We start from the raw sequence: 72,089 nt of genomic DNA on the forward strand, positions 1-72,089 counted from the left end.
ATTTTAGTATTAATATATAAATATACATAATATATATATATATAGATAGAGAGAGAGAGAGAGAGAGAGAGAGAGAGAGAGAGAGAGGGAAGTAATTTGATGTTGTGCCGGCTGATGTCACTCAAATCATCAAGTCCACCCTGGCACCCCCACTAAGATAAAAATTTTAAATTTAATTTAAAAATAATTTTTTTAATGTCTGCTTTTGCTGACTTGTTCATTCTTTCATTCATTCATCCATTCATTCATACATTCATTGTTTGAAAATCTGTATATCCACCATTTCAATTGTAGTTATCATCATCATCGTCATTATTATTACTATTATTATTCCTGTTTTGCTATTTGTCAATTTATATTTTTATTATTGTAATATAATTTTATAATTGCATATTAGGTTTATTATGTTTATTCTTTTTTGACATGTCACACACAACACACACACACAAACACACAAACAAAACACTTATATATATATATATATATATATATATATATAGTTTACCGATTTATTTGTCTGTGTGTTGCAATACATATGAACATAAAAAATGTATTTATTTATTTGTTTATCTGTATATCTGTATATTTTTACTGATTTGAAACTTCTATTCGTTAGGTATTAATCGATTCCTCTACCTACATAGTCTTTTGTCATCTGCATATATGTCATCATCTTCATCATCACCGTCGTCGTCATCTTTTTTGTCATCATATCATCATCATCATCGTCATCATAGCATCGTTATCATCGTTTTACACCATCACCATCGTCATCCTGTGAACATTACATCCTCATGTCATCATCAGTAGAATCATCATCATTTTCCTTTATCATTATCATCATTATTTTTCCATTCATGGACGCGTTGTTAACATTATCACTATATGATGAAGTTTGTAATATGATGATAATTCATAACGGCCGTCACGAAACTAGTGTTATCATCATCATCATCATCATCATCATCTTCATCTTCATCATCATCATCACCATCATCACCATCATCACCATTGTTTATATCATCCTCATCATCGTCGTCATCGTTGTCATCATTATTGTTCATATCATCATCATCACCACCACCACCACCAATGATGGGCTGCGTATCATCATATTGGATTATAACCATTAATTTACTCATTACAATACATTTCTTGCATTGATTTATATGACATAAAATTCAACAACAATAATAATAACAACAACGATAATAATAATAACAACAACAACAATATTAATATTAATGTTGTTACCAGATTCACAAATAACATAAACAGAAGCAGCAACAACGGCAAGCAGTTTTATTTTGAGCAGGCAAGCAACACAATGAAAACAAAATCATTGTTAAAGTTTCAAACATTCACTCAGATTCATATAAAAATTTATGGAGCTTAGTGTTTAGACTTAATACGTACACAGTATATTTATTCTAAAGTAAAATGAAATTAGTATAAAGACTGAACATACGTTGTCGAGATGGTATATTGGTTAAGGTACCCGGCATAGATGTTGAAGTGACCATGTTCGAATGCATTGACGTCTCTACCTATCAAGCATAGTCTGAGTGATGATGCCTTTAGTCACATGTATGCTTGTTGTTTGTTGATACCTCTGAATGAAAAATACTGAACGCAAAGAATATCAAAAATTGCAAACAAACAAATATGCAAAATTTCACACAGACATGCAAATATATGATAGGATACACCATGACAGAACATACATCGGGGGCTTGTGTAAAATGGCGTAGAAAGGTAATCGTGTTCTGACGGAATGTAGTTGAGGGGACATCTCAAAATGCCAACAAACGCTGTTTTAAAGTTGGAAAACTATTTTCTGTGTTCGCAATGTATACACATTTACAAACATTTCTAAACACAAATGTTCGTACATCCACAAACATCCACAATCACAAAACATACTTATTGAATGCAACATGCATGCATAAGACATAAAATTTATTGTTATTATTATTAATAACACAGTTACTTATTATTGTTTATATTATTATTTATTATTATTGTTATAATTATAAAATTTCAGTTAATTTAATTTCAACGGTTATACAATGTTGAGCATGTAAGCCGATTGTTTCGACTGAAGTTCAACAACAACTATGTTGTTTTGTTTGTTAGCTGTTAATTTATTTCGTGATGAATAAACTGTTAAGGTTGTTATTTATTGCCATAAGATATTCAACAAAAATTTCAATAATTCCAGATAAAATTAAACCAAAATTATAGATGACTCATTTGACATCTGCATCTTTCAAACAAAATTTGAAAAAAAACAACAAGAAACAGCAAACAACAACACCACACAGTTACAACATCAAAACATCAGTTTGAAAAACTCGATTTTTAGAACATTTGGTTAATTTCTTGCTCCCATCAAATTTCCAAAAAATTACAGTTACATAACTTTGGTCATAACCAATTATAAATAACAATTATTAACTGCGTTATCTACAGGGTGAAAGATCAATAGGATCCCAGCATTTATGATCAAATATACTGAAGTGGCATAAATATAATACAAATATTTTTTCATTGATTCAAAAAATAGAAGTAGATGATATTCATCGAAACGAACTTTTCAGCAAACATTTTTGATTAGTGACTTTCTGGCTTGCGATGGTGGCGTTGATGATCTAAGATTAGGATGCTGATGATGGAGTGAACAAATGATAACAATAAGTAATTGTGATAACGACGAAGACGACATTGATGTTAGCGATGATGATTTTAAAGATTATGAAGTGATTGGTGGCTGTGCTGAGTATCATAATTTATTACTGCATAAATAAGTGCAGATTTAAATAGGTCTCACAAAATATGGTGATGTGAGTGAGCAAATGTTGATGTTTACCGCTTGATCACGATGACGAGAATGAGTAAAAAGATGAAAATTAGAATTATTTAAAAGAATCCTAAGTTTAAAAAATGTGATCCGCAAACAAAATTAAATTCAAAACCAAAATAACAATTTGCAAAGAGCGGATCATAGCTTCTCAAGAAAGCACAATGAACATCAAGCAGCAAACAATACAGAATGACATTTCAAAAGATAACAATAAGGAATAATAAAAAGAACATCTCTGTGAAATTAATAGCTAAACAAATTTAACAAAAAATTACAAATTCAACGTCGGAATGATTGCTTAACCTTAAAAATCAAGTAAAAATAAATTAACTGGCTTGCGCAAGCATGTGTACGTGACGCAAATAAAAATGCACCGACGTATGCAGTGCTGGCTCCCTGCTTTAATGCTCTATATGTGACGAGTATTCATTCATAAGAATGCAAATAATACATGATTAATAAAAACTTTTTCACAACTGCTGTAGTCATACTTAATATTATATTCATTTTGTTAAGACTAAAAATCATATTTATAAATATAATAAAATTAATAATATTTCATAACCAGACTTGATGAATTATAATTATGTCTGTATTTTTGAAGACCTATTGCTACCAAGTATCAGCCAGCCAATCAAGAGCAGACAACATTTCCACGTGACTTCTTGTGCACTCTTTGAACCATGATGTGACGAGATTGGCTGAAGGAATTACATTCATTGAATGAACGCGACCACATGATTGAATTTTGGTGTAATCATTTCATCATTATGTTTAAATTATTTTCAAATTTATTAAAACCTTAACTGAGCCCGTTAACAATGGAAATATAAATATCTTGAAACTTAATCAGAAAGTATGGCATATACATGGTGCATATTTGTTGGATAAAATTGTTGTGTAAAATTTTTGGGGGGATGGCAAACCGTTTTGTAGCTCAACATGACATACTGATAATTGTTTCAAAAATTAAAGACCATTTTATTCATTTCATGTGAAAGTGCGTAACATTTCAACAAAAATATTTTCATCTTTTTATTTCTCAGAATTTTGAAGGATTGAAGCTCAGATTATCAGAAAGAGCGTTTATTATATATTCTATAGTTATTTATTTATGTGTGACAATATCAGTGGTTTATTTTAATTATTCGCATATAAATGAAAAATAAAATTTTTCATAGATATTCAATGAATGTTTTTCATTATATGACAAATAAACGAAAAAGGTTTTATACTGAAAAATAAATATTTGAAGACAGCCAAGTAAAAAATGAAAGTGGTGTCTGAGCGGAAATTGAAGTTCTTATTTTTTAGCAGTTTGATTTCCTCAGTTGTGAAAGAGAAGTTTTCAAATTAGCACAGCATGAGGCAGATTAAAATCTTTCATTTATTTTTTATCAAAAATATTTCATTGAAAGAATTATATTTTCTATATAAATATTGATAGTTACATAAACAATATTCATACAAACATCTTGTAGTGTATATTTTATACATAAATATACACATACAATATGCATACTTGCAGTATGAAACGTGCATCATATTATAAAAAAAACAACAAACTATTTGTATTTAATATTTAAGTTTATTGATATATAATCGCATTCATGCTGTCTTGCACTGTCATGTTTCACATAAAAGCTAAAAATAATGCAAATCGCACCGAAAATATTTATAAATACTTAATATAGATACACCTGTCTTTGATCAAATAATAGTTTCTGGCACTCGCTGAAATAAAATTTTATTGCTTGAGTGTCCATTAGACAATCGCTGCCGTTGACGATCTTTATAGAATGCGTGCAAGTGTTTGTTTATTAAGGCTGAGTAACTTTGACGGTTTGGCTGATCTAACTGACTTTTTAAACTTTGATTTTTAACCAAATTGAATAGTATTATAATATAAATGTTTTAGAAGATTTCACTTTTAAATGAATTGAAACCAAGTTATTAAACTAGCAACCTTTGCATTTTTTAATTTTTATAACAAGAATTTTAAATAAGTACAGAACAAATATAAGCAAGATTAGTTATAATATTTATGAGTACATCTTCAACCAATTTGAATTTCAAGCCACGGACTTGCGTATGCAACACATTCAGCCATTCAGTACCTTACATTTTGCAATGTAATGGGTATAACATGCTTGCGGTAACAAATTAACAATTTCAAAAAATTAATAGTCACATATTTTACAAATTTTGCTGGTTAGCAATCACGATATGAACCAAACGAAGTTCGTTTGAATGAACATTCATTTTTACGGCGCCCGTCATGATGTGCATACGGCAATGTGCAAATAAATTAATGGATTTTATTTTTAATATTATTATTTAGTTACTATTTTATTATTTTTTTATTATTAAATAGTTCATTCACATTTGTTTGCTCACAATTTAATAATACCCGCCGTAGCAAAATTTCAAAGTCAAAAAATGAAATACCAAATACGTCCTAGTACATACTTGCATTCTTTGTGAGATTAATAAATGATTATTATTCAACATGGGACTGATTGATTAATAAGCTCGCTTAGTGCAATTATTAAAATTGTTTTAACTGCTTCTTATCTTTTATCTTCTTGATGGTTTTGTATTATTTTTTGTTGAAAGATTATCCATCATATGTCTTCAAGTGATATTTTTTCACTCCAGGACATCAGGAAGGTTCGAGAATATTTCGTATTAAAAACATTAAGACTGTTGTTGTCATTGTTGTTGGTGTCAAATAGGATTCCTTGTTAATGATATTATTGCGAATGATGTTGCACCAGATATCATTTTTATTTCAGCTGCATAATTATTGCTGAAGTTATTTTTCTCACTGAATATTCAATTTGTAAGAATGATTGAAAGTAAAATATTTGCTTTTAGTTGAAAATTTTTTAACTACGTCTAAACAAACATACCCACACACACAAACACACACACCCACAAACACACATGTGTATATATTAATATATATAATAATGAATATTTGTATTATGAAGCCTCCCTTACATAGGGTGTACGTTAAATCAAATGTACTGCGAATACCTAACAAAGCAAATAACACAGTTCATTCATACTTTCTTGACATTCAATAACGATTAATTATTCTTTCGTAATGTTAAACACATTCAGAATATTTGAAATACAATCATTTCCGCTGCATTCATTGTCCAATTGAATTTTAGCTCGAATCACTTATCAACCCACTTGCCTACCTACTTAGCCATTTTGAATGATACGGTTCAATGATATAACTTAAGCTATCACCACATCAGTCAGTCGGTCGGGATGTTTCGTACATAAGTTATGTCATGTTATGTACTGGTCTTCTGAGCAAATATCTCCATGTCATGTTAGTATGAACAAACAACAACTAACTGCAGAACTTTCGCGTACATGTTTGTGCAATACTTTCATAAACTAAAAGACATTTTGTCATCCACAATTGCTCAAAAATTTATGTTCATTAACGACTTACTAAATTTATTTTTCAACTGTGAGTTTTGTCATTGTATTTTTATTTTGAACTTGTCCTCATTTGCTTAACTTGTCATACAGCCATACTAATAGTAGTCAAATAAAAAAAAAACAAAAACAAAATATTTCAAACAGCGTTTTTGGTTCATTTGCTTGAAAAACCAGCGTTCAAAGGTTGGCAGTAATCACGTTAAATAGAACATTCAATTTCTGAAAATAATTTCATCATTAGTTCTATATTAGGACATAACAAATTTGAACAACAACATGATGACGTGTGATAACAACATCTCTCAAGAAACAGTTTCAATTTTTGACATAGCGATGGGGAAGCAGAAGATGTTAGCGTATTTAATTTTGTTAACGTGCTTGTGTGGGTGAAAGAATTTGTTTTCCCCTTACAATTTTCGTCCGCCGACCATTTCATTTTGTTGTTAAAGTTCAGTTTATTGAAAAATGACCATGCAAGAAACAAATTGATGAATGAAATTGTTTTGAAGGCCATTCTCATAACAATGAAATGATTTCAACATTTTAATCTTTCCGCACAGATAAGTTTTTTTTAAAAATGTCAAGTGCCAAACTATGGTGACACAATTAAAACGAAGTTGAAGTACAAAAAGTAAATTATGCAACGTTTGCATAACGTCAACAGCATCTACTTGCTGTTTGTATTGTTTACTTTTCAAATCAAAAAATGGACAGGAAATAAAACAAGAAGTTGCACGATAAGGTACGAGTTGCGAAATGTTTTGTTTCAAGTGTTAAAATGAACATTTCCATAAAAAAAGTTTCTGCAAATTAACAAAGAAAACCAACACACATTAATTGCTGATGATTTAAAGTTTTAAAAAATGCAATCGACAACATCATGAATCTTCTCAGTGTTTGCTCATAAATTTGAAACGAAATGATTCAAAGCGAAACTTGTTGTGTGCAAGATGTCCTTTCTTTTATAGACATTCAATTGAATGATCGTTCAATTGAATGATCGTTCAATTGTAAATGTTAAATAATAATGAATTCTTTTGCTGAAATGAATAAAATTATTTTATAAGTTATCCAATGCACGCACTTGTGACGATGTTGATCATATAAATTTTATTGCTCACCGTTGTGCATCGTACAATAATTTGGTTTTGTTGTCGGTTTCAGTGTTTGATATAAAGTTTTTTAAAAAGTAAGTTAACATATTTCTTCGTAGAATATTCTATAAAAACGCTAGTCTATAAATAAAAAATTTTTTATTGTAGATAAAATAAGCCAAAAATATTGCCACTTAACCATAATTGCCGTGATATGCTAAAAATTGATATGGGTAAAGTAAAAAATAATAGATAATAATTGAAGGCCTCAATTTTTTCATTGCTCCAGGGCCTTTGCACCTGTCAGTCTGTCCCTTACAGCAACAACAAAACATCAACAAAATAAAACAACAAAATCGCGACAACAACAATAATAATAACTAAACAAAAACGCACATGCGAGTTACTGACTGAATGGATGAGTGTGGTGGTTCAACTGCTCACAATACTCTACTACTCAACTCTCTACCTGGTGCATGTGCTATGCTCTGCAGTCTTCAGTTTATGTATTGATAGTTGAAAATACTAGCATACCGTTAGTGGTATTATTGTGAGTTTTGTGCTATCGTTCTGTTGTTCTGTTGATATTGTTGTCGTTGTTGTTACAAACAGCAGCAATATAAATGGTAGTTGATAGGGCAATAAATAAATATTGTGCTCGATGTACCATGCAATCATGTGACTCAATGCGTAGTTAGTAACGTAGTTATGCAGTATGAAGTATGCGTGCAACACGCAACGCAACATGCGACGCAACACAATAAATAGTCTCATCCAATGAATTCTTTGGTCAAACAAGAAACAAATTATATAAAATCAATTAATCCTAAAGCATAATTAAATATATTTTACTTAATTAAGTGTTAATGCGCGCGCGTGTGTGTGTCCGTGTATGTGTGTCCGTGAAGGTGTGTGCGGAACATACACACATATTTCAGTATGTGTTCATGAACTTGATGTTCATTTGTTAATTTACTTGTTTGTTTACTTATGCCTCCTCATTTCGTGCTCACCACTCGCTGAACTACTCGACAATTAATCTCATAGAATAAAAGTAATTTATTTCATTTCTTCGTCTAGTACCTATATGAAATCAGTGAAGAATTTGAGTTTAGATTAAATTTGATTATAACCAAATCCAGTTGAATCGCCATACGAAAACTTGGCACAACATAAAACATAAGAATCACTCATCATACACTCAAATTTTTATTAATAATCCTTGAAACAATACGATTAACAAATAGAAATTCTTATTTGTTAACATTCATTTCCAATATATATATATATATATATATATATATATATATATATATTATATGTAGAAATAAATGAATGAATGAATGAATTAACGAAAGATCGGATGAGCGAATGAATGATTGGCTGAATTTCAATTTGAACGCGTTGAATATTAATGATTTGAAGGTCAGATCGACTGAATGCTATTGAATGCAGCTCGTTTACATGAATAAATTTGAGTGTGTGCGCCAACATTTGATTGTTTGAAAATCTTCGTGAAGAGCACTTGAGCAAGTTGTATTTTAATAATGAATAAAACAAACAGTTAGTTTTAGTATTGTCTTTTTGGGAGTTATTTTTCATGTTACTCTTTATTTGTGGATATCGTCATCACGGTGTATCAAAAATTTTTGCAAAGCTGTTTGAATGGAATACGTTTTATAATTTAACCGCAATTAATATTCCTTACTTACATATATTTTGCAGGCTGTCCAACTTTGATGAAATTGGCTTACAACTATAAAGAGTACATTTCGAAAAAAATTATATAAAAAGATTCATAATAAAAAAATTGCTCGTAAATATAAATTAAATAATAAATAAGTAATTTAAAATTGTGGAAAAGATCGTCATTATTTAAAATGCACAGTCAAGATATGCTTAATGATAAGTATATTAACGGTGCTGATGATTTGTTGAAGAAACAACATCACCCTCTTGTAAATCAACCTCGCAATCAACAACATCATCAACAACAAAAAATAAAATCTCATTCTGTTGTCGTCGTTTCACAGAGCAACACGCTTCAACAACAACAACAACACCAACAACAACACAACCAACAACAACAGCAGCCTTTACAACCATCTTCAAACAAGAACAAATTACTCCACTTTCTCTTCCACAAAAAATCTTCCTACCAAATCGATTCATCGCCTCAACCTCAACACGAAGGCAGTTTAAAAAAATTGAATCCATTTAGCCACAAAAAATATCAGAACATGTTCTCCTCGCAACAACAATTATGTACTACCAGCAACTGTAATCCTCACGGAGAACCAGCTAATAACTATAATTACATCAACAACAACAGCAACAATATCAATAAATGTAATAACTTAAACAACACAAACGACACAACATACAACAACGTTAAAAACACGAACGTCAACAACGATAAAGTCCACTTCTCCGATATGAACGACAGTAATTATAACATTACCCACAATAACAACAGCACGGTGTACAACAACGTTATCGCTAATAACAATCACATGAGCAACAACAATCACATAAACAACAACAATCATACAAACAACAACATAAACAACAATAACAATTTCATATATAACAACAGCGACGACATCGTTACGACGACACCATACAACAAACCTCCCAACCAACAATGCAATATCAAACAATTGAATCCGATAAATTCTAGCCGAGAGACCAACACGAGCCAAATGGACAACAACACAAAAACAAAGCACAAGAATCTTTTTTTAAATTTTTTCAGAAAGAAGCATCCCAAAAAGATCTCAAAAGTATGAGCCGTTGTGTGGTTGTTAAGTTGTATAATATTTACAAGTAGATGTTTGCATTTCAGTTTTATTTGCTGCTGAAACAGACGTTTCCATTATTATGCTTCATGAATTAACGTAGATTATTTTCCTACGTTAAATAGTAACGATTAAGATGATTATTTTAGATTTGATATTTGATTTTTATTCATTGAAAATTGCTAAATAAAAAGTTGCCAACAATTTTTAATAAATTATTAAAAATGTATGGTATAAAAACTGTACATGAACCTTTCGTTTTATTTCCAAGAAGCGGAGAAAAGAGGAGGAAGAGATGCAGCAGTACAAATCTCTGCAGAACCTCCAACATGGGGGTGGAGAGCGACCAGAGAGCAAGAGCTTCCCTGTTTGTAACGAAGAACCCAGGCTGCCCGTTTCACATTCATTTGTTGACAGCACAACAGAACATCAGACGATGATGTGCGATGAATCATCGTGTGACGGGATGATAGAAACAGTGGAACAACTTGTTAGTAGATCACAATCAACAAATGATGTCGCGAGAGAGTGTTTAGATTCCAAATTGAAAACATCGGCCAGCAGCAACAACTTCAACTGCAACGCTAAAAATATTTCTTCAGACGTTGAACAATCTTGTTTCGACAGCAACAACGTTAGTGTTGGCAACGTGAAAGGACTCGCAAATGATTACTCCCATCAACAAACAAACACAACTCATGCTGTAAGTGAATGGTCACAAAATATCGAAACGACGATTTCCATGCCTCACTTGCATTTCGAAACAGTTAACGGCTTGAACAAGAATAAAGAAAGCGCCGATGCAAATAACATGGATAGACACACAATCAACGAAAATGAAACTGCTGAAAACAATATGAACCGTGTTGTGTTTGTTGGCAACAACAACATACGTGAAAACTCTGACGATTCCAATAACTTAGTTAACGAAAAGGACGACGTAACAAGGGTGTCCGAAATAATTAACACCATCGCGCAAGAAAATTTTCATCAATTTGAAAACAAAATTCCTTCTACCACCAACTCTGACAGCAACTCCGATAAGTACAAAAACTACAACAATTACTATGAAAGTAGCGATGGCGGCGACCAAACTGATATCAAATCTGAAGTTGAATCTCCCTGCAACAAAACCAGCACTTCAAACAACGACGTCTACGACGAAAGCGAAAATGAATATCGTAGAAAGATACAAATAAAAAAATTAACGCGTCAAATGTTGCGCAATCCGTTGTATAATTATAATGAAAATATTCTTGAAACTCCACCTCCTTCATCTTCCTCGTCATCTTCACCTTCTGATATGTTACAGAAGAAACCGTTAGCTAGAGAGGAAAATTTCGAATGGACAAACCCTCAACTGCTGAGAAGCTGGATTAATGATGCTACAGGTACGGAGACATCACCTGCATCCACACCAACCAGCATCAAATTACACTCAACTATTAACAATGTATTAATCTCTAAGGAAACATATCCGCAACTCCCAGCGTTCACTTCTCAAACAGCTACAACAGAGTTTCCATCGCCAAAATCTGCCACACGTGCGCCAACATTGGCAATGAAACTTTCCACACTACCGAAAACGACGAATGATGATGACAAGACAGGCGCTGACACGACGACAACAGTTGATAATATCAAGGCTTCGTATATTAATATAAAAACAACTTATGATGAAATAACAAAAACATGTGATGACATCGAAATAAAAAACGATGCCACAATTTCATTATGTAACATCAAAATGACAAATGACAATGCGACAGACACAAAGCACGACCCAAAAGTTAAAACAAATGACATGAATCAGGCGAAAAAATATATAAGTTATTTTTATAGTCTGAGTGAAGGATTGGACGACGATATGCACGATGACTTGATGTCATCAACATTTTCCATGCAAGAACTATTATCCAACTATTTTGTCAATCAAAATGAAGTCAGAAGTTGCAATAATAACACTTTTCAAAACTCCGTCACGAGTGGCAGCACCAAAACCCATGTAAATATAAACAGAAATGAAACTGTAGACTCTGGTGATAACATTACTTCTACCTTGAGTCGTAAGAACAAAAATGAAAACAACAACACAACAGAAAATTTTATTTGCAGTGAAGCTGAATGTGATGAAAGGCAGGAGGGACCTATCTACGTGACCAGAGACAATTTCAGAAACTGCTACGAAGAAACAAAATGTGATGTTAAATGTACAAATGATATTGTAGAAGTTTCTGAAACAAAAATGCCTTTTGACAAAAATAACTTTTCAATTATTTTGAAACCTGAAATACAACAGGACGAAAATGATGCTTTTCCTTTTGGGCTTCCGGACATCTTAGAAAGTACAAAAGAAGCAACTGATACTGATTATCAACTAATGCAATCACCATCTAAAAATCAGATTGATGACAGTAAAAAGAACGATTTCAACTATGTTGTTAAAAAAGACGGTGACGCAATTTGTGAAAGTAACGACCGAAACATCTCAAACATTGTAGAAGAAGATCAGAGTAACAAAACTCCACTAGAGCTTTCGAACTCAGCAACATCATCACAAGTTGAATCAGGGTCACTGATATCATCAAAAATCGTTACAACTTCGCATCTCTCTAGCAGTACGTTGCCACAAGCACAGTCATCAAATGCTACAACAGCTTCCGTCGTTCATAACAGATTTTTTCCACAAACAATCCATGCCGAAACTTCGCTTTCTGCATCCAGCCCATTACTTACTACACCATGTCCGGATCTGACGTTCATTAGGAGGAAACTTTTCAACAAAAATGTTTCACCCAATTCAGTGCGACATCAATCCTCCAAAAATATGTCTACAAGTATTTTTAATAGGTACCTATTCATTAAAAACGGTGTTGACAGTTTGCAAACTACTGATGATGATAACATTATTCGAGAGGAGAATAAGAATTGTCATAAAAATGTATCAAGATCATCATCTGAATGCCCTCAAAAAGAGTATACCAAAACCGAAATGTTCCCGTCAAACAGCAGCACTGACGACGCGGCCAACCAGTTTTTGACAGCCAGCTGCGATAATTTATTCGGAGATAATTCCAAAAGGAATGACCGTTATAGCAGAAACGTTAGAAACAGTTTATTTAATTCTTATCAGACCAGATCACTAACAGATAACAGCAGAGATTACAGCAGGGGCCACGACGCCTACTCGCTTTCAAACGAAGGGTTCGACCCAGAATGGTCTATAAAAGAAAAAACAGACTTTAACCAGAACTGCTCTGAAAATAGATTTAATTCACTTGATAACCGTGTTTACAGCCGTTTAAATAAAGATTCCATGTTTAAACGTAATAGGCCACCTTTATATTTTTTCGCAAACGACGCCAACAGGAAGGTATGGAATCATTTGACGAGTAAAAATTCTAACGAGTCCGATAGTTCAGACGCGTCTTTTAAAATTAACTCGTTGCCTCGAATACCGTCACAAAGCGATCGAACCTGGCGATTCATGCTTGAAAGAACCGCTTCGTACGACATCGATACCAACAAAACAAAACCGCCCAAAAAAGCTTCCTCGGTCTGCACGCTCCAGCCGATTCCAAGAACAGCGATGGCTAAGTTCAACGACGACGGAACGCCGAGATCGATTTTAAAGAAAAAATATAAAATTTTAAATTGATTTTTACAATTTTTTTTTATAGTTTTGCTTGATTTTTGGCTTTAGATTTCGTCGAACTGTTCATAGTAAAGATAATCTGTAACAATGTCATCATGTTTTAGAAATAAAATAATCAACAAAAAACAACAAAACACTGAATCACTAACTCGTTTGATTATGACTGTTTATATATATATATACATATACATATATATATATATATATATCAATCTTCGTTTAGTGTCCAGAAACCCAGTTCCCCATGGTAGGTCTGGGTATATATATATATATATATATATATATATATATATATATATATATATATATATATTAATTCGAATATATATATATATTAATTCGGACGTCTTTGAAAAAAAAATAGTAATAAATTAGAAAAATTCAGTTGAGTTATCAACATATCATTATTCAGTCTGAATCATCATCTTCATCGATTACAAATGGAGCAGATTTAGACGAACTTAGTTCATTGGAATGACTAGACGATGAGACATTGTTGCAGAAATCCTTTTCATCTCTGAAATTTTTCTCAATTTTTCCATCGTTACTCTTCTCATCACTGACATCATTATAGTCATCTTCATCATCCTTATCACTTTCTTCATCATAACCATCATCATCATCTTCTGAATCCAAACATATGACGTCATCATCAACACTTCTACTTTGCTTTCTTTTTTTAAATAAACCACCATCTTGTTCAATTGCCTCAAATCTCTCTTTCCAGAAATTATCTATGTAAGGTTGTTGATACGATGATCCATTGGGAGGATAGAACCAGTAGTTCAATGCAAGATGGTCTTGAAAATTCTCTGCAGTATCCTTACCTCCATCACATCCACCAGTACGACATTCAGCCATAAAGTTGTTCGATGTGACATCACCATCTGCATTGTTGTTTTTTTCATCATCTTTCGAGGTGCACTCTTGAGAATAAGATGTGACTTCATGGAACCAGGAAGCTGGCAGGTACAATGCTTCTCCAGGTCCCAAAGTTACAACCAAACATCTTAGATCATCTGAATCCTCATTGAAACAGTTGAAAATTTCAATTTCATCATCTGTGTTAGTGGGTAATTCAACCCTACAAAAGTGGTTGGGTAAAATAGAATTGGTATTTATTTCAGAGCTTGCAACCTCTTTGTAACTAGGTTTCAATTTAGATGCAAGTTTGACATTATTTTTTTCATCATCTAAAATAGATGCTTGCAAATGATCATCTGATTTCAAGTTGCAAGTTGTGTTGCTTGTTACTTCAATGTTGTTTTCATTAACATTGAATTCCAAAGCAGCATCAGAATCCAAACAAAGCTTTTTACACACAGGAGGCTCTGATAAATCCACTTCATTAACGTTATTTGCATTGACCTTATCTGTGTTAATCGCATCACCTGAGATGTTTGCTGATGTTAAGTCTGTTGAAGCTGATGAGACATCATGATCTACACCATCTTCATCACTATCATCATTTATTGATATTACACCCTCTCCAGTGTCATCACCACCAATCCCCCTTAATTCATTTTTATCTTCATCATCATCATCATAATCATCTGCATCACTATCATCATAACCAAGCAGTTCTTGTAAAGCTTCATCGAGTTCTTTTTCCCATGTATCAATTTCTTCTTTTAGTTTTGTTATTTTACACAATCTTTCTGAGTCAACCAAGTTAAATCTTAACGATGAACTTTCCAATTTCGCCAACTCTCTCTCAGCTCTGTTCAGTTCTCCACTGGCTTTGTTGCGCTTCATCCTGGCAATAAATGACATTGGTAGGCCATCGGATCTCACTGGAATGATCCCTGGATGCTTTTTATTCTCATAAACTATTAAACCATTTTCATAGACGACAATAGGTTTTCCAGATATTTTCAGTTTTTCTATATTCGATGGAGGGAAAAGACGAAATCTTTAAATAAACAAAAATAAATTGAATGGTATTTTTATATTGAACATAAAGTTATTAAGTAACAAAAAAAACAGACTTGCCTTTTCCTTCCTCGTATAACTACGTACAGATTGTCATGAAAATCATGATGTAGACCAGATGAAGATCCATTTTTACTAAAACCTTGCCACAAAGAAATTTGATGGGGAATTAGATGACCTAATAACTTTGGTCTAATCGGAAAATCATTCTTCAATGAAATTAAAGGTTCGGACATTATACTTTCTGGCATACCATAGTCATCTAAAGTTGAGTGATCTTTTTCTAGATCTTGTGTAGTCAAATAAAATCTATCATTTCCAGCATTAATTTCTCGCAAAAATTCTGAATAACGCATATTTATTTTAGGCACATCGTAACCAAACTTTTGATCTTTATGCTGTTCCAACTTTTCAATCAGAACGTTTGCGGGCCCGCAAGTGTCCATTAAATAACTTTTAGTCCAACTGGAAGTTTTCCACTCACCGGAAAGCAGAACATTCGTTATCACGGCAGGTTTGCGCAAATGAATGAACTGATGGAAAAAATCTTCAGGGGTTGTATCAGTTGTGAGCCTACTGACGCCATCATATTTTTTACTCGGAACGTATCCATTGTATCTTACGAAACTGGCAGTTGACATTTCACATAAACAATCCTTGACCAGCGATATAGCATTAACTAACGTTATGTTAGAACAATCTTTTCCTAATAGTCCAAACTAAACTCAATAACAACAATACAAAGTATATTATCGTTAACACAGATAAAATAACCACTAAAATAAAATAAAACAGTGAGACTTTCTAATCAAATCTACATATTTACAATCCAGTTAAATAAATATATTTGGAATATATATATATTGTAAAAATTATCGTCTTAATTAATGAAGTATATTATACACTGCTGGTTGTCATTTTTTTGTGGTTTTGCATTTTTTCGTTCTTTAATAGTATAATAGTAATCTTACTCTTCTTCTTGCTCTTGGCTTTTCCTCTGCTTTTGATCTATCCTTAGCCCTCTTCTATTTATACTTTATACTTCTAAACTACCTCGTATTATTAATACATTTTCTTTCACTAGTCAACTATATATTGATGATTCTTATATTTATACTTCTTTTTCTCCATCTAATCTCAATAGTGTTCTTCATAATCTATCTCCATGTCTTTTTTCAATTATCGCTTGGTCTGACTCTGTGTTTTAAACATAATCCTTCTAAATTTGAATTAATTTGTTGTAATAAATCTAAACACTTTACCACTATTATTTTACCTGATTCTAAAACTCATGTTTCGCACAAGTTTCGTAGTCTAGGCTTTATCTTTGATTCTAGTATGTGTTTTTCTTCTCAGATTAATAGTGTTGCTAGAAGTTCTTACTTTCATCTATGTAGAATTAAAAACTTTTGCCATTTCTTGACGATCCTACTCTTCTCCTTCTTGTTACTTCGTTAGTCTTATCTAGGATTGATTATTGTAACTCGCTCTACTATGGTCTTCCTGATTCTACACTCTATCCTTTGAGTCAAACTTTTAACTCTGCTGCTCGTCTAGTTGTTCGTGCCCCTATTTTTTCTTATACATCTCCAAATCTTGTTCTCTTGCACTGGCTAGCTAAAAAAAAATAAAATAATTTTTAAAATTTGCACATTTATGTATAAGTCTCAATCTAAATTATTATCTTAGTACCTATCAGATGTATTAATTGAACCTAAACTATCCGGTTTATGGTCATCTTCTTATTCCCGCTTCTTCTTAACTCGTGTTAAACACTCTTTTGCTAAATCGGCATTTGCTTTTTTTGGCCCTTTTCTCTTGAACTCTCTACCTCCTTCTATGACTACTTCTCCATCACTTACGAAGTTTAGAGCGGATCTCAAGACACATCTGTTTGCAAAATTCATTGAGGAGCACTGTTGAACATCGCAGAAATAGAGCTTTATAAACTTATTGATTGATTGGTTGGTTGGTGGTTGATTGATTGGAAAATTTATTTATTTATTGATTTAATTAATATGCAGCTTTGTCAAAGCAGAACTGGGAACATTTTATTTATTACTTAACTAACCATTTGTGCCACACCTCACCTTACCATACCTCAACTTACTACACCTCACCTTACCAAACCACATTCATTTACTCTAGACGTACGATTTTGATTCATTTTTATTCTAGTTATGTGATTCTATGCATATGATCGAACATTTTATGTTTCGAAGGTTTTCAACTTGCCATTAGACTTAAAAGTGATTGTCCTTACAGTTGCACTACTAACTTAACCTAATGTTCGAATTTACTGTTTAATTTATCTGAATGAAATAAACAAAAAAAAAAGAGAAAATCTGGAATAAGAATGGATAACGAGTTGGAAGCAATAAGGGCCAAAAGAATGGCCGAAATGCAGGTTAAAACATTTTGCGATATTTTTTGTATTTCATTTTTTCAAAGCTAACTTTCCTTAAAATTGTGAGATGCCTGTCATGCTTGTAAGAAATCAAGTTATTGTTCGTGTGGCAAGGGTGACGGCAACAACATTTTGTTTTCTTTTTGACCACATTCTGTCCGTTTCTTTAATAATTAATTTAAACTAAATCCTTCTATGTTTGAATTAATTATTTATTAATGTCCTAATAAATTCAAGCACTCTGTCATTGCTAGTCTCATAGTCTAGGCTTTATCTTTGATTCCAGCGCGTGTCTTCTCAGATTAATTAATAGTGTTGCTAAAAGTTCTCACTTGTATCTACATATAGAATAAAAAAACTTTTGCCTTTTCTTGACGATCCTACTTTCTTTCCATCAGTTACTTCACTTCATTGGTTTTACCTAGGATTGATGATTATTATTGTAACTCACTCTACCATGGTCTTCCTAATTCTACACTCTATCCTTCAAAAGTAGAGCTTTTAACTCTGCTGCTTGTCTAGTTGTTCGTGTTCTTTTCTTTTCTTATAATATGCATATCTTGTTCTCTTGCATTGGCTATCTATATATTATAAAATAATTTTTTAAATTTGCACATTTACACACAAGTCTCAATCCAAATTATTTCCAAAGTTCTTATCAGATATATTAATTAAACTTAAACCTAAACGCCTCGTTCTCATTTTTTAACTAATGTCAAACACTCTTATACTAAATCTGCATTTTTATTTTCTGACCCTTTTCTCTACTTCTTCATACTTACAAAGTTCAGAGTGGATTTCAAGACCCATCTGTTTATAGAATTCATTGAGGAGCACTGTTGAACATGGTGGAAATGGCATCTTTAGTCTCTAATGTAAAGATCATCCACATGATTGTGAAAACTCATTATCAGTTACTACAATGATGCTAAAAATTTATATTTAGTTTATATCTTTTTGGGGTTAACAACAGCAGCAGACTTGAGGTGATGGCTATTCGTCTTGAATATTTTTATCACACTACACTACGCAAAACGAAGATTGATTGACTACAGATTACATAGAAATACATGTTTGAAACATCTCATTTTTGTTGTCAATTTAATATAATTTTTACACCAACCATGTAAGCCAAAGCTTATAAGATAATGAAAAAAGATGGTAAAGCTTAAGCTTATGAGCTTAGACTATAGGATAACATTTCTTCTTTGTTTAGTAAAATACTAGCATCAAAATTTCATCTCATTTATTTTACCAGTGATTATGTTTTAATTTGTTAAAGTCATCTAAAATGAATCATTAAAATATAATTGTAAACAAGTTTGCAAATTCATCAAATCAAGATCACTGTTTTTTGGAAAATATATTAAAACGTTTCTATCAAATTGTAAAATTAAACTTGTACATCAAAATTTATTTAGGGACTTAGTCGTCAAGGTCAAAACAAAGAGGAGCAAGAGGAAATGATCCAAAAACAAGAAATGAAAAACACTATCCTGTCCCAAGTATTAGATCAAGAGGCTCGGGCCAGATGTAAGGTCTGATCATTTCAATTTAATGTAAAACCTTAAAATTGAAAACTTTTATTCAACAGTGAGTACCATTGCCCTCACAAAACCTGACAAAGCAAAAATGGTTGAATCAATGCTCATACAAATGGCACAGAAGGGGCAAATTCAAAGCAAAATAGGAGAGAACCAGTTGAAACAACTGCTAGAACAAATATCTGAAAAGACTAAAACAACAACTACTGTAAAGGTTTCAACAATTAATTTTTAACTTCAACTAAGGACTAAGTATTTAAAAATAACTTATTTGTTTCAGTTTGATAGAAGAAGAGCAGCTTTGGATTCAGATGATGATTAGTTAAAACAGATACATTTAAATGCATTACTTCACATTATTTTGCTTTGTTCGAGTTTGGTAACCAACAATGTGTGAGCGATTTTTTTCTACTGTTTCAGTTAACTTTTCAATAATACCAGAAAACCAGTTTTTAAAAACACAGAGTGTATTTACATTTAAAATTTGAAAAACTAGTACATAATAATAAACACATGCAAAAATATATAATATGTTTAATGTTGTAAGCTAAATTATTTATATACACTAAAATATCTAAAAAAAAATAAATCATAATTGAGACATTAAACGCTTTTAAGAGACACGATTTTTATATTAATGACAAATTATAAAAATAATGATGTTTATAATTGTGTACATAATAAAATTTTACTGCAAAACAATGTTGTTGTTCATTCATACAGTGTACCAAAACAAAAAACTAGTGACGGTCAAACACAGACATAACAAATCTGACGTTAGATGATATTAACTATAGCGGTGTTCACATACAAGTTCCAAAACTCAAACACTAAAATTTTAAAAAGATGTAGCTTAATAAAAAAATGCTAATTTAATTCTCTTTTGCCTAGGACGAACGAATGACTATTTATCGTTAGCTTCATCTAAAAAGTCGTCATCAAATTTATCTTCTTGATGTCCGTTGTCAACGGTGTCTGCATCGTCGTCATCGTCATCGTTACATTTATCTTGATCTGTAAAAGTATTTTGTATCGTATCAAAGTTACCTGCTTCAGGTGAATGACTTTGCAAAACTGGTCGAGTGTTGCTGGTAGGACGATTGCCATCAAACTCTTCAACATCAGCCCTTGGTTCCATGTTCTTTGAGTTTTTAGTGCTGACAACACTCTCCTCCTTATCCTCAACATTTTGTTGCTTCTTAGCCAGCAACTTTGTGCTAATGGAATCTATGAGACCCAGTTTTGACCTTGATTTAGGAGTTAATTTGTTTGATTTTTTCGCCTCATTCGATGAAGCAATAGCAGTTTCCTGTTCATATGGACTAGCATTGCTTTCTGACGCCAAAGATGAAAGTGAGAACGAGGGATGGAAAGTTTGTAAAAATGGTGATGGGTCTACAAACGAAGAAGATGAAGATGATGATGGGATGGTTAATTGGTCAATATTGAATGATGACGAAAATTTTGACTGAGATGACGGTGCTTTAACACTTCCTTCTGAGTCAATTGGTTTCTCATGAAATAGTTTTCTATTAACTGCTCCAGAGGATTCTACATCTAATTCTTGTTCATATGATTGATGTGATCTTTGAGTCTTTGATTTTGAACTACTTTCCGAAGATTTTTTTGAAGATTTACCATCATTATTTTTCTTAGAATTCTTGCCACTACTTTCCTTGGAATTGTCACCTGATTTCTTACTGTTTCCACTGCTATTACCTCCACCGCCAGTTGTACTCATGCCTGACATAATATCAGGATAGACGCCAGGATAACCCATTCCAAATGGTGGCATGTAGAAAGGAGGAAACTCCATGGCAGCCATCATTCGAAGCTGTTCATCCATCATGGCATATTTTGAAAGGTCTCCACCTGACATCATTAAATGAGACATGAGCATCCTTGGATCAGTATCAAGAAGCGATGATGAGGATGATGTAGGCAGCGATGATGACGAGGAAGATGATGGAGGTAATGCATGGTCCTTCTTCTTTGATGACTTGGATGAAGATTCTTTCTTACTAGTAGGCTTGCTTTCCGTGTGACTGGATGGAAGAGGAGGAGCAGCAAGTGGGGGCATCATGGTTGGCAGAGGCGGCTCAAAGGGAGACTTCAATCCAAAGTTGAAATCAGGGAAGGGTGGATTGAGAAATGAAAGAGCAGAGGACGACAGAGATGATGAATACGAAGGGTCCACATAAAAAGGTAAACTGGGTGACAATTTATCATAAAGTGGATATTTAGATGATGACGGAAATGAAGAAGATGATGCCAATGATGAAGACTGGGATTGCTTATTAATATTATCATTGCTATTTTTATTATGGTTATTATTATTACTATTATTCTTATTAGAATAACTATCCGATTTTTTCTTAGAAGAAACACTGAGATCCTCAGGTTCGTCAACATCTCCTGCATTAAATTGGCCGCCAGTGAGAAGAGATGAGGTCGACGCTTTAGACAAGTAACTCATATCAAATGAATCTATTGGATTTTTAAATGATGACAAAAGTGGAGGACTCAGTGGTTTCCTATTTGTGTTGTCGCTATGTGAGTGTGCCATCATTGGAGGTGATAATTTGGAAGAATGCATAGACGATGTTGACTTTTCATGAGCGGCCATTGGTTTTTTTGGATCCATGTTCTTCTTGGTAGATGACGGTGTCGATGACAAAGATGATGAAGGTGGTCTGGTCTGACTGCTGCTACCATGAGATGATGAAGATGATTTACTACTAGAATTTTTACTAGATGTTCTATTGTTACTAGATGGTTTCTTTTCATCATGTTTACTTTTTGAAGAAGATGATGAAGATGATGGCATAGGAATATCAATAGGAGGGGGCATGAATGATGATAAAAATGATGTTGGTGATGACGACTGTGGCATTTGGTTAAATGATGCTAAACTCTGAGCACAAAGTTGATTGAAAAACAAAGGATTGTACATCAGTGATGACAGTGGAGAAGTTCCATTGAACAAACTGGTCATATCCATATCAGGAAATGATGACAGCAGTGATGACGAAGATGAGGTTGCTGCGGATGGTGCCGATTGATTGGTCAATGTCGATGACTTAGATGAGGTCTTTTTCTTCTGGCTATCATCAGATCTAGATTTGCTACCACTATTGAAGCTGGTGGAACTATTATTTTTTAAGCTACCTTTACCAGTTCCATTATCATCTTTCTTCCTGGACGAAGATGATGGTGATCTGCTTGGAACATCCTTACTACTACTGTTGCCACTCTTACTTGCATTTCCACCGTCGCCTAACAATCCGCTAGCAGCTCCAGCTACTCCCATGAAATCTTCAAAGCCGAATGCTCCTCCTGGCAAAGGAGGAATGAGACCCAAACTTGCAAGGCTGGCTGCATACATGGGATTTGAAAGGGCAAATGCACCAAGCGATGGTGAAAATGGTGAAAGACCCATGAGGCTCCCTGACTGATTGGCTGCTGCCATCAAACTGGCCATCGAATTGTAGAAATCATTGGAAGTCATCGATGATGAAGATGACAATGGCACGGATGATGTTATTGTAGATGTAGATGTTGTTAATGTTGATGATGGCTTCAAAGATCCGAGACCAGCATAAGCTGATGAAGAAGGTGCCGATGTTGATGAATGTGAAAAAAAAGAATATGGTAACGATGAGAGAGATGACGATGATGATAGAGAAGTGCAAGATGAAGATGACGCCAACATCGAAGGTGTTGTTGTAGACGATCCAGTTTTTCTTCCTCTGTTACTTGGAGTGAGCACACGAGACTGGAGATCTGGAGTCAACTGAGCCTGCATGCAGAATGGCGTTGATTAAATAAGATCTGATTGGTAAGATGAATAAATGCACACATTAATTAATTAACCAACATTATTATTATGTTATTTATATAATATTAGAGTTAATATTAGAGATAATACTTAGTGTTAATTAGATAATATTATAATTGCAAACAAAAGAGTTTTTTATATGGATTTAGTCACAAAAAACAATTTTTAACAGAATATTATTTTAAAAACATTTAAGTTGAAAAATTTACTTAAATCATAAAATAACTAATGAATTATTGATTTAAATCATAATTATCACATAAATCAGTGAAAATGATCATCAGAATAATCAGAGAACAAGTTGAACACATGAGAGTTCAAATCACAACAGTGAAGTAACTCTTCAGTATTAGCATGGCTGAGTGGTCATCATCTGATCATTAGTTTTGTTACTCACAGTAACATCAATCAGAATTTCTCATTAATTAATTTTATAATATGAATTAGATAATTTTACCAATAATACGAGTTAGAAAATCAGAGCAGTACTAACCCTAGCTGCAACAATGTGCGACCACTTTGGATCAACGTCATAAGTTGGATTCCTCACGAGCCACTCCTGAAGGTGCTTGATAGGAGGAGCCTTGGCACCTGTGATCTTCTTGCCCGTAAGTCGATCAACCACAGAAACATTTTCGCTTCCGTCCATGTTGTCCACATCAATTTTTGAAGGGTCAAGTCTGGATCTTCGTTTCTGACGTTGACTGACTACCATCTCCAGCTGTGATAGCATGAAGCAAACATTATGATAAGAGATGCAACTAAAGCCATCATAGTGCAACACAGCTCAAATTCGTACCGTTATAAGATAACATTATTTAGTTAGTGATGCATTTAAGCCAGCCAACCTCAGATTGAATTCTCTCTTCCATGGCAATGTCTTCAACATTACCTAGGCTATCTCTCTGTTGAAGCAAGTCAGAAACCGTAGGAGCATGATGCTTCAACGATGACATGAAAGACGATGAAGTCAGTAATGATGACGACGATGATGATGACAGGGAAGATGATGAAATTAATGATGATGATGAAGATGACGACACTGTTAAGCCCGATAAAGCAGCTGGAGGGATGAGGTATGAAGCAACAGACTTAATTAGTTTGTTGTACTCATCTTCTTTGTTCTTGTTGATTTCCAGTTTTGTGTTGGTATGTGGATGATGATCATAGGACAAGGGAGTGGCCACATTGGAAACTGTGACTGATGTGAAAGGTTTGCATGATGCCAGTGAAGATATTGATGAGGATGCTGGCAGTTTCCCATCAGAGCAGACTGGGTGAACACCAGCCAGGGATGATATGGTGGACAACAAGTTGGCACTGCAACAGATTTGCGTAAACATCTCATTAACAATTGAAGAAGTTTTGAGATTAAATTTCCTTGAAACGCAATTTGTATGTATCCAGCTTATATTATCAAAAGCATAATTGATAACGGGGAATATTTCCATTTAAAAAAAATAATTTAAAAAAAATAAAAAGTTTTCAATAAGTTGTAAGCAAAGAGTCAGAGTCAGACTTTATCTGAATAAGGAGAAAATTTTCTGACCCCTTACTTCTGGTTCCAACTTTTGTAAGGCTTAAATCAAATGAGTGCATAATAAAATATCAACTGAGGTTCTACACCATTTCAAGATTGACAATTTTGATATGAGTTTCAAGTAAAAACTAACATTTTCTTTTAATTAACTGTTATATATTAATAAATAAAAAAAAATTGATAATATTCAAAAGAATATTTGCGACATTAATTTAGAAAAATTTTATGTATAAATAAATTTTTTCACTTTAGCTACAAGACAGCGTACACCAAAATGCATACCACTTTTTATAAATGGAAATGTTTGCACGGTGTGCTCGTTGTAATTTATGTATCCCTATTATAATAATTTATTTATTTATTATTATTATTATTATTACTATTATTACAGGCAGTACCGTCAACTAATCAAACTCAACAACAGATTGACATTTTTTGAGTAACCTGTTCTCCCGACTCATAAGACAGTTTTCATCGTCGTCATCGTCATCCTCGTCATCGTCGTATTCGTCATCATCCTTCTTGGAAGCAGTGTTTGAAGGTGATTGTTGTAGAAGTTTAGTCCAATCTGTATTAAATAGATCAACAAATAAGAAATAAAACACGCACATTTTTATCTTCTTGCTGAAAAAATTGATATAGAATTATATAAAAAAAGCTTATTTCAAACAAAGTCTACATTAACGAAGCGTTTACAATCTTCATAAACGTAATAATTACATCATATTTAAACATAACATTGAAACGTATTTTGATTAAAACTAAAAAGCGAATAAGATTGAGGCAGATTTAAATGGTTGATCCGCTGATGAATGAATAATACAATGCACCAACCCAGTCCGGCATAGAGATTACCACTGCCACCAGCGCTTCCAGCAGAAGTGGCGGGAACTCCTGCTAGAAACGCATCAGTTCCAGTGCCTCTCACCATGGCTTCAATTGCTGCTGCCTCAAGCATCTTATCTATTTTTGACTTTCTTCCCCTTCTCCGTTTAAAAGCTTTCATCATGTCAGCATCCTAATTTTTGTTACAGAGTAAACCATTATATACTATGTAGATGTTGATTTTATTGTAGTAGAGACTTTAAAAATATTTTATTTAAAATCAGCATGAAATAGTTGAATTGTAAAATTCAATCAGAAATACAATAAACTGTGCATATCTATCTATATATCTCATATTTTACATTTAATATTTATGTTACAAATTTTGACGGTTTTGTTCAAGAAAAAGTTTGGCAAGTTAAATGCAAGATCTAGTTTATATTTTTTTAAAAAGCTTAACATATGCAACACATGATTATTTCTGTATAAAAAATAATAAAATACAAGAAACAAAACTCAAAACTGTTTACAACTGATGGTAACGTTAACTTGATGACAAATGTGGGGATGAAAATCGGCATCTATCAAATCAACAAATTCGACCTTCATGACTTCAGTGCTACTAGTTCCAGAATCATCATCAACACCCCTGCCAGACAGCAGACGTCTAGACATAATAACATCAGATAGACTCAGACGACTGGTGCCTTCCAATGGGGTACCTGATCGGCTAGCAGCTAAGTAACTACGAAGTCTTGAAACTGAAAATTAATTTTTACATGTTTTGTCAAGTTGACAAGGTTAATAACAATTAATTTACTCTACTTTCTAACTTACCACAGCAAAAATTAAAAAAAAAATCAACTTTGGGTGAAAATCATTTGCGTAAGAAAATGGCAACTATTGATAAAAATAAGCAAAAGAATATTAAATTGAACAAATGAAGATTAAAATGAAGAACAAACTTCTGTCCGCTTCCATTTCCGCTTTGGTCCTTCTGTGGCGCCTTCTTGGCAGGGAACCATCCAGTGCTTCAGACTGCAAGCAAGTGAGATTGTCAATGATCATTGCGAATATTCATTGAATAAATTTTACAACAATCTTGATATAAAAAGAAACCATTGGAAAGCATTAGACAGATAAAAAAAATTACAAAATGTATTTAATTTAAAAATGTAATTGAATCAAAGATTTTTAAAACCTACAAGATAGATCAGGCTAACAAAATAACACAGCAAAATACAATCCAGTAAAAACTTACAATTTTTTCAATATTGGGTAAATTAGAATAAGACAGGTCAACACCCATGATCGGTGTAGCACACCCTCCAGTAGTGGGGGTATCCGGAATGGTTGGAGTACTGCAGTGAGAGTCCCTACCTCCTCCGACAGCACTTCCCACACCTCCAGCAACATTCCCACCTCCTACTCCCGCTAATCCACCTCCTAAACTGACTGGAATGGTGTTAAGAAATTTGTAAGCTGTTGGCCATTCTCCTTTTTCAACACAGTTGCACAAATTTTCCAGACGATGAATCAAAACTCGATCCTATAAATAAATATAAAAATCAATTTTAAAATCATTTTTTGTTTTTCGTATAATATTAATGAAATGCGCACACACACGTACATAGAACGTACATAGAGATAGATCTATGTTCAATGCAAACAATGTAATGAAAAATATTTGAAAAGTAGAGATTAAGTGATCAAATAAGTCAAATAAATAGCTAAGATCTTTCTACATAATAACCAAATTTCACTTTTAATAAGTTACAAAATATCAAAAATTCAAGCAAAAACTGACTTTAGGCCATTGGGAAAGATAGACCTCAGGATATTTTGGGATTGCATCTTGAGTGTCAGAGTACAGCTAACCAAGGAATAAATAAAATTATTCAACCGTCATGTTAATAAATCGTCAATCTACAGATAAAATAATGTAACAAGAAAAAATATTTTGTTGCAAAATCATCAATGAATATAAAGTTTAAATGTTGATCAAAAACAACTCACATCACTATAATCAATACCCTCTCTCCTTTTCGCTCTCTTGCGATCGCTTGCAACATAAAGAGGTTTCACATCTGCCGGCGTTTGAAGAGCGGAGGCAGACGATGCCGTGAAAGTGTCAGATTGAGTACTCTCAACTTTTATCTCCTTTACATCAGAAAGGCTTCCTTCAATATTGCTGTCTTTAACTTTCTGAATACTCTCCTTCTCATTACAAGCATCTTCATTGCTTTTATTGTTGCCATTTGAATCTTTATTTGCAATTATTTCTTTAGATCCGTCCGTAGAATTGTTGAATTGCTGGTTGTTTTCTGCAACTAATTTGTTATCAACTTCGCTATCAACATCTCCGCCTGTCTTATTATTACTTTCCAATGAACTTGCACCAGCGTCAGGAGGAGAAGAAGATTTGAAACCTTCTTCAACTGCTGTGTTACCGCCATCATCTTCTCCAATGTCAGCACCAAGATCATCAGCTTTTCCAAAAAGTTGTGTTTGAGGTGACAATGGTGGTGGAGAAGGTGACCTCCTATCGGTCTCTTGTTTATCCTCCATAAACGACATATCGACGTGACCACTGTAAGGTTCCTCAGTAAGAGGATCTACAGAAGAACTTTTGTGGCATTGGATCTCGAGGGCATCCACTTTCATATCATTATTTAATTCATCAGGGCACGTTTTAATCTCTTTTGCGCTTCTTATCTCTTCTTCCTCATGAGACATTTCAATGTTCTTATCATCATCTCCACTTTGTGTGCATTCATCTTGCTTTTCCTCGACTTCCATTGGTTCATCAGCTGAAACAACCTTATCAATGTCGGGTATCTTCAAAGTTTTGTCTATCTCATTGTTTGTTGTGTCCGCCGATGTCTTAGCACTCTCTTCAACATCTGCATTTAACTGTAGTTCAGTGGATGAGCAGGCGTTTGAAGCAGCACCATCGGCATTCACACTGCACACAGCTGCTACAACATTAGTACCAGCAGCAGTAGTTGTGGCAGTGCTAATGGTATGAGTAGTAGTTGTAGTAGTATGAGCGGTGAAAGTTGAGGCGATAGTTGCACTAACAGTAGTAACATCAGAAGAAGCGGAATTAAGATTGGGACATGAAGTGATAGATGAGATGAAATTCTTGGAGTTAAACTGAAGAGTATTGGGTCCAGAAATAGGCAGCCCAGATATTTCTTTTTCTAGCTTGCAGAAGGATAACTCAGGGTCACAAAGGATGGATATTTCCATGTGTGACAGCCCATGTCTGCAATAAGTAAAATTCCAATAAAAATTATTAACCAGAAAGCGCATTTACAAATTAAAATTAAATTTATGAATAAAAAACTTTAAAGGTTGCGTTATTAATTGAAATAAATACATAGATAGTTATCTGCTTTTAAACCAAATGATTTACCATTTTCTAAAAAAATACTTCTAAAATTTTTAATTGATTTGTAAAATTTTTAAACAAAAACCTACTTTGCAACACCAAGTAGGAGATCTTTGTCATGCTTGCCACATATCCACCAATCGGGAAGATCTGGAGATGGCTGACAAAGGGAGAGTCTACTTTCAAATTGAGGGTGGATCAAAACTCGTTCTCTGATTCTACATATGAGTTCAATTCGGGCCAGACATCGTGATGCCCTCTCTTCGGTTATTGTCTCCACTGCCAGATCACTTGTGAAGTTAGCTGCGGAACAAAATAAACGAACTTTATGAATGAATATGAATAATTAACAACTTGAAAAATATAACAAAATATAAATATAAAAAAAATGAAACAAAATGAAAAACAGAAAAAATTTCTTACGATCATCCAATGTAGCACCAGTTGGAGCAACAAAATTGCCACTTCCATTGTTATTATTATTGCTGACCGCGTTATTATTGCTGTTTACATTGCATTTGTCTTTGTTATTAGTAATTGCAGCATTGACATCATCTTCTGATGTTTTTGCCTCAGATTTATCTTTGTCACAAACGGTGTTACCGACGAAGCTAGCATCATTCTTTTCGTTTGCAGTCTCAACATTTTTGACATCATTTACGTCGCTATTTACATCGGCATTATTTACATCGCTATTTATAGTGCTAACATCATCAAGAGGATTGCTAGCACTTGCACTGGCGCTGTTGTTAACGTTGCTACTGCATGTTGTTGCAGGTGTTACTGCTGTCGTTGTGACGTTACTGGTCTTTTTGCAAACTCGACAGCACATGCGTATAAATGCTTTGTAATATTCAGTTAGAGTCTCGTCAAACTTTTTATCCAAATGTCCAAGTGATCTGAACCTGTTCCACTTGAACTCTGAAGTAATTGGATCGCGTTCCACTCCGAACGATGACACCAATCTGTAAAATTCTGTTTCTTCTCTTCTCGACCATCTGCTGCGAGTTAATTAGCAAAATAAATAGTTGTTGCAATATTTTTAAGAAACAGAAAATTAGTTATTAAATTTGAGACAAAACATTTCATTAATTCAAAAATGATTTTGGTTATTGAAATGAAGCTAACAAATTTTATATTCATGCCATATATAAAATAAAATTACCAGATAGTTAGCAAACAATATATGGCACAAGGAAGTAGTATTTAGGAGCAATTAAAAATTAAATATTGCATAACTAACAAACATTTGGCAATATGCTATGCTATAAAAATTAGCAAACGTTCACACACAGTTTTTCATAACACCCACCACAGCCAATATTCTGAAAACAACTGAGAAAAAAATGAAATTGCATGCAAAATGAATGTTATCATTATTAGTAGTAAGTAGTAACTGCAATGCAATCCACATAATTACCATTGCAAATTAAATATTTTATATAAATCATATATACAACACCAATATAATAAAAAAAAACAAACAATGAAAAGTAACTAAACGTGTTAACTTCAGATAAATACGTGAAAAATAAAAAAAATTTTGTGTTTCTTCGGATGAAGTTAGCTGGACACTTGACAAGATTGACATGACCACCAACAATATTATTTAACTCATTTTAAAAAGCTTGGAGATATAGAGGCAAGCCCCACCTAATATCCATAAAAAATCAATATCCAAATCAATGATTGATACCACTCACCTTACATCTCATTACGGAGATTGTTTTTTCACCTTTGAAGCGCATTAACTTGCTTTTTAAATCATTCATGATCAACTTTATTTGTCAGCATGTTTTAAACCTCTAAGATGACAAGATGAATATACTAATATTTCGTAACTGCATCAAGCAAACATCATTATTCTTAAAATCACTATTTCACAGCTCATTTTAAAAAAAATTGTTGATGTGATTACATCTAGGAGTCAGTTCTACACTGTCACATCATGTCAAGTTTCAGAGATGAACTTTCCTCAAAACTTGCATGAAAGAATTTAATTTAAATGTTGCCATTGTTTCAAGGTAAATGTTACCATGTACCCAAAGAAAATGTTACATTACCATATTGCAGATAAAAATTTTTAAAAACAGTGTAGGATTGATGATGAGGATGCTAAATAATTCAAAGAAAAACAAACGAAATGAAATCTTAAAAACATATTGAAACCTTTAAAATGATATAAAATGCACCTAACAATGCGTCTGTTTGCATGAATATGTATGTACAGCAAACAAAATGTGATCAAGCAGACGACGATCAAATAGAACAAAAGCAAATTTATTGCAAAAAAACCCGGTGCAACAGCAGATGTTAACGTTCAATTCTGATTTCTACTATATTGCTACTACTACTAGTACAATAACAATAAACGAGTTAAACGCAAACTTCACCGACGTATCTACGCTAAATTTAGTCAATAAATCGAACATAGATCAAGAAGCTATGAGAAAAGCAAATAAAGAAAAGTAACACTCTTTGCTGAATAAAAAATAATCCAGGTAAGTAAGGAAACTAAGTAAGGTGTAGTGATGAGGTTAGGGCAAGAATGGAGGAATGATATCGTGCATGTGAAATGTTCTTACACAGAGGTCCAATGAGGCAGGACAGAGCCAGCAACAGAGGAAAGTATTGTGCTTGTCGAGGCTACGTAACTCATTGCAGCAGTTGTTAGTTGGGCAGTGGATGGCAGAGATGATTGGCTATGCAGTAATGACGTCATCATTACAATCACATGATAATATTAATAATAATAACCTTAACGATATTAACAATAATTAATATTTCTGGTGTAAATAGGTGTTTTTGTGGAATAACAACAAACATGATATAATACGAATTAATCTGATTTAAAATCTCTTTTGAATCTCAATGAATTAACCATGTTTTCAATAGAGAAAAAAGTACTAACTATTAATATAAATAATTAGATTGTAAAATGAAAACTTAGTCGAAATAATTAAATAGTTTAACAAATAAAAATTTAAATTATAAAAATTATATGCATTAATTTCTAAGTGAAAATTGAAAATTGTAAAAAACATAAAAAAATGTAAAAATTGAAAAAAAATTACAAACTTTTGCATGGCGGCCTTCCTGGCCAATTCTCTTTCCTTCAGCACTTGGTCAAACTGCTCGCGTTTCTGTAATTTCTGCGATACCAAACGGAAAAAAGAAGATGATAAACTATATTATGAACTCATCAAAACATAATGCGACTATCGAAAATTAATAGAGAGCTCCATAAAAATGATTTCATATAAATGATACCATGATAATGATATCCAAAATGATACCATATAAATGATTTCAATGTAATATTCACTGAGATTTGAATTTTTGGATACCATTTTAAAAACCCTCGGTGCATCAAGATGTCATAAACATGAAAACCAAATGTAACCAAATAGTAGAAACTTGGCCAATGACAGCAAAACTCAAACAGCAACTTCACAGTATTGACATGAAAGTGCTCCAGCACAGTACATTAACCTAAAAGTTGCAACAAATACACTGATGAGATTACTAACCTTTTCCCTCTGCTCCTGCCTCATTAGTTCTTTTTTGTAGAGCTTCTGGTAAGTTGTTATAATCCTTCTAAGCCTGTGGTTCAAATCAGAGGATGTCGGGAATGGCAGTTTTCCAGACAGTTCATCTGCCAAACAATATTCATTCTTATTGAGTAAATTATAACAAACAGGCTTGAAGATGAAATTGACTTAATCATTTAACCATATCAAAACTGAATAAATTGAATAGTGGCGGTTAAAAAAATAGTCAAATTTTAAGACTCAAAATTTATTTGATTCAATTGATGTGGGAATAATTCAACATAAAAAGGCTAAGAATAGTAAATTTAATTTTAAAAACAGAGTAAACACAAATTCAAATAGAAATTCTAAGCTGAAATATATTTACCATAGCCTTCAGCATTAACTTTGTTGTTATTATCACTGGTCTTGATGTCAGCACTGCTGCTGTAGGAGTTAGTTTTAAGGCTTGATAGCTGTTTTTGCTTCTTTTTGTTACTAATTCTTCTTGTTTGTTTGCGATCTTCTTCATCATCGTCGTCGTCATCATCCCTACAATTTATTTTTTCTCAAAATTAATGAAAATCACAAACAAATCTATGAATCCAATCTTGATAAAACTTAAAATATCCTAAATGAATATTGATATAATAAGAAACAAAATGTAAATAGAATGAGAAACAATAGCAACCTCATTTCTTCGTCATCGTCATTTTCATCAATATCCATCTGACTGCTGTTAGTGGCATCATTTGGTGCTGGTCCACACTTGCTAAGGAAGCACAGAGCAGGATCGTTGCGCATCTCGTTATAACGCTCATAGCCTTCAGCGTTTCAAGAACATATAAATACAAATGTTTCAAAACAATTCAAAATTAAAAGTAATAGCAATAGAGATAAATAAATTTTAGAAAGTACAACGGGATAAAATAGCATTTAGCAAACATTTGAAAGATAATTAGAAGAACAAAAAATGGACACCATGTTTAAAGACTCCAATGAGCATGCACTTGTCAGCATCCAGGTCCCACCAGTCGAATGGCAGGTCGGTGTCGATGCGGGGAACCACAATGTCCACATCCCTGCACAAGGACATCAAATTTTAGCAATCAAACCCAAGTAGGCAGTGACAATAATGATATTAACTCAACAACAATCTTTTAAATTATGATTCTGCATGTGTATAATATAACCGCTTTAGAAAAACATAAATAGCTACAACAGTCTAAGGCATTATCAAGTTTCTCAAAGATTCAAAGTTTTAGAATGATAATGATCCTACTAACTAATCAATAACCCAATCAATAAACCATTGAAACCACTGAATAAATGAAAGCAGACGACTTACTTGTAATTAGCATCTTGAAGAATCTTTTCAGCTTGATTGCCAATGATGGTGTGCTGTAGATAAAAGAGAAGTCTCACTCTTAACAGTACCCTGAATTTAATAACGTAGCATATTAGTGAGATATTGACAGGTAACAAAATTGCAGTCAGTTTGATAACACAGATATGTTTGTTTAAAATGTTGTTACGAGTGTTCTGAAATAGTTACAAAATTAGATCCGGTTCTTCTACTTAAGCATCTTTATAAGCATATTTACTGATTGAGTTTGTCTGTTCTATTATACAAAAATAAAACAATTTACAAATGGAAAACTAGATGAAGGCACAAAAAATTCAGAGCTAAAATTTGAGTAGACATGGATGTAATGATTTAGAGTAGTGCAGCAAGCCGACGATACTCCCAGCACTCACTGACCTCAACTAAGCCTTAAATATGCTGCACCACAGCCAAGATATTTTATACCTCATGCCTGATTATAATCTTACAAACTTATAAATCAAATAAAAACTGTTGGGAAAAAATTTTCAAAATAGCAGTTTCAATCAGCAAAAACTATCCCATTTAGTCCAAACAGTATTAAATTTTATAGAAATGGCATACCTAAATAAAATTTAAAAATAATTTTAATAAAATACTCGAACAAAAGCATAATACTAAAATCAAAGATGAGACGGCCTACTAACTTATTGGCATGTCTTTTCAGATGTTTCTTATAGCTAGGATCAGATATGAATCTATCCAAGTCAAGATCAATTTTCTTCAAATCACCATCAAACTTCCTGCTTGGAGACTCAATAATCTTTTTGTTTATTTGACCTCTGCGACCCTTTCGTCCCCGAGGAACTGGAGCTGATAAGCCTAACATACAATTTGTTAAAAGAGGTATTTAAGAATCAGAAGATGTAAGAAAACTAGATAGAATTCATTAAATGACTTTTAAAACCAATAATGTGGCCTCACCAGAATGATTTCTGCAGTTGCTTTCCATGCCATCCTGAGAAGGAGAAATAAGGTCATAGATGAACATCTTGATCTTGTCATCTCCGTCATAATGCTTCAAGCTGTACAACAACTGTTGGACAAAAAAACGTATACTTTTGCATAAATAAAGTTTATTTGTAACATGGACACTGCAAGTCAAAAACTTTTTAACAAATTGAACAACAAATCATGAAGTGTAAAAGAAATATAAATGCAAATAAGGAGGAACTAACAATCGCCCTAGTTATATTTCTAATGTCATCTTCAGCCAGTTTCTTCTTGAACCTACCATGTTCCAATATGGTGCTCCATCTTCCCCATCTTTTTGAAGGCAATGATTTAAAATTTTAACATAAAATGAAAAACAAGCATGATAAAAAATTGAAAAAGTTATATTAAAATTAATTTTAAAACTTTCTATTTCTGCACAAACAATTGACTAACCCAAAAATCAGTATGCACTTTTCAACATTGTAACATTCATTTCTTGAATATCTTGGTTTAGAATGACCGTCATCATCATCAGCACCTTCCTCATTGCCTCCACTTCTACCCTTGCCATCCTCATCATCGTCCGACCCGCCGCTTGACTCGAGGTCTGACATTCGGATTGGTTCATCTTGTTTGCCGTATCTGGCCACCTGACGACGTTGTCTCGGCATCTCAATAATCAGGCCACTCTGGAAATATTGTCATTAAATCAGAAATATTAAATTATCAATTAATTTTGCCAAATGTTTAACTGATGATGAATGCAGCAGTTATCAGGAGACTGCTTTTAAACTATTTAAATTTTTCAACTAACAGTTTCTTTGTTTTCATGAGCAGACATGAGCTGATCTACATTAAGATCTGCTTTCTTGGCCCACTTCTGCCAAAAGTGTGGATCATCGACATCAATATCCATTCGGTTGGTCGACAGTGAAAAACTGGCCTTTGCAAATGTTGAGCCCTTAACTCCTGCTTGCACTTGAACGACTTGCGTGCGCCTTTGTAGAATGTGGTCGATGTCTTCTTCACAAAAATCATTGCTTGTAGAATTATCATCATCCATCAAGGCTCCATATGCCCCTTTCTTCAATAAATCTTCAATTTCTTTCTTTGACAGTTGGTTCTGAGATAATTGGATTAACAATAGGAAAATAGAAACTAACGTAATTGTGCTAAATGTCATAACAAGTGCTTTAAAGTAATTTGTTAAAATAAGAAACTAAAGATTTTAAAATCAAAGTGATAGAAAAACTTACAGATGAATTAAAATCCTTAGAGCCCATAGATTGCAGTACAGCCTTATCAAGTCCTAACTTCAGTGATGCCCTGTCAAACATCTCCCTTTCATAAGTGTTTCTCGTTATCAATCTATACACCTTGACTGATTTCTGCTGCCCTATTCTGTGACATCGAGCTTGTGCCTGTTTGCAAGCAGATTATTAATAAAAGTTTTTTAATTTTAATGCAATAATTAATTAATATTAATATTGTAAATAAACTGAAACATAAATATTTTTTTTAAACACACCTGAATATTACTCTAATGACAATTTTAAAGTAAGTTCATTTTTGAAATAGATGTATGATTAAAGAAAAGACTTACCTGTAGATCATTCTGCGGGTTCCAGTCAGAATCATAAATGATGACAGTATCAGCAGCAGTGAGATTGATTCCAAGCCCTCCAGCCCTCGTGCACAACAGAAACACAAACCTATCAGAATCAGGCTTGCAAAATCTGTCAATGGCCTCCTGTCGCAAACTGCCACGTATCCGACCATCTATACGTTCGTACAAATACCTAGAAAGAAAAAATTGAAATTACAGACCGAAAATGCTGCTCAATTGAACTCAGTTACAAAAATGAAATTTAATGATAACATTAGTAACAAGACAACAGACTTTTTATGTATCAAATAGTCTTCAATAACATCTAAAACTCGGATCATCTGAGAAAATATGAGAACTTTGTGACCATCTGTCTTTAACTTTGGCAACAACTTATCGGTGAGCACCAACTTTCCAGAAGCTTGAACCATGGTTTGGAAAAGTCGTTCAGCGTCAACAGGAACGTGTGAGACATTGAATTCTTCTAAGATGGCATCTTCTGCTCCTGTTTATGTCAAATTTTATAACGTTATTCAATCATTCACAAAATCTTTGTTCTTTATTGAAAAAAAAGTTAAACAAAATGTATGAAACAGCTCAGTATAGAAAATGAATAAAAAATTCATAAAGCAATTGAACGAATAGTTAAATGATCAGCATGTCACTAAATCAACTGAAAAGTAGCCAACCATTGATGAGGAAGGGGTGATTACAGCACTTCCTCAGTTCCATCATGGTGTTCATCAACGTTGGCACACTGGCATATGCACCTCCACGAGCCAAAAAAGCAAAATTTCTCTCTAATATGGCCCTGTAATATTTCTTCTGAATGTTCGTCAGTTCAACTTCTATGATGGTTTCCTCTTTAGGAGCCAAACTTTTCTCAACATCCTCTTTTAGACGACGTAACATGACAGGTTTCAAAATCTGCAGAATGAAAGAGAAGAGATATTTTAATGAAAAATGACATAAATTAATTGTAAGTAAATTATACCACAAACGACACTAACAGATTTCAATTTTTCAACTTGTGTATCACTCTCAAGTTTGCCAAACTCCAACATGAAAGTTTCTGATGAACCAAACTGTTTGGGTTCAAGGAAACTCAACAAGCTGAACAACTCTTCAACATTATTTTGTAGTGGAGTGCCAGTAAGCAGAAGACGATGCTCCTTATAATGAAACAATTAAAATATTTCATATTTTAAATAACCATTGATGCCTAATGTACAAATTAAACTCCTTCCAATAAATATGGATGTCAATATATGCATATTTTATATTTTCAGAAAAAAAAAACTAAATTTAATATAGTCATGTATACGAAATCACATAACAGATGACAACATAATTGAAAAAGAAACTAAATATGAATAAATTACTGCAAGAAAATATTGGTCATTCTAAATGCAACTGATAAATTTCCATTTTGTTTACCATCCTTCAATTGAAGATGAGAAATGAAACGCATCCAGTAAAGCAGAGCAATAAATGTTAAATGTAATGAAGCATTTCTCAAACAAAAACTAACAACGTCAACGCTGCTCAGTCCCTGCAGCAGTTTACAATTTCTATTTTTAAGTCTATGAGCTTCATCAATGACCGCCACCCTCCAGTTTATTTGCCTGAGAATGTCAAGGTCAGTTATGATACACTCGAAGGTAGTTATCAGAACGTTGAACTTGTAAAAGTTGTTTATCCTTTTGCCCTGAGAAGATCATAATAAATTTACAAATGCTGAAAGAAACTCAAAACTAACATAAATAAATTATAACAATTATAAATGAAAATTTTTCAAATAAAACAAAAACCATTTATAATACTACCTTGTGATCCTTGTAGTACATTTCATATTGTTGCAACATGCTGCGACTGCTGTTGCTTCCATGGTACACGATGACGTTAAGATCAGTCCAAGCCTCAAATTCCCTCTGCCAGTTGGCAATAGTGGAGAGTGGTACGATGATGAGGAAGGGACCGTAGATACCATGTCGATACACCTCCTCTATGAATGTCAAACTCTGAATGGTCTTTCCAAGACCCATTTCGTCGGCTAAGATACAACTTTGTCTGTAGTGTTGTTTATCAACATTAAGATGACTTACAAATTAGTTGATAACATAGCAGATGAAACCGATACAGAAAAAACTAAATGAATAAAAAAAAGTAACAAACTTGTTGAAGTAACTAAAAGTGAGCCAGTTTAGACCTTCAAGTTGGTACTCCCTTAAAACATTGTTATTTTTGTACTGAGGGCATTCCTCATGCGACTTCCACTGTTCGGCTGATGGTCGCGGCTTCATCTGCATTAACAAATTTTGTAATGCTCAATTCAATTTCTTCACATCATGTACAAAATGAACATCAGACAGTAATTTATAAAACCTACAAACTTCTGAGTTTCATTTATTTAAATATTGTATGATCAAATATGTGTAGTTGTTATCAAATCAATCAATCAATCAATCAATCAATCAATCAATCAATCAATCAATCAATCAATCAATCAATCAATCAATCAATTAATCAGCCAATCAATCAATCAATCAAGCAATTAATCAATCAATCAAACAAACAAACAAACAAACATTGATCGTTATGAATAGCAAAAGAATAAAAAAACTACACAAACTTTTCTTTCACTCTCCGTTGGAACAACTTTTATTCGATTGAAAAACTCAATCTATAATGAAATGATACAAAATATAAATAATGAAAAAAAAATTTGTACAACAATATATAAAACAGACAAGATGTGATTGAATAGTAGCTTACTTTTTGCTTATCCACATCTTTTTCAGACTCCCATGTGCTTTCATCATAGCCCAATCCTCTCCACTTGATGAGATAATGAGTGATGGGCTGGTTGGTGTCCGGGTTAACAATTGTTGAGGAATCGAGAATGCGATCAACTTCAACATAATCAGGATTGAAGTAGTCATCATCTTCCAACTGTTTATACCAATTATGCAAAATACAATGTTACTTAGTATCATTATTGCTGCTATGTTGACACTGTTTTTGCTTTCACAACAAGGTCGCTAAAACCAAGTTGTTTGCAGATCATTTGCACCATAGCTTTCAACTCACAACTAGATATAACAACTTTATGGTTAAGGTTAAATCAACAATTAAAATGTTCTAAAAATGTTGATAAATGAATTAAAATGAGGTCGTACTTGTTCAAAAAAACTGCTTTGTTGTTTAATCTTGAATCTCTTGATCTTCTGCCAGACTCTGATGTCGCCAACTTCAAGCTCGCTGGCAGTCCTCCACTCACAATGTAGATACGAACTAGGAAGGCAACATTCAATAATGATTATCATCTCAGTTACTTCACTTCAACATTATATTATTCTATTCCAAGTATTTAGGTTCGTTTGAAAAATGTTAACAAGACACTTGTTAGAAAATTCATTTCAATTCAAAATTTATAGAAGAATAATTGTGTAGAAATATAACATTTAATGAGGATAAAAAATTGTGAATCAATAACAATAAAATGGTAAGAAAAATTATTTGTGTGTGAATGTTTCTGTGATAGCTCTACAGGTTGTCCCACAGGAAGATAATACAGGATTAGTTTTAAAAATATTAAAGAGACACATGTAGAACTGATATTATTTTAATTTTAATAAAATATAAATGTTTAGTTAGAAGAGATGGGAAGGACAAAAGAAATTGTGAAACCATGAAAAATGGAAATAAAACTTAATGTCATTTAAATGTCTTGAATTTAAAAAACACAAATAATTTTTAAAATATTGCAGAAACTTCACATCAATTAATGCTCTTTTCAAATTACAGGGATGGGCAGTGCAGCTCTAAGCCGTGAAATAAAGAAAGAAAGGCTTAAAAATTTAAAGTTTTTTTTAAGCTAAAAAGGTAAAATAGTAATTATATTTAGTCTAACAAAAAAAAATTGCAAAAAATAAAATCTGAAAGCAGAACTAACAAATTTTTATATTTGACATAGAACTCCTCAACTTCGACTTCTTCATATTCTTCTTCCTCCTCTTTCACTTCAGTTTCCAATGATTCAGAAACCTTGGTATCTGCTCTCTTGGTACCTTCCAGTGAATCAACAGTGGAACAATTTTTCGAATCTGATGCATTCACATTGGAATTATTTTTAAGATTTTCATCATCTTCATCCATTTTTTTGACAGAATTGATATCATCAACATCCTCAATAGTTTCTTTATCTGACATTGGCACAATACTTTTAATCTTTATTGCCGTACCAGATAATCTTTCACAATTAGTATCAGTTAAATTGTCATCTTTGCCATCACCACCACCAGCATCCTTCTTGCTCTCATTGTTATCCATTTTCTTTGTGGCTTCACTTGAGTTATTATCAGCTTCTGTTTCTTTTTTACATTCATTTTTTGACTTGTTAGAATGAGTGGGTACCTTTATAGCAGAAAAAACAGCAATCTTTTGAAATTATAAAAAATGCTTAACATAAAATAAATTGAATTGAAGCTAGCTGATTAAAACACTAATAATATAGACTAAATTTGGTTAAAAAATGTCAGTAGCGTTGATGATCATCAGAATAATCAGAGAACAAGTTGAACACATAAGAGTTCAAATCACAACAGTGAAGTAACTCTTCAGTATTAGCATGGCTGAGTGGTCATCATCTGATCATCATCACCATCATCAATCATTATAACATGAACATAGATGAGTACTCTTTCGTACCTTTCTTTTAACCATTCTGCTACCAAGAATCTTCTCAACAATCTGTGACTCCTCTGGTGGCTTCATGTCTTGAACAGTTTGTTGCTGAAACATTTTACGAAAACGTGAACAAAATGAAAAAATATTACTACCTATCATACATAAAATAAACTTCTTCCATTATATACAATCGATTTGACGAAATTAAAAATTGATGGATTGAAGTTAAAAAAGTTAAGAGTTAAACAAAATAAAAAATCATCAAAAACAGCAAAGACAAACCTCAGTGGAGTATGTGGTGACTGTATCTGCAGTGTCTTCTTCTGAAGCACTGTTCTCCTGATCAAACATGTACTTCATGCGCTTTGTGTTTCTTCCACTGCGACGCTTCTAATGTAATAATGAATTGAATAGTTAATATACAAATTTTCTTAAACGTTAACATTTTCCAAGTTAGTTAAGATTAAAAATCAAATATCAGTAATCATAAAAACGTTTCCAGAACAGAATTTTATAACAAACAAATAAACAAATAAATAAATAGAGCATGATTTTTCCTGTTGCCCACTCTACAGTTATTCATTTCAAGGCATACAAATCTAGAGAAAAACATCAACACCCCATATTTATGTGCTTTCTTTTCATGTAGTGCTGAAAACCTTTCAGCTTCCAAATTAAATCAAAAGACTTTTTTCTTTCACATGATCCTAACTTATCTAATTTTGAATCCTCAGCGCAATTTTGTTTCTTAAGATGATTTTTATATTTAACTAAAACTATTCAATTTAAGATCTGTACTTAAATGTAGAAAGTTAATTATTGATAGAAGCACAAATAAATCAGTCACTCACATTAGCAGCTTCTTCTTTCTCCCCATCAGTTGCATCAGCAGCATTGGACTTCTGGTCTATATCAGATCCAGATAGTGGCTTCTTCCTCTTTTTGTTCTTGAACACAGTTGGCAAGGGTCTATTAAAAATGCATACAAAATAAATTAAACATGTAAGAAAGTACAAAAAATGTCTAATAAAAGCTAAAAATAATATATATTTGTATAACTTGGCAAAAACTCTGCTTCAACAAGTCCAATTGATAAATTTAATTATGTTAATTATGTAAAATATTTGGTTAAACGAAATAGATCACAAAGTTAATTGAAACAAACTTTTTCTTCTTAGATTTTGGTCTTATGGGAAACCTTGGTTTTTCTTTTAGAAGAGTTTCCTTCGTGGTTGAAGTGGTAGTTGAGGTGGTGGCATCATTGGCCAATTCATTGTCCTCAGTCGCAGGTGGAAGTGTTTCATCATTTGGTGTTGCAGAAACATCGGAAACACTGGCACCATCAGCCCCTATGGTATTCAAATTATTGGTCCCACTTAAGACAACTGGATCAGATGTCTCAACGGTCGAACTGACTTCATTGACCCCTTCAACCAATTTGGATTTCTTTTTTGTAACTTTTTTCTCTGCTCGCTGTTGCTGTTTCAAAAGTTTAGTCTCATCTACTTCTTTCGGAGGTTTAATTTTCTTCAGTGGTTTCATTGGATCTTTACTTTTCCTAATTTTAGATGTCTGTCCGGGAGCAGAAATGGAGGAATCCAAAGGATCATCATTGGTTTCTAATGTATTGTCTTGAACAAATGGGTCAGGTTCGAGTGACGACGTTGGCACGTTTTCAATGCTGTCATCAACATTTTTCTTTTTCTTTGGCTTTCTCTGACGTTTAGGTTTATTTTCTTCTTCTCCATCTTGGCCAACACTACCTCCGTTTCCTGTTGCAACACCTGAGGTTGCTTTTCCAGCTTTTCGTTTTCTTTTTTTATCTGATAGACCAGACTGTACTGGATCTTCATAGCTAGAAATGTTCATTGAATTATCATTGGAATGACCACTATTGAAGCTGTGATTGTTGCTAGCACTGTTATAACTATAAGTGGTGTAGCTTTCATTAAGCAAGTAATTTTCTGATGAGTTCATAAGGCTCATGAATGATCCTTCAGCTGGTGCATAATACTGATTATCAAATGACGACGTTAACGACTTCTGTTGCTGTGGAATGGCAGGCATGTAAGGTTGAGAAGATGGACCACCTTGGTTGCTCATGCTATTACTTACTAAATTTCCTCCTGTACCTACATTGCTCTCAGAATTAACACTACCATCGCTACTGCCAAGTGTTAAAATGTTACTGCCCATGTTATTCAACCCTTCGCTGTTATTACAATCCATATTTAAAAGGTTTTCAGAACTATTACTCAAACATTGACTAACAGAATCAGCTACACTAACACTTACAGCATTGCTAGTGTCGCTGACGGCTACACTACTCACGCCACTACTACAACCAGACCTAGCATTACCTAAGCTAGTACAATTGATACCGCCATAACCAGTACAAGAGTTGCTGATGGGAATGTTTGATTGGTGGTCGCTAGTCATAGAATATGAGTCAGAATCAAAATCCATGCAATTCTTAAGTTGAGGAGGTGGAGGAGTAGAGAGTGTTGAATCTTCTTCCATGGGTACCATGGTCGATGGTTCAGGAAGCAATTTCTGGTCCAATGACATAGGTGCTGTTATGAGTGAGCTGTTGATGCTACTGCTTGCTCCAATTTTGTCATCATTCATGGGATTCAGTTGAGAACTATTATAAGCAGGAGTTACTTCTGCGTTTATATCGTTGTTGTCTGTAGCACTATCATGAGAATTGTTCAAAGTATTTTTACTACCAGGATAACTTGTTGAATTAGGAGCAATGTCTGAGTATAAATGCTGTTGTGGTGGTTGCATAGTAGGCAGGCTTTGATACATTTGTTGCTGTTGTGTTTGTTGTTGCACTTGTTGCTGTGTTTGTTGTGGTGTTTGTTGATGTATGTGCTGCTGCAGGCTGGATTGTGAATGTTGCAATTTGGTTTGATGTTGAGCTTGTGGTTGATTTACATGCATTTGTGGTGAAGGTTGTAGATGATGGGTTGGTAATTGTAACAGCGGAGGAGTTTGCAGCTGAGGTGGTGTTTGAAGTTGTTGCTGCTGTGGCTTGTAACCATAAGGTGACAGCTCGTGAGGAGCTGGTACCATCATCGTTGAGGTATTGGGAGTTAATTTTGTATTTTCACCCTAGAATACAAAATTTTTAAACGTTAACATAAACATCAAATTATTATTCATCCCATTTATTTTATTAGCCATGAAACAGGATGACATGACCTTTTAAACAATTGACTGCAAATCATAACATCAGTGTTATTCATTAATAATAACTGCAGTAATGATAAAAACATTTCAACCATGCTCCAACACCAAGTAACTTTGGTCAACTATTCAAACTATTACATTTTTGACTAGCAATTCAAAACATAAATTTTCTTTATTAAGTCAACAAAATACTAACCATAACCATTGAAGGTGATGATACGTTGATCTGAAGTGGTTGTTGTGACTGTGGTAAAGGACTCATTTGCAATTTTTGTTTCTGATGTCCAAAATGTGGCTGTTGTTGTTGTTGTTGCTGCTGCTGATGCTGCAGAAATCTAATTCTTTCTTTAATATCTTTAATATGCTGTTGAGTGGAAGAATTTGTTTGCTGGGTTGACATCAATGACTGCATCTGGTGCTGGAGTTGCTGAATTTCAAGAGCAATTGGTTGATGACCCTGATGCTGTTGTTGTATTTGCAGAGAATGTTGTTGTTGCATTTGTTGGGGATGCTGTGATTGTTGTGGTTGCATCTGTTGAGGATTTTGTTGAGATTGTGGAGGCTGCATATGTTGAGAATTTTGCTGGGATTGTTGCTGTTGTATTTGCTGTGGATGTAGTTGAGACTGTTGGGGATGTGGTTGAGATAGTTGCTGTTGCATTTGTTGTGGTTGCTGCATTTGTTGTGGTTGCTGATGTTGTTGCATTTGCTGAGAATGCTGAGGCTGCATCTGTTGGGAATGTTGTTGTTGTTGTTGCTGCATTTGCTGTTGATACTGCTGAGGTATTTGTTGGGATGGTTGGTGCTGTTGTTGCGGAGATTGTTTATCAACTGGATCGTGAAGATGTTGTTGCTGTACATTAGGCTTTCCATGCTTAGATGCAGAATGTTGTTGAGGTGTATCTAAGAGCATGCTCAACTGCGGATTTGCTTGCTGAGTAGTCTGTTTTTGTTGTGCTTGTGGGACTTGATTGCTTGTTGATGGAGAATGAAGTTTTGCTGAATCAGCCAACATTTGTTGTTGCTGCTTGCTTTGCTGTTGATAATATTGTGGAGGTTGAGACTGTGATTGTTGTTGAAACTGTGGATTCATAATCTGCTGATACTGTTGTGATTGTGGATAGTGTTGCTGGCCATACTGTTGAGAAAACTGTTGTGACTGACTTTGTGTTGCAAGCATATCAACTGCTACGTGAGATTGCTGGCTTTGAGGTTGAGCTGGATTGGTATACTGATTAAATGATTGAAGCTGTGATGTGGGTTGCTGCTGAGCTTGTCCTTGAGGTATCATTTGTTGAGATTGCCCATATTGTTGTTGTTGCGACTGTTGTGCTTGCTGAGGAAACTGTTGGTACTGTTGCATTTGATAGTGTTTCTGCTGTTGCATATACTGATGCTGCTGCATGGGACTGTAAGAGGAAGGTCCTCCCGATACACTTCCACTACCTCCTTGGTGATACATCATATCATTCTGATAATGAGGATTCATAGGTCTGTTTGGCCAATAATTTTGCTGACCCTGGTAAATTGATTGTTGGTTAGGATATCCCTTTAAATTTGACTGCTGGGATGTTGATGAAGCCATCATATTTTGCTGATAAGCTGGCATTCTATAGCCGCTTCCACCTGAATACTGATTGACTGGGCCACCTTGAAACTGCATGTTTGAATTAATATTCATCTGCGATTGTGAATTGTTGTAATTTTGTTGTGGAGCTGATGTTGGCTGTTGCTGATTTTGAACATCAACATTTAATGATTGACTTTGATTGTTTTGCATATATTGAGTGCTACTTGGACCTGGCATCATATTTGAATTTTCATTTTTCAATGACTCAGAAGCATTTGAATTTTGCTGCGGATACATATATTGATTAGCTGGTGGCCTGTTCGAGCCATTCTGTGGTGGAACTTGTCTTGGAGACATTATGTTTGGCTGCATTCCAGAGTAATTTTGCAAGCAATGTTGCTGCATCATGTTAGGGTCATTGTATGCAACATTGCCTTGGCCATACAAACCCATTCTCTGAGGCAATTGATGTGGACTGGTCATGCTGGGCTGCCCGTATGCTGTTTTCTCCGATCCGGGACTTTGATGATTCCACATCTGGCTTGCTCCAGGTCTAGGCGGAGTAACATTTGGGTTAATAGGAGATTGTCCAGGATAGCCACCATACATTGGATTAGCATTCATCATCTGTCCGCTAGGTCCATAGGCATTATAACCATGTACTTGTGGCATCCTAGGAGACATCATATCATTTTGCATTTGCTTGAACTGGCCTCCATATTGGGATTGTCTAGTGTTCATACCTTGTTGACCCATATTCCAATATGGTTGCTGCATATCCACCTGCATCTGTGGCATCATTCCTGGACCCCCTGATAACTCATCCGTTTTCGTTAATTCTTCAAGAAAGCTAGTGCCCCCAGTGCCCTCCATGTTTCGTGGATCTTGTACTAACTTGGTGATCAGCAATGCTTATTTATTGTTTAAGAATCATTACAAAATCCGTTATGACAAAATCTGTAGAACATTGAAAAATAAACATTTACGGTGATTTAATTTTAATTGGATTCAAAATCAACAGAACAAAAAAAATAAATCAATCACAAAAGTCAGCACTGACGGAAAACAAAAATCAAAATTAGTTTATTTTATTTTATAAAATAGAAAATCAAAAAAAAGTAATACCAAAATAATTTTTCACGGATACTTTTGGAATATAGTTGGAACAGAGCATCGGAAGAATTATAGATTTTCATAAAACATAAAAACAACCATTTTGGATTTCATTTGACATAAATCTCGAGCTCATTAATATTAAAACAACGCTAAAAAGCTGATTGGACGAAAGATGTTGAACATTCCATCTAAAATTAATTCTCGTATAAAAACTTTGCTTTAATTATTTTATAAATATAAAAAATTAAAAAAAGATATTTTTATTAATCAAATCTGATATTTTAGAAATTTTAATAATTTACATTTCCAAAGAATTCAATACTAAAAATTAAGCTTCTGCAAGTGTTTTTTGTCCTACTTAATCATTTCATTATTGGCTTCGCATTTGATGATGTTACATTTATTAATAAGAATATAACATATTTGATCACTGCACTCAACTCTATACTATTTGTATTTTACATCTGCCCATATATACAAATATATATATCAAATATATTTATTTATTTACTTTGCAATACACTTTTATTATCATTTTAACAAATTTCTACTATTTTCTTTTAATTTTATTGGTTTTCTCGACTTTTTTCGGTTTGTTATACTTCAATCAAATCAAAGAATTTTTCGACTGCGTATTATATAATATAATATAATATATTTGTACCTAACAACATCTTTGTCTGTCTTTGTTCGTAACATAACTTTTTACTTAATAACACGAGTGCACGACGATGCGCGTGTTTTCGCTGTCAATTTTGATAATTAATACTATATGCATATATATGTACTCGAGTATATACATATTTATTTATATGCATTCGTGTATGTATGTACGTAAGCGAAACTGAAGTTTATAATAACATTGCTTTGGTTTGTGTTGGTGTTGTAGTATGTGGCATCACAATTTGCCTAAAAATTGGCAGGCTTACCGAACAAAAGCTAATGATTATGGTTCACACCACTAAGCTAATTTCTTTGTTTCTTCATCGTTCAACCTTGCAGCCAAAATTTTAATTTATTCCGTTTTCGTTATTTTAACGGTGTGCACGAGTACTTCAGTGGCACCAAATTATAATATTTCCCCGTATTCGATCGAGTTCGCGGTTGGAATAAAATATGCATATTGTCCACATTTTATTTTTTGTTTAACTATTCGCTGATTTTATTTAATTTCATTGCACTAAACAATGTAAAATCTCTTAATTATTTTAGCGCGTGTAAAATTTAAAAATTATTTCTTTACGACGGTTTATGTTCAAATAAATGAGAATGGAAACACTTGCATCAAAATGTTAAGATAACCTATGCTTAATGTGAAAACAGACATGCATATGGTTAGTGCGTTCTATCTCGCACGTACAAGTTCGCACGATCGAGCACGTTGAGGCCTAGAGATGCATGCACAATCACACATGCACAACCACACGCACAAATTAACTTCAAAACAAAAACACGTGTAAACTCACACACACGAATGCAAGCACAAAAATGTAATTAAAAGCATCGATATCAGCAAAGCAGATAAAAATAACATAAATATAGTCGGTATAAAATCAAAAAAGTTGAATAAGTAGGATGAGAACATAAATATATATACATGTATATATATATATATATATATATATATATATATATATATATATATATATATATATATATATGTAATTTTGAACAGGAAAAGTAACATTCCTATTTTAAAGGATATTTAATACTAGCTGAATTGAAATCATTGAGTGATGATAAACGAAGAAAGTTTGATGTAAGCATATATTGAAAAATGTAACCCTTAGGTGGAGATGGACAGTTAGCTAAATCGAAAGACCGCCCTTAGCGTCAGACGTATTACTTAACTCAAAATTTGTTTTATTATTGTAACAATAAATAAAGAATGGGTTGTTCAATTTTACATATTGATGATAAGAATTGACTTGATTGTTATTAATCGTAAGTTTTTAAAATAAATCGAATATTTTAAATATGAATAAAAATTTAATTTTATTAGCAACCTAATTAGATAGTGATTTTTGTAAGTCTTAAAAATTTTGTGCAAATCTTTAACCGAGGGTGGGTTCCCGGCTCGATTAATCCAGAGAGTCGACGAGAAGCTCGCAAAGTAGAACTTTTAGCATTACCAACGGAGAAACGAATTTTTTTAGAATGATGATGAATTTAAGATTGAAATCTCTATCGGATTGTCAAATTTTCAATATAAGTATAAGCTTAAATTGACAATGGCAAAATTCATCCAGTGGCGGATGGATCTAGATAATGTTGACTTTTGGTCGATTTTTACAAATTTAAAACGATTGAAATTTAGAAATGTGACGAGGAAAGCGAAAAAATAACCGAATGTTCGCTAGTGTGTAGTGTGGCCAAAATTACACTGGTGATCGTTTTTTTGCTTATCACGCTAATATTTTGCAGATTTGTACTTAAAAACAATGTGTTTCTGTCTAAAAACTTAAAAACTGAGTTTTACTGACTTTTAATAATAACACTGCTCACAACATTCTCCCTTTAGATCAGCCGCTGCACAAGCGTTTTCTAATAGAAAATTGAACCCGCTATCATAATATGGGCTAATGTGCTAACTAATCTCAGATAACGGCTCAAATTTTTGGCAATTTTTTCTAATATAAATCGTTTTTAACGGATTCAAAAAATACTTTAAAACTCAATTTTGAAAAAGTCCCAACTATAACTAGATATAAATGAAAGCGTTTTTTAATTGATAATTAAACCTGCGAAATGACAATGAATACATAATGAATAATACAGCTAAACATATAATGAATATTTGATATGAATAATATATAATAATATGATGAACGAAATCTGTAAAATCGAAAAAGTTTGAATTTAAATTCTAGTTATATGAGTTTGACGGGTTAATTCTAATTATATGGGTTTGACCATGTCTAAATTAATTTTTATCTTTTTTAATATTTAAGTTTTTTGGTAAAAATATTTCGAAATGGAAGTCGTAAACAACAGTAGTGTGTAAGATTATTTAAATTTTGTTCGTCTTGCGGCTTTTTTTTGCAGTTGTAAATTTTATAGTTTTTAAAAAATAAATAACAATACCATCTTTCTATTTTATTTCAATTCAGTTAGATTAGATTCACAATTATTAATTGAACTTATTTAAGGATCACAGATTCTGGGGAAAATCCGTTCACAGAAGCTGGAGTGTTGAGTCGCAAAGCTGATTTTATCATAAGCAACTCAAAAATAACCAGAAACTCGATAAAAATTGTGGACCCTGACGACGTTGATTCAAGTCTTTTTGCTAATGTATCGTCACCAGACAGTTGCCGTCTTGTGTCGCCTAACGCCTCAACATCGTTCAACATCGAACCTGTACCTGCTGAATCGCTCAGAAACGATTGTTCAGTCGACACAAATGATGTGGAAGTAACCAAAGTGGAAATCCATTTCGAAAAATGCCAGTTAACAGAACCCATGAGAGCTGAAGAAGTTAAAGCTGACAGAAAAAAGTCATGTTGTACAGTATGCTGAGTAAAAAAATATAGTATTGTCACATTATATTTTGTTATATAATAACTATTTTAGTGGGTGATTGACTTTTCTAAAATTATAAAACTTAAAAATGCTTTGTTAACAATGTTGTACTTTTTCTTTGATTATTTTTTTATATCAATGGATAAAGCTTGATGTTTCGGATGTTATTTCATGTTTTATTAATTTGTTTTGTAACCTGTATTTTATTCACGCGATTCATTTAGTTTTTATTTTTACTAAATTTAATCCTTTAATTTTTTAAAAAGTTTATTTAAGCATCCACATATGTGCTAACATTCCTAGTATAATATAATTGAAACCATGTTGCCATGTGTTGAGGCATTTTAACTTTTAGTATATCCCTGTGTGAATCAATTGTTGTAGTAAATAATTATTAATAGTCAAATGATTTTATAACTTGTTATTTATCATCTCAGCTAGTTCATGTTTTTTTAAAGAATATTCCTGTTTTTGCAAATGTTTTTTAATCATCAAATGTAAACGAAAAGCATAACCACGATCAATGCATGAATTTTTCCAAACGAAGATAGGCGCGTTAATTAAAAATAAAATGCAACATTTCGCATGCAGAATGCGACTTAATTCTCATTTGAAAGCACACAATTAATTTTAATATGGAAAAATGACTAGATCAAGAAAAGTTACCACTGGACAAACAAAACCAATAAGAATGGCAGACAGGCTATTACAATACGATGGTCCAACGTCCAAGTTTGTAAACGTAACTTAAAAATCCTGTCGATATTCGTTAAGTACGTATTTGTATATACATTAAATGAATAAAGCCTATATATGTGCACGTTAATATATATATATATATATATATGTATATATATATGTCATTATATATATATATATATATATTCAGGGAGTATGGTTCACCACATATTACAGAAAGCCACCACGTCACGGAATAACAAGTGCTTAAATATTTTGCTAGTGATCGGTCGGACGCTCCATGACTGATGTATGGCTTCAGTGGCCTAATACCAGAATATCAAGGGTTTTTGAGTTTACGACTACTTTTTTAGTCGTGATTATTGTGTTGGGAAGTGACGATGGTGCTGGAGGAGATGATAACAATGATGATAATGATGATGTTGACAGAGATGATGTCGTTGATGATTTAGTCTTGAAAAACAGTTGGTCTTTTAATTGAAATAATTTTATTTGTGGTGTAGAAATTGATAATGACATTTGCTTTTTTTCGCATTTTAAAAAATTCGTTGGATGCAATTCTAGGTGTTTAGTTGGTCTATCAATCGCAATTTTTCCTGCTCGTTCTGGGCGAGGTGATTGAGGGAGAGATATTTGCTCCGACAGCACGTCGTCAGTTGACGCTGCAAGTGCTGGTGAGAGATTTGCAGCTTGATTCATCTCCACCATGTTAATAGCGGACTGTGAAAGCGGATGATTTAATGATGGAAAAAATAATAAAGACGACGTTATATTTGATTGGTAGTTTGCCATAACGTGGTTTGCTACGTTAAAATTTTGTTCATCATCATCGTAAAAATAATTTTGGCCATTGAAATTATTATTTTTTTCATTATTCTCATTAAACGTTGTACTAAGTTCACTTAAAATAGGCAAGAAAGAATTTGGAAGAGCTTTTATTCCTGGTTTCATTGTCACAACTGTGGTAGCCAAAGCCGAAAAAATTGTGAACGATGTGTTGCCTCCATTCACTCTTTTTATTTTATTTGTTTTCAAATTATTTTCAACTGGTGACGCATTCTTCTCAGCTGAAAGTGTAAGAGATTCAGTGGTTCTTGACGAGGAGGATCGCTGAGTTTGCTGCAAATGGTTAGCACGAAATGAAGTAGACCTCGAATGATAATGATTCATGAAAGACGGATATCCTGGAGAATTTAATTTCCTACTTTTACGGAAAGATCTGTTGAAGTCGTTGTTGGTGAAGTTGCTGTTGTTGTTGGCTGACGTCATGGAATGATTGTTTCCAGCCATTTCCTCCATCTGTCGGTTAGTATATTATAGAATCATAATATCAATAATGATAATAATAATTTAATAAGAATAATAAAGAGAGTTTTTAATAATGATAATTTAATCATAATTTAATCATAATAAAAATTTTAAAGCATGTTATATAAAAAAGAATGATGTAATGTTTAATTTAATTTGCAACTATTTCTAAATTGTGTTAAGAATTTATTCTTTTTTATTCAATCTGGTGATCATTCTGCTGTCAACTTTTTGTGTAAGTGCTAATGGCTTAAAAATTATTTCTGAGAAAGTGTTGTTTAAGTGTGATAAATTATGCCTTTTTAAGTCTTAATAATCTCTAAATAAATTTTACAGGCCTCCTTAAAAATACAAAATTTGACGGTCTAAACATTCAAATTTCAGTAAATTTTGTTAATAAAAATAAATTTTTATGCCGAATTGATACTCAAAAAAATTATGATTGAAAATATAATCTTTTTAAAATTGTTCCGTAGTTATAAGTTTTTTAAAACTGTACAATATAAAAAATTAGTACATGTTTTGAAACGAATCATCAGCACCTGTCTCGTGCTAAACTCTCCCATCATTTGTGATTGGCTGCTCGAACTACGACGACAGCTAAACATTCTGCAGATCTGGTGTTTGAAAGGACTGTTCATGATGCAGTACAACACTGGGTTTTGAGCGCTGTGAGAATGTCCTATAGCTAACATCACGTAACTGACATTGCTGGGGTAGTCTGTTGTAGAATTTCTCGGCATGAAATCAAGATACAAGTTGTAGATGGCAAATGGCATCCAGGAAACGAAGAAGAAGAGACCGATAATCATCAACATGAATGCCAGGCGTCGACGTCCTGTTGAAACAAATAAATTAATCATTGCAATTCAGTCCACGAAAAATTATTATTTGTAAAATAAATCGCCAATACCACTTTTTAAAAAATTTTTGATTTTTTATTTGCGAAAACATCGTTGAAAAGTTCCGACTAACCGGCCATAATACGTTTCTGCGAGTTGGACGAGTTGGCTTGGTCCCGCAACGATATATCCCGCATCAACAAACTGTGACCAGTGGAAAAATATGAATACAGTACCACGCTTACCGGTGCCAAAATTATTAAAACGAACAAGAAGAGGTCAAAATAGGGTCTTCTGTTGGCTTCGCCCCAGTTTTCCAGGCAATAGTAAATATCCAGTCCTAAAATATGCTTCATATCTTCAAGTTTGACATGTTCACGATAGACCGCTAGAGGTATCATGATCAGAAGGTTGGCCGCCCATACTGACGCGATGGTGATGATCACGTTGCTTGTTCTACATAAAGTTTTTGATCTGACGGGATGTTTGATTGCGATGTATCGATTCAAGCTGAGACACATGATGGTTACGACACTAGCTCCAACTGAAACGCCTGCAAAATGTAAATGCAAAATATATTTAATGCAGAATAGATTTTATTTTAATTAGAATCATTCTACTCTAGTTTATTTATCGGGTTCAATTAAGTATTTACTAGGTGGAATTAATTTAATTATTATTTTCTAGGTTCAATTCATCGATCAACTGAGGGGCCGAATAAAAGATCACAAATAATTGTCACATTACATTTGTGACATGGAGGAAAATTTTAAACAGGCATAAATAGGTCCGTTGACAAGTGAGAGACTACGTTTAATTGTTGTTGCTGGACATTTTTTTGAAGATTAACCGGATGAATGTGGTGGACGGTACCCATCTCGTAAAATTAGATTTTTGTTTCAGATAACAGAATGAAAATTTTGTTTCAGTTTTGACAACACGGTTTTTATACTTTCAAGAATAAATTAACATGAAATACCGAAATTTATACGATATGCAGAATTTAACACCATAAACAAAAATTACAAGGGTATGCAAAAATTAACATGATATTCAGGCATATTTGTATGTAATATTTGACGGCAAGATGTTGTAATATGTCGCATTTGGTCATGCACTGCCAGAGACTTGGGTTATCTAAATTGATTATAATTGGAAATTCGTGTATTGGCAACTATGTGCAAATTGCATAGAAACAAGAAACCAACAAAACGTAAAATGATTGTGAAACAAGGCACACGGCAAGCCAGGTTGCAACTGATTAACCTCTGTTGAATAAGTACAAGTGATTAGCAGCTTGATAAAACACGTGCAGCCAAATGCTGATATTTGTGATGTTTTCCTTTTTTTAAAAATAAAATTAACTACACTTTATTGAAAAAAAATAAATGTTCTTAATTTTAAAAATGTTAAAAATTGAATAAAACTCGGTAAAAAAATATTACATAAGAAACAAAAATCTTCACGATTAAAAAATACTGCACGAGCATAATAATTCGTGATTTTTTCATGTCCACAAACTTAATACCGCAGCCAATGGATGAAGTTAATTAATCATGCGTCTTGAGTCAGATCCTCTGAAGACTTAATATAGGCTACACTTGCAAGTAAAATCGATACCCACAATCCCATGATGCATACTCCAAAATGAATTATAAGTTGACACACGGAGATTATCAATGTTTTATTTTTTAAATAAAAATGTGAAATTAACATAAAAAAAATGTATGCCCCTTGTTAAATGTGGCAAATAAGTATTGCATGCAATAACTGTGAGTTGCAGCATGTGTGTGGTTCGTTCAGATTCAAATTTAACTTCTGGCACCAGAGAAGGTTCATTTATTTTTATTTACTATATTCTTATTACAAAGAAATAGCACAAGATCAGTTGCATGTGACTATGGACGTAATTACATTTTACGGTAGGAAATTTTAGAAACCAGTGTATTGTGTGGTTTAATTTCTTCGCGAACTACTATTTTTTAATTGAACATTACAGTGTAATCAAGTTGAACTGAAAACAGCGTTCAAGTCTGATTATACTTTCCTTAAAACATTTTTAATCTTTCACGCATTATTTGAACATTTTGTTAACAATGCAAATTAATTGAAAATTTGCAAGTAAGTATGCGAGGTATTTATTTGATTGATTCAAACATGGATTTATATATATTCATGGATTCAAAAAATGTTAATATTTACTTACTTGAAAATGTTAATACGAGTGTTAATGAATTGAATCAACATTCTTTAGAAATACGTGTAAAAATTTACATAAATTAAATAAACTGTTTAAATTAAAGTATTCTATTTACGTTAAGTTATTTATTTTACTATTCATTATTGTAGATAGTGATGTTTTTTAGGAGGCACTTAACAATATGAACAAAATTATTTTATATATTTTTTAAACATTTTTGTTTTTTATCTTTACTGGGACAAACTTACACGATATAAAAATGAAGTTTTAGTTTCTGTTTCTTTTAAATAACCGGCATTTAAACATAGTTTTAAACCTTTTTCACTGTAGTATTTCAAGGCTTCAAGATGTTTTCATGATAGGGTGTGGAAAAATAGACATGGTTTCATTAATTTCAATGATGATAAAATCATAAAATGTTTACAAACAATTAAAATATTTTAAAACAACTGATGAAATGACTTTTCAAAATATTCGAAACTGCATTAAACTAGATGCATACGAAGAAACAGTAAGTAGCACCGGATCAACGATGGCTATCAAGTGAGGCAATAAGCAACATACGTTCGAACAATGGTTATCGCGTAAGTAATAACGACACGTTTGCGTGATAGCAAGCCATAGATGCCAATGCAAGCTCTCAACATGCAGAAACTCCCAGAAAATCAAAATGGAAGATTTATCGTTCGCATTATCTTTCTTTAAGGCTCTGGCTGTTGCCTTGCATAGCGTGGCCCGGCATGAATATAAGCAGGCTCTGAGCTTGGGAAGTTTATGTTGATTTATAAGAACAGTTCGAATAACAAACAAAGCAGGGCTTATTTTTGTACAATTCAAAATATTCGTTTATTAAAGAAGCTTCGTTATTTGTAATAGATGTTTGATCACTACTTACATAGCATAAATAATCTCGTAATTAAGGAAGAAAAGAAAGCATTTTTACAAAGATAACATGCAAAACGTCATACGCTCCGCCATCTCCATGTTCATGAATATGTAATTTATTCAATAGAATCACTTTCAGACACATATGCAAAGTAAGTAATTTAAAAATACTCAAAAATTCGAAGATTGATAAAAATTTTCGCCACAAAGTTTTATTAAAATTTAATGGACATTAAATATGTATTTAACAGAAGGACTTAAAATGCCACAAAAGTCATATAAAAACGCGTTTGAACAACCGATTGAACCCTAAAATTAAATTAGACTCGCAACTGATATAAAAACCCTACATATAGAGAAAGAGAGAAACAGAGAAACAAAAAGAGAGAGAGAGAGAAACAGAGAAACAGAAACAGAGAGAGAGAGAGAGAGAGAGAGAGAGAGAGAGAGGGAGAGAGAGAGCGTCGACAGTGTCAACGCTTTCAACTTAACAACGTGAACGACACCAATTTCGTTTGGTGAACAGCAGTTTATGCAATTACAGGACTGAAAAGAAGATAGAAATCCTTGGCATCCATTCAGTCAATTATTCAGTGACCACACTACACCACAAAATAAACAAAAGCATAGACATTTCTTACTAAGTATTGTAACAAATTGAAGTTTTTCATTAGTTATTATTATTCATATTCTTAATGTATTTCTAAACTACAAAGTTTTGTTGATTTTTGTTGAAGATCTCGTTGATTTCCACACTACGAAAAAAAAAAAATTTTTGTCATTTTTATAGTATTTTCTCCATTTTTTTATTTTCAGATTTATCATTTTTCTTGTATTAGCCATAATTTAAGCATTCAAAACTTTCAGACCTGACGTAAATTATTTTTTGGCTGGTAGCAAGCAAGTACAATCTCTGATGAACAGGGACACCGTCACACCGAATCATCCTGCATATAAATGTTCGTTTATGCTAATATTAAAAATTTCATAACCGCCTATATTGTTTTTGTGGTTAAATTTGATTAAAATTCTCAAGAAATTAATCGGCATTGTTTTTTTCTCCAAAAATTGAAAGCCTTGAATAAGAATAAAGATTATTTTTTATGACTTTGTAAATCTATTTTATTTTTGCTTGTGATAATTTGAGGAGACGAATCCGATTTCATTTCGTATTTTAAAAATAATGAAGTAACAAACATCATCACGTCACCACGTAATCACACAGCCACCGTCAAATCATATCACCATATTATGAAATCACCACACAATTTAATCACCAGTTAGTCACATCATTATAACCTCATCACATCATTCTCTCATCACATCATCATCATCTCATTAATGTTTCCGAGAGAAACATTAATGACGTGTCTTGTTATTTTACGTAATATGAGTCAACTAGTTTAATTAATTCATTTCTCAGTTTTTTTGTTGTTGATCTATTTTTTTTCAACTGACCGATATGACGAATGGTTATTGCAGCGGTCATTCCTGCATTTTTTTACATTAACTTTTTTGTTACGTTAAATTTTTTGCAATAACTACTTGGTTTATTTCATGCTACCACAGAAGCACTACCAGCAGTTGGTAGTGCTTTTGTGGTAGCATGTGTTCATTTTAATTATTACTTCATAAGCACCATAATCACCGTTCTTTTCATCATCGTCGTCATCATCATCGTCATCATCATCGTCATCATCATCGTCATCATCATCATCATATTTTTCATTGTCCATTAAGGTTGGCTATTGTCATCCTCATTTTAATCATTTTAAAGTAGTATATATATATATATATATATATATATATATATATATTTATATATATTTATATATTTATATATATATATTTTTTAGACAGTGCTTTTGAGAAACATTTTGTTTGTAATTAGCGCTATACAAATTTTCGAATAATAATAATAATATATATACATTTGATTTGATACATATGATTTATGTCTCTTTCAAAAAATTGCCTAATAAAGCGAGTGTGAACCTGCAAGCAAATGAAACTATGTATGTTTTTTCACCACGCACTGACTGTATAAGCAGCACAGCGTATCACATCTCCATTCGCCAACAAAATTGCCTCGTTTATGTTTTTTTTTCATTTTTACATCTGGCCATCAGAACATTTTTATAGTAACACAACCATTTAGAAATATAACCACGTTGTATTATTGGCAACATATTAGTTATTAAAAGCTTTCAATTGCGCGCGCGCGCACACACACACACATACACACACACACACACACACTCATGCACTTAAACGAACATAAAATGTTTGCCTGTTTTCATCGATCAAACTTATCAGATACTTTTGTTAGTTACCCCGTCATATCGTCACACAACGGGCATAATGGCAAATGTTATTATCATAATAAATGTTACTAATGTCATTTGTCGATTTTTTCCATCTAATTTTCTTCCTCATCTTGTCTTCAATCATCATCATCTTCACCACTCATGCCTTTTTATCACACCAATCGTTTTCAAAAAACTCTCCATTCATCATCACCATCATAATTATCACATTCTTCGTTATCATCACCACCACCATCGCCATCTTCGTCATATCAACCGTCGTCTTCATCTTTCTCAACAAACTCCTTGATGGTCAGACTTTCTTGACTAATTTGAAATAAAAATGTTGGAAGTGATATGATGACGTCATCGTACGTTCCATCCAATGACGTTCAATATCCGGCTCATCTGGTCCAAGGTCTCCTCACTTCCTTCTTGTCTCATTTCTGTTTCACCATTTTATTATTTGGTCAGATTTTTTTTGTAACTTAATAATTTTGATAATTTGAAAACTTGATGCAAGCGATCGCATCATTGGCTATTTGGTCACTGGCCGATAAGATTTTTTAGCAAGGTTTTAAGCCTCCTTTTATTGAAGTCCAAAGCATGGCTTGTAGGGCTATTACTAAACGAAATGCAACAAAAATATTATGAATACATTAAATGAGGTGGTTTTATAACCAAATTACATGTTTTACATTTTGAACATCATAAGTTTTCTGCTTTCATTTTGTCTAATCACGCAAATGATGCTATTAAGCGGAGGGTGATTCAGCATGAATATTTCCGCCTACTCAGAAGACAATAAGTAAGCAGGAGACAGTGGAAAGGAACAAATCAAGAACAGCCAACGAGTCGTCTGAATTAAACGTAAACAATGGCGGGTAATTGAATTCTGGCTGACCACGAAAGCATGCTAACAACCTGCCGACATTTCAATAGAACTTTGAGTCTTCATTTCATTCAGTTATAAATTTATTCAATCATTCTTTCATTCATTCATTCATTTTTTCATTCATACATTCATTCATTCATTTAATTCACCGAAACACACAAACGTCCTATCAACTCATGGAACTTCATTAACCACCAAGCTCCAAATAGTTCGTCAATTCTTTGAAAGTGTTTAATAACACAAACGTAGGCGAACAAACGGATTATTATTTTTGATGGAAAAGTCAATCAATCGTCATGCACTTATGTCAGCCAATGAACTTACGGGAAGGACACACAAACACACACACGCACTTACGGGAAGGACACACAAACACACACACGCACACGCACACAATCCTACTTTTGAACGCACATACATATGGGTACAGATATATTAACACTTAGACATATACAAATAAATAGATCGAACATGAATCCTGACGTACAGGAATGAAGTACATAGCATAAATAATTGAGCGTTTACATGTGTCATAAATAACGCACAACATACATAATAAACAAGAAGCATACAAACAAACAAGCAAGCAAGCATACAAACGAACAAGCAAACAAACAAACATTTAACAATTCCAGTGGCACCATTGCCGAATTTTTTTAATTTTTGTCCTTGTCTTTGTTAACCTCATTATAATTATTACTTCATAAGCACTATAATCACCGTTCTTTTCATCATCATCGTCATCATCATCATCGTATTTTTCATTGACTATTAAGGTTGGCATCATCATCCGGCCATCATCGTTTCTTTCATTATCATCACCATCGGCATCATTAGGAGCACAATGATACAGACAATAACGAAGAGGTTTTGCCTACATTTATAAAATTATAAAAATGATAAGTTTTACACAAGTACTTGGATGCATTAAAAATGAAAAAGTTCTCCTCAGTACAGGAGTACTTATCTGAGTGCAGGTAAACTTTCATACTTGTCCATGTTTGTTTACTAATACAAGAAGTTACATTTTATTTTCTCTGTGCATCAGCAAATATTTATTCACTTGTAATTAGAAGCACACAATTATCCATTAGCACACATCCAGCTGTCTGTTGCCTGACTTCCAGGATAAACAAACACAAGATAACCTTGAGCCAGATATTTTGAGTGTCTACTTTTGATGCAACCTATTTGCAAATTGAAAATGTTTTCAGGCTGATAATTTTTTTAATTTCTATTTATCACTGTTCGCCTAATCTGCTATAATTTGCCCACAAAGTCAGCTTTAAAGTAATCAAGAAGCAGCAAGCCAACGCACGTGAACACTCCGAATGTTTCTATCGCTGGCTGGCCGGGCTAGCTGGCCGGCTGACTGGTCAGACCATGTTGTCAACATAGTCGTCGTCGTTGTTGTTGTTGTTGTTTGTTTCTGTTCACGTGTGCCTTGTACAATTAACGATGTAACTAAAAAAAAGTAGCTTTATAAGCTTTAAAATTTGTATAAGCAATATTTCAACAGTCACTTTTTTTGATCGCAAGCAGCATGGAAACAGTTTTTGTTCCTCATTTACAAGCACTTGAAACAAATCCATCACGGTTATTTTTCGCGTTTGCGTAATTTTTCCAATGATGGAATCAATGAAAATAATTATTTCAAAAGCTTAAGGACATCATGGGAGTTGTCTACCTGACAGATTTGTTTCATTTCGTCGTTAGATGACGTCATTCATCACACTGATGTTTCTGTCCAGTCATAATAAATGCCAAAGATTAATTAATTAATATTGATCTTTTTAAATAATTGATTTAAACGTCAATATTAGAATAATTTACATTACACATTTCTATTGTTTATTTATTCGTTATCTCAACCAATAAACATTTTTTATAACAACATTTTTAAAAGGCCTAGCTCTTCCCTTCAATGAATGTTGCAAATGTTTTCAAATCCGCTCTGAACTTTCTGAGCAACTGAAGTCGGTGAAAAAACAAAATTATTTTAAAAATTTGATCAAAAAAGCAAAAAATTAGATTTTGGAAACATCCGTTCAAAAATTAATCCGAGATAAAAAAAATTAAATGAAAATTTAACAAATGAAAAACAATTCGATGATCCCGCAAAGTTGAAAATAAAAGTTTCAAGGAACTTTATTAAAAATGAAACGAAGAGAGTCCCGGAAGAAGGAGAGACGGGAAAAAGTTTGTTGAAATATTAATGTGGAGAATGATGTTGTATGAAGCTGGCTTGAACATGTCCATTCATGCTCATAGCGGTTCAGCTTAAGATAACATAATTACAAATTGCTGCTAGAAACAAAGCTCAAAACAAAGTTCATACAAAAAAACGGATTAGAGTCAATTTAAGAAAAAAGAATATCATAGAAATCACTAAAAAATAATAAAGCAATGCATTTCAAGTAAATTAATTATGAAGGTAGCAGGAAGAAGCTGCGGTGTAAAAGGAGATTTAGTTGAAAATAAAAAAGATTCAAAACTTTTAAGCAGCACTCCGTAACATCGATTGACTGGTTTTAAAGTTTAAACTTATAATCGTTGAATTATCTTCTGTGTTGCATCATACTTTGAATTTTGTTGCTCAGACCATCAACTTTTTGAAAATTAATTTGCCAGAGAAACAAAATTAAATAAAGTTTATCAGCATATCAAAAAAATTTAGTGCAAAACTAAAAATGAATGATCACTTTTACTTAACATCTGAAACAAAATTAAAATTGATCGAGCTAACTCTCCAAAAATTATTTGCTTGGCCAAAATTATTTTACAAAAATGTTACAGAAAACGTATCAATTAAGTGAAACAGCAAGCAATTGGTTAAACTGCACACGCCTGCTCAAATATCAATTGAATTGATTTCTACATTTTCTATACTTTCAGCAACAGATGTTCAAAACACATGCAGCTTTTGTACAGCAGTAAAATCCAGAGCTCACGAAAGCTTGAACTAATAAAATTTTCATCAACCGATATCGTAACTCTAATCAATTAAAAATGTTAAAAAAAATAATATTCCTCAAAGGAATGTATTCTGTTGTTTAACGCGAGTCAACATTTACTGACGTTCCACGTGAATGTTAAGTTTAAGCAATAATATACCACATACAAAAATTGTCAAACAAAATTATGACAACGGATATTTACGACAAATAAAAAAATGTTAGAAAAGAACACTTGAGTATTTTAAAAAACATAAGAGAGAAACCTTGTATGTAGTTGGAGAGCTTACAGACGACCTCGCCCAAGTACCAGTATTTTCGATAGAACTCAAGCAGGGTTAGGGGAATGGCGAAGATGGCCACTGTTGGAAATGTTTTAGATAATAATTACTGATGAGAAAATGTTATTTCGAAATTTCGCCTTCAAGTAATTTATCAAATTATGTATTATTACTTGTTTGAAAATATTATTAAAATCATATTTGTTAATAATGACAGCCCCTATATTAATCAAATATACAGTTCTTTACGTTATGTAAAAATTGATTTTCATGCTATAGTATTACGAGGTAATTGGCTTTACATTTATTGCATATAAATTAGATTTGTTATTTGCGTTTGAAAAACATTTTTAATGTGCATATTTGCCATTTAAATAATTATTTAATTTCAATTAAGTAATAACCAATCTTTGTAAAATTAAATGTTATAAAATCATCAACGTTCACATCAACAGGAAATTTTGAAACTTCAGCGAATTGAAATTATTTACGTTTCAGTTCTACCCCTCTATCCTGCTATCGAGAATCTATGTTGTTGATGCAAAATATTTAGATGCCGTAAGACAACAGAAGTGATTCCTACTATTTTTAAACCAGTGCATTAAAAAGCAATGAAAACATGAAAATGAACGAAAAAATATGACTGCACCGCGTTGAAATGAAATATTTCAAATATGTCGCATGCATCAGTGCGGTAATGTTAAACAAACTAAATTACGGTTTTGTTCCATCTATTATTAGATTCTTCCTGGTTCTTTGGTTTTTATTTATTTCTCTTTTTCACTATTTATCCCCTATAAAGTTTTTCATTCCTTTTTCTACGTTTCCGTCTATTAGGGAATGCGTGATTAATGCCTCTAAACTATAAATCATTTATACCTAAATATCCAACCAAACGCGCACGCTGTTATGCAGGACACACACACACCACGCACACACACACACATACACACACATACACACACCACGCACACACACACACACATCCTACACACACACACCACACACACACACACCACACACACACACACACATACAGACAGATACAAAGCACGTTTACCTATTCTCAAAAAAACAAGAGGCAATTTCATTTTTCGACATACATCATTGTTATTACCATTATTATTTTGCTCTATCAAAACCGAAAATTTTATTGCCTTCACCGTATTTTTTATTGCTCTGTTTTTCAGCGAGCAGTGATCCTGCCGATGTTTGTAGAGCAAAACAAATCATAAGAAGCGAACAAACGAAAGGGCAGATAACGGTAATTTGATGAATTTCTTGCCGAATATAACTCTCCATTCGACTTAATAATTACCATCAAAATGGGGTTAGCGAAATTTCTTGAAATCTCGAGTGACAAGTGAAACTATTCTCGTTCACTGCAATTATTTCTTTCTAAGATTCAACATCAACAAGCAATGAGTAACATTATCATTAGCATTATTCTTAATGGCAAAAATATCACAACAATGGCAATAATTTTGGTGGCATTAATAATAATAATAATAAACAAAGAAATAAACTTAAACAAAAACTTTAAAAGACAAAACAATGGCCCCCAAAGCATCCCATAAAACATTTTATGCAAAAAATTGTAGACATAAAAAAACAGCATTACAGGTCAACACACCGTGAAATGAGGCAATAAGAATCGACCTGGAATGAAAACGAGGTAAGAAAACAGTAAACAAGAGTCTATTTCAAAGCTGTTCCTATTTCTACGCCCTCTACGACTCGTCATCCTCTTACTCCTCTTCCTCCTCTTCCTCCTCCCCATCATCATTATCATTATCACCATTGTTTATATCATCATCAACATCAGTTTTTTACCCTCACCACCATCAGTATTACAATAAACATTACTGCACAGCCAACAATATCACTATCGTAAACGTTCGTCATCATCGTCCTCATCGTCGTCATCATCTTCTTCATCATCATCATCATCCTCGTCATCATTATCATCATCATCACCATCATCATTATCATCATCATCATCATCCAAAACATGGGCACCGCAGTCGTCACCATCCTCGACAACTGAAACAAATATAACCGACATCAACAGCCACAACAGCAGCAGAACCATCGTCAATAAGAAACAAACATAAATAAACAAACATGCTTGCCATCACATCACCCTTACCATCAATTACACCAAATGTTATTTGAAAAATATTTATATGGATGTAATCTTCGATGAGAACATGCATATGCCACACCCGTCATCCAATCATTCGCTAGACATCCTAGTGACGTCATCAATTTATTTCTAACAAAACATTGCCTCCTCTACACTTCTCCATCAATTAATAATAATAATATTATTATTATAAATTATAATTATAACAATTATGATGATGATATTATTAATGATAATAATAATGATAATTATAACAATGTATTGATAACTGCAGAAAACATTTCAACGCAGTCTGTTATGATTAAGGTTGAGATATCTGCAGAGCATTATTAAGACCTTTTAAAGGAGTAGGAGTTTAGAAGGAGAATCGCTACGTATTTTTAAGAAACAGAACTGTTGACGTCTATAAGTAAAAAAAAATAAGTTTGCTCCATTTTAAAAGAAAAAGTGAACAAACAAATTTATGTAGCATAAATTGTAGTGAACGCAATGGCACACCAACGAAACAATAATTTACACGGAAACAATAATTTACTGACAGAACTCAATCGTATGTTGATTGACGGGTGCACTTGAATGAATGACGTCAGACAACAGAGATAAGTTGAGAAAATAGAAAAAGATTAATGATGCTAATAAAAATAAAGTAACTAAATTTTTTTGCATACTTTTTAAGTTATCAATGTCATGAGATCCATCGGCAAATCAAATGCCAGTTCAAAAAGAACTAATTGCCAATAAATTATAATCTGGTTAAAAAGGAAATAGAAACAAGAAGACTTCCAAGGTCGTTGTGAATTAAATGAAAAATACAGAATTCAATTAGTTTTGACGTGCTAGCAAATTTAATGAAAATAATATTTTGATAAATCAGAAAAATAATTTTCATTTACGTATAAATAGATGCAGTAACATAAATTAAAAGTTTTTTTGCAAAACTTTCTTTAAAAGTTATTTCCACAACATTGCATGCATGTATGGATGTATATTTTAGCGTGTATATTTCCACAACATTGATGGATATATGGATAGATATATGAATGGATAAATGGATGGATGGATGGATGGATGGATGGATGAACGGATGGATGGATGGAAGACTCATCAAGAATCCACGAAATTTTCTCGTCTGGCGTCGACAGCATTAATGTTTGAGGCGTGTCAGAGATATGAAGTGACGTGATATGATACCATATGATATTATACGATATCATAAGATACCATAGGGTATGATGTGGTGTGATGTGATGTGATATGATATATGATATGATACATGATACGATACGATACGATATGATATGATATAATATGATATGATATGATATGATATGATATGATGTGATACGATATGATATTACATGATATGATATGATACGATATGATATATGATATGATATGATGTAATATGATATGATGTGATGTATGGCTTTTCATGATTGCAGGCGCCAAAGATTTTAAAACAAAAGTTCTACAAAAAATAAAAGATAAAATCACAATGCTTAATTATTATTAATATTAGAAAAATCAAACACGTTTAGTAAGGAAAATACTTCCACTAGAGAGTAAAATAGTAAAGTTTCAATACTGAATGTTGAAATACTAACACGAAAGCAACAACTTCGGACATACGCCAGGACTTGTTAATTTTAACAGGAACACAAAACAAGATGATCAGACAACAAAAAATTTTAATGCTGAAGTTGTGACTGCTGACAATTTTTGTTGCGATACAGCAATTAGCAAGGGCTTTCAGTTGAGAGGCATGATGTTATTAGAGTATCATTTGCAAGGGCCTACGCCATATCGTGAGTGAAACTGAAGAAGCTGATGATCAGTAATTTATCATCCAGCACAGATTCACTCATTCAACTACATTGATTTCTAGTACGTCAACGCATTATATTTAAACCCGCCGTCCTCACGACAAGTTACTTAATACATCTCAACCATCATATCTTCATCAACTTATATCGCGTCGTTCGTCAACTTCGTTCGTCTTCATATACTCAGTTGCATCAACCTGGCAGCAATTCATCAGTTGTCAACAAATGTTTTACGTACAGCTCTCCTTCCATATGAAATGGTTTGCCCGCCATCATTCGTCAACAACCAACCATCTAACTTTTTAGGAAACGATTGAAGAACTATCTGTTCATCCAGGCCTACAGAGACGTCGAAAGTCATCGCTCGTCCAAGCGCCTCTCAAGCTATGCATAGGACGCGATATAAGTTAATAAAGATAATGATAATAATAATTATAATGATGAGAAAGATGATGTTCATGTTGATGATGATGTTAATGAGATAGTGTTTATGATGTTGATGGTTATATACGTGATGTTTATGAAAACAAAGGCATTGACGTTGCGTTCACATACATACAGTTGTATATTACGTGGTGTAGTATGAATTTGTGATCTTTGTGGATAGGAAAGAAAGCAGGCAGCAAGAGGTGGGTTGGGTGTTTCTCTGTAATAATGACCGTCCCATTCAAATGAATCGAATTGCAAACCGTTTATGTTTCTCAACGTTAAGCAATTACGAACTTGTTTCCGTAAAACATTTCAACCAGCGTTTAGAAATTGGTCTATCGACAGATTGTGGGTCCCTTTATTGTCACACTTGCTTGTGAATGCCTGTTTCGATCGATGATTGTATACGAGTGTGCGTTCATGTACGTGTTTGTAATTTTATGGGCTGGTTTCTGTTGTCCGGACGTTGGTAGAAAAGATTAGTTGTAAAATTTTTTGGCTAATTCTGCAATCAATTTATCAAATAATAAAAAAAATGTAATCGTGATAACAATAAAAATTGATCGTTGTTAATTTTTACAAGTTGGATTGATGCACAAGTGTCAATAAGTTTTCAATGAAATAGTGAGAAGTTTCAAAACGTTTATCCTTGTATGATTTTTGCATGTCCTCACATGCAAAAATAATTCATTTTTCCATCAAAAATAGTTCTATCTGTAAAATATTTTAAAATATCATTTTAATGTAAATAATTTTGGATGAAACTCAAAAGTAATTATTTTTACTTAATTTGAAACAAATTAATTTTGTTTTCACCAAATTTTTTTTGACTGGTTTAAGGTTAAATATTTACGCATATGATGCTCGTGATGAGATAATTTTCACCACAAAATCATGTTTTCACAATGCTATATATAAGTTCTTAAAAAGACATTTCAACTGAACAGTTTGAAGTATCGACAGATGACAATATGGAGAGCTAATCAGGAGAGTGCAACATTGTAAGCTTGAAATGCAATGCAGATTGCGTCCTCTCAGCTGAAATAATGAGGAGACAACTAGCTTTTTTCATGAAAAAGAAGCAAGCATGTACGGAAATAAAAACATTGAAGGGCAGAGTTTGGAATTTAAAAATGTTTCAATGGAAAGATGTTCAAAAAACATGACAACTTTAAAACTATCGACCGTCATGTTTGCACTCAGTGGTTTTTATGATCACATCATATATTTTGCTTAGGTGTTTATGAGTCGAATCGAAGATAGGTTCTCTTTTAAAAACTTTATCGAACGTTTAAAAAATATTTTAAATTGCATCTGAGCTCGTACTTTTAATGTTGTGAATGATTTGAGGTTATTTTCTTTTAAAAGTAATATTACAATAAAATAATCTGCCAGAAGTTTTAATGAAGCCTATACAACTCACAAAAGAACAAAAATCGTAGTTGAATTGTGGTAGCCAGAAAGGACTGAGGTACATGTGTCAAAGACTTCTTAATAAAAGAATAAAAAGTTTAAAAACGTTTTTCCTTGAACGTCATTTATGCATGTGAAAATTTTGTGTCAATGCATTTAACATTCAGGTTCAATTCCCTTCTGTCAGAATGTTTTCATCTATATGCATACATCTTCTGTTTTTGTTTATACATCCAAATTAGTTCTATCTGCTAAATATTTCAAACTTGAAGAATGCTTGCAAAATAATTCACATTTTATTCCCCTCAAACTTTCATTTGGCACGTTCAAAAACACAAAGAAGCCAAAAACATTTTGTGTTGGTGAAAGCACAATTGAAACGAAAGTGTAAATGATGAAGATAGTAGTTCTTAATCTGGATGAACGTGATGGTGGTGTAAAAGATGATGATGATTTCAACAATGCCCATTGCGACTTCACCACTCAAAGCAACATTTCCAGCAGTGGCAATGAATGTAACGGAAAAATAGTTGTTTGACATTTATCGGCGGATGAACTTTCCACGCATTTCATAAATTGTTGGTCAGTGCTCACCTCACTCAGTAAGGACATATTACAGAAATTAGAAGTTCTATTTTTACGCAGTCACTTTTTAACGACATTTAATTTAAGACAATGTAATTCCAAGAAATAAATTTCTATTCATTATTACTCTTGAATAGTGAACATGAAAATATTTTAAATTATTTATTCAACTACAGAAATATTTCTAGTAATAAGCACAGTTGTATGAGGTATACAAGTTATTTGTACTTTGCCGGATGTTGTGCTCTGGAGGTAGGCACGTGACAAAATGTTGGACTGGGGAATCAGCGATGAAAATATGAACACTCAGTCAAAATGATTTCATCATTGAAATCATTTTGACGGTTGAAATAGGAACAGCAATGCCCATGAACAACTGCATCCATTATGATTGAATATTTGCAAACTGTTCTTTTAGCGAAAATAACTTACTTACCACATTTATAAAAATTGTCTTATATTTTGTAAAACGGTGAGACACGCGTAAAATCACGCACACACACAAACCAAAATTATATTTGTCTATAAATCTTATAATAAAACGTATTTGCTTTTGCAGATGTCAAGAGTCAATTAAACTGTAAAATTTCATAAAATTATTAACATTAAAAATATTTTGCCTAACATTAGAATAGCATAGAGATTTAAAATTGAATGAGAATTTGAAACGTGGTCACTTTCAAGTTAAAGCGCTTTGTTAGTGCATACATAAGGAATGAAGTTGTTTTTACTAAATGAAAAACTTTTTTTCAACTACAAATTTCATTTTAGGGCGCATAAAAAATTCAAGAGAGCAGTTTTTAGCAGCCCTTAGATGCTTTTTTAAGCCGCGTTACACTTTCACGCCGCGTTATGGCACAGCAACTAAAAGGAACTTTGATAAAAAGTTAACCAACTTTACCTTCGAAAATCTTTTTACAGACAAATTACCATCATAAAATGTAAAAACAACTAAGACTATATTAATAAACGCAGCAAGGACAAGAGACAGTTGATTAGAAATATGACACGACAGCAACCTATTCAATCATCGTTGACGGATCATTCCTGGATGGACGATCAACATCTAACATTCAATACATTGTGGCCCAACACTTAAATATTATTAGTCGCTAAGCCCTATGTTAATGAATGATCTATAACATTTATACCTGTTTATTCTATAAGCTTGAACTTTGCCTATTTAAGTAATTTAATTTTATTTCATTTAATAATTTAACATTTTATTTGATTAATTTATTTTTTTGCTTTATAACAATTTTTTATCATATAACTGCAATATATTTTATTTTTACTTTTTGCTGTATTTTTTGCGAATTTTGAAATAGCTATAAAGTTTTTGTTATTTATTAAAATAAGTTAGTTTTGATTAAAAATTTTACCTGAAAGTTCAATGTAATTAATACTCTCATGTAAAATTTGCCGAAAGTTTTATTTATTCAAATGAAATATATTTAGAAACAATTTTTTCCTAAAATACAAAATTTCTTAAAACTAAAAAAATTTTAGTTTAATAGTTTAGCATAACTTTTACTTGAAAATAATTATTAGTAATTGCTCCCAAAACAACCTTCTGTATAATTGGAAAATAAAAATGAACCGACGTTGAAAAAATATGTAACTTTGTCGAGCTACATTTTGGAAAGAGGATTTATGTTGGCTGGGCAAATGATGGAACGTTTTTCGATGCCCTTCAATTTTAGCGAGGCAGCTGAATGGTAATGTGTTGAAACGATTGCAGTGATGGATTGCATCTCTCCCTTCCTCCTCAAATTCTTCCCCTCATCCCCAGCGGACATTTTTAACATCAATTTTTTCCCTATTTTTAAACTTTTTTCAAACGAGCGCATATGCAAATTTAAACCTCACCTCCTTTTTTAGATGTGGTTTTTAATTTGTGGACTTTTCGTAAATGTGAAGTTTAACTACGTTTGCCTGACAGTCGACTGAAATTAAAATAATATTCAGCTTATTGAAATTATTTTAGTTTCAACGTTGTATTGAACAATTTTTCAATAATAACATAACTTTGTAATTTTTACCATAGAGTAACTCATTGTTTTCGCCATCTTCTTCATCCCTGTCACCATCAACTTTATCATCCTCATCATCATTACACTCACCATGTTGTCATTTTCGACATCATCCCATTTCATGAACCAATCCTCTGACACACATCAGCAACATAACAACAAATTAGATCCATTAAAACTTCAGAAACTCAATGACGCAGTGAAATTTCCTGATCGAGTTCTGCGTTTTGCCGTGTTGGAAGGACTGTGTTGTGTTGTTGTTTGTGTTGTTGCCATGGTTGGTTGTGTTGCTATTGTGGTTGTGTAGTTGGTTGTGTAGTTGGTTGTGTTGCGTGTTGTCGTTCGTTATGTTGCTGGTTATGTTGTGTGGAGTTGTTGGCTGTTTAATGT

At 32.9% G+C, this 72,089-nt stretch overlaps 7 protein-coding genes across 7 annotated transcripts; 3 read left to right on the top strand and 4 right to left on the bottom strand.

Annotated features, from left to right (window-relative positions):
• Positions 1-10,512: 10,512 nt before the first annotated feature.
• Positions 10,513-14,006, top strand: HELRODRAFT_188322 (hypothetical protein; the record flags this gene model as incomplete). Its single annotated transcript, XM_009017426.1, has 1 exon — positions 10,513-14,006. The coding sequence occupies one exon, from the start codon at positions 10,513-10,515 to the stop codon at positions 13,873-13,875; it is 3,363 nt and encodes a 1,120-aa protein (XP_009015674.1). The 3' UTR covers positions 13,876-14,006.
• A 274-nt stretch (positions 14,007-14,280) lies between these two features.
• HELRODRAFT_160471 (hypothetical protein) lies at positions 14,281-16,445 on the bottom strand (the record flags this gene model as incomplete). The annotated part of the gene is made up of 2 exons (XM_009017427.1): positions 14,281-15,784; positions 15,892-16,445. 2 exons carry the CDS (start codon positions 16,443-16,445, stop codon positions 14,281-14,283), a joined length of 2,058 nt encoding a protein of 685 aa, XP_009015675.1.
• Positions 16,446-18,160: 1,715 nt separating this feature from the next.
• Positions 18,161-20,077, top strand: HELRODRAFT_155690 (hypothetical protein; the record flags this gene model as incomplete). The annotated part of the gene is made up of 5 exons (XM_009017428.1): positions 18,161-18,211; position 18,326; positions 19,661-19,744; positions 19,806-19,969; positions 20,036-20,077. 5 exons carry the CDS (start codon positions 18,161-18,163, stop codon positions 20,075-20,077), a joined length of 342 nt encoding a protein of 113 aa, XP_009015676.1.
• A 3,985-nt stretch (positions 20,078-24,062) lies between these two features.
• HELRODRAFT_64506 (hypothetical protein) lies at positions 24,063-24,308 on the bottom strand (the record flags this gene model as incomplete). Its single annotated transcript, XM_009017429.1, has 1 exon — positions 24,063-24,308. The coding sequence occupies one exon, from the start codon at positions 24,306-24,308 to the stop codon at positions 24,063-24,065; it is 246 nt and encodes an 81-aa protein (XP_009015677.1).
• A 4,863-nt stretch (positions 24,309-29,171) lies between these two features.
• Positions 29,172-40,798, bottom strand: HELRODRAFT_149039 (hypothetical protein; the record flags this gene model as incomplete). Its single annotated transcript, XM_009017430.1, has 25 exons — positions 29,172-29,226; positions 29,442-29,676; positions 30,157-30,353; positions 32,431-32,465; positions 32,865-33,007; positions 33,307-33,434; positions 33,565-33,706; positions 33,864-33,964; positions 34,231-34,320; positions 34,914-35,088; positions 35,191-35,302; positions 35,445-35,532; positions 35,656-35,891; positions 36,017-36,325; positions 36,459-36,623; positions 36,806-37,001; positions 37,103-37,313; positions 37,498-37,735; positions 37,819-37,980; positions 38,340-38,516; positions 38,635-38,878; positions 38,984-39,134; positions 39,559-39,760; positions 39,988-40,102; positions 40,764-40,798. Coding segments are annotated over 25 exons (3,942 nt in total), but the record flags the coding sequence as incomplete, so codon positions are not given.
• An 8,376-nt stretch (positions 40,799-49,174) lies between these two features.
• On the top strand, positions 49,175-50,897 carry HELRODRAFT_160474 (hypothetical protein; the record flags this gene model as incomplete). Its single annotated transcript, XM_009017431.1, has 2 exons — positions 49,175-49,181; positions 50,536-50,897. 2 exons carry the CDS (start codon positions 49,175-49,177, stop codon positions 50,895-50,897), a joined length of 369 nt encoding a protein of 122 aa, XP_009015679.1.
• A 274-nt stretch (positions 50,898-51,171) lies between these two features.
• On the bottom strand, positions 51,172-54,270 carry HELRODRAFT_188324 (hypothetical protein; the record flags this gene model as incomplete). The annotated part of the gene is made up of 5 exons (XM_009017432.1): positions 51,172-51,262; positions 51,319-51,365; positions 51,912-52,898; positions 53,450-53,745; positions 53,883-54,270. The coding sequence occupies 5 exons, from the start codon at positions 54,268-54,270 to the stop codon at positions 51,172-51,174; spliced, it is 1,809 nt and encodes a 602-aa protein (XP_009015680.1).
• Between the last annotated feature and the right edge of the window lie 17,819 nt (positions 54,271-72,089).

This window comes from Helobdella robusta (assembly GCF_000326865.2).
Source record: "Helobdella robusta unplaced genomic scaffold HELROscaffold_2, whole genome shotgun sequence".
NCBI classification, from domain to species: Eukaryota; Metazoa; Annelida; class Clitellata; order Rhynchobdellida; family Glossiphoniidae; genus Helobdella; species Helobdella robusta.